The sequence below is a fragment of the Silene latifolia genome, chromosome 2 (assembly GCF_048544455.1).
Source record: "Silene latifolia isolate original U9 population chromosome 2, ASM4854445v1, whole genome shotgun sequence".
NCBI classification, from domain to species: domain Eukaryota; kingdom Viridiplantae; phylum Streptophyta; class Magnoliopsida; order Caryophyllales; family Caryophyllaceae; genus Silene; species Silene latifolia.
In genome coordinates, this window is record NC_133527.1 from 157,291,008 (window position 1) to 157,363,096 (window position 72,089).

At 35.4% G+C, this 72,089-nt stretch overlaps 2 long non-coding RNA genes across 3 annotated transcripts; one reads left to right on the forward strand and one right to left on the reverse strand.

Moving 5' to 3' along the window:
- Positions 1 to 38,618: 38,618 nt before the first annotated feature.
- On the reverse strand, positions 38,619 to 41,092 carry LOC141643181 (uncharacterized). 2 transcript variants are annotated; one of them, XR_012543658.1, is made up of 3 exons: positions 40,675 to 41,081; positions 40,246 to 40,461; positions 38,619 to 40,146 (listed from the first exon to the last, which is right to left on the reverse strand). It is a non-coding gene; the product is annotated as an uncharacterized LOC141643181 (long non-coding RNA). The 2 variants fall into 2 exon arrangements; XR_012543657.1 differs by having other exon boundaries at positions 38,619 to 40,461; positions 40,675 to 41,092.
- A 99-nt stretch (positions 41,093 to 41,191) lies between these two features.
- On the forward strand, positions 41,192 to 42,936 carry LOC141643180 (uncharacterized). The gene is made up of 2 exons (XR_012543656.1): positions 41,192 to 42,162; positions 42,363 to 42,936. It is a non-coding gene; the product is annotated as an uncharacterized LOC141643180 (long non-coding RNA).
- Positions 42,937 to 72,089: the final 29,153 nt, after the last annotated feature.

The following is a 72,089-nucleotide window of genomic DNA, read 5'->3' on the forward strand; positions in this document are numbered from 1 at the left end:
AGTCCTTATTTGTATAACTTTAGTCCATATTTGTATAACTTTAGTCCATTTTTGTGTAACTTTAGTCCTTATTTGTATAACTTTAGTCCATATTTGTATAATTTTAGTCAAGTTTTGTATAACTTTAGTCCTTTTATGTATAACTTTAGTCATTTTATATCATTTTTATATAAAAATGTCAAATATAAGATTAAAATCAACAAATTATAAGAATTTTTATATAGCTAAGATTAAAACAACAAATTTTATTTTATGAAAAATATTTTAGTAGATTTTAGATAAAAAAAAGTATCTCACAAAAAAAAAATGAGAATTAAAACCCGAAATCTTAAAAAAAACGTATAACAAGAAGAGATTTGAGAAAATGAATAAAAAATGAGAACTAACAAAATAAAAGACAATTAAAATAAAATAAAAGACAACAAAAAAAATGAATGGAAAAAACAACTCATAACATACAAACTAACACCAAACGAAAAAAAAAAACCGAGGTGGCGGCGGCGGGGGTGGTGGGTGGTGACTTGCTGTCGGGTGGGGTGGTGGTGAATGAAGATGAGAGGAGTGTGTGATTTATTTGGGTTTTGGTTTTTTGGGATTTTGGGGTTTTTTTTAGAGAGGAGAGAAAAGTGAGATGTAGAGAGAGGAGGAAGAGTTCTGATAATGAGATGATGAATGATTAGTGAGGTTGTTTTATTGAATTGATGAGTTAATTAGAGAAAAGGTGAAGAGATTAATTTGTAGCCACATATTGACATCAAATCCTAGCCTTCCATTGTCTTGATCCAATGGCCCTTAGAAGGACTTATGGACTCAAATACATATGTTGGCCTTAGTTGATCTCTTATATATATATATATATATATATATATATATATATATATATATATATATATATATATATATATATATATATATATATATATATATATATATATATATATATATAGATATATAGGCAAGATCCGGTGAATCCACCTATATATTTGAGTCCATGAGTCCATAAAATAATATCACGCACTATACAAAACAATATCACGAAATTTTTTTTTCAAATTTTTTTTTTTCGAAATTTTTTTTTGAAATTTTTTTTTTCTAAATTTTTTTTTTTCCGAAAAAGTGTTTTTTTTTTTAAGCTATGATATTGTTTAATATAACGTGAAATATTGTATTACAAAATAATATCACGATTTTTTTTTTCAATTTTTTTTTTTCGAAAAAGTTTTTTTTTTTTTTAATGTATGTTGTGATATTGTTTAGTATAACGTGTGATATTGTATTACAAAACAATATCACGATTTTTTTTTCGAATTTGTTTTTCAAAAACTTTTTTTTTCAGTTGTGATATTGTTTAGTATAACGTGTGAAACTGTAAGCTGTGATATTGTGTAGTATAACGTGTGATATTGTATCATGGACTCACGGACTCAAAAAGATGGGGTGGACTCATGTGATCCTAATTATATATATATATATATATATATATATATAGAGAGAGAGAGAGAGAGAGAGTGAGCATCCCATGAGTCTAGCATCTTAGATGAGTCTAGCATATCAATAAGGACCATTGGATCAACATGATCCAACAGCCCTCGTTCAACCACGTCACCCCTAAACATTCAGCCAAATTATAAAACCTAAACATTGTTTATCGCAGTCTTATTATTTTTTTAAATTTTCTCTCTCTTCAGATATTTTCTCTGTTTCTCTCTCTCTCTAGTAACTGCAACCATCTCTCGTTGCCAAAAAATATTCCACAATCAAGTAATATTATCACCACAATCAATCGAAGATCTTCAAAAAAGTATAGTCAAGATTCCGTTACATCCGTTTCTCACATATTGGAGAGGTATAAATCGCGCTCTTTCCACAATTTTTTTTAAAAAATTTTTGTTGTGATTGATCTTATCGAATGTTGTTCTTGATTGATATGAAGAATTTGTCAACTGATTTCTGTTCAATTTTGATTTTCGTTTTCAACAAAAAAAAATTAGGGTTAGTGTTGTGCTTAAAGTGATTAATTGATTTTTAGTCCTAATTTGTATGTGTTCATATTGTTGTTGTCGATTGTTCATACTATTAACTTTGATTGTATTGTTCATAGTGTTTGTGCAAAAATTAGGGTTATGACCTGATGAAATTGTGCAGTAGTTTTAATTTGTGGTTTTTAATTTACGGTTGAATTATGTATTAATGTGTGATTTTGTGGATTGTTAAATAGTTTTATAATATCATTTTTATATTCTTATTTGTCGATTCTATGTATTCATAGTATTTGTCAAAAAGCTAGGGTTACGACATTATGAAATTCATAACTGGATTTATTTTCATGAAATTGAGCGGAAAAGCGTCGCGATTAAATTAGCTTTTGTAAAATTTTCAACACATGTTACTGTAATATTGTTACTGTAATATTGTTACCGTAACAATATTACTGCATCACATTATTGTATGGTGATTTTGCAAAAGTATAACTGGACTTGATTTCAAGAAAATTGGGGTAAATTTGGGGATTAAATTTTCATAAGATATTTGACGCATGTTACAGTATCATTATTCTTTGTAACATTATTACAAAGAATATTGACATTTGTAACATTATTCTTGTAACATTGATCTTGTAACATTATTACTACACAAGATAATGCAGTTATTATTGAGCAAAGGTCAATATTTTTTTAATCGAACTTGCAATATTATTATAAAATTATATATTGGATGTTGTAACATCATAAAATAATATTGTGTGCTTTTGTCCAATTAAATTTAATGGTATAGCATTGTTATAAACTCAAAAGAGTGATGTTGAACACTAATAATGGTCAAATGCTGTTTTAAATTTCAGGAAATTCGAAGAAGAAAGTTTGATTAAGCAACACAAAAATTCGAGTTGCGCAAAAAGATGGCACATACAAACAAAGAGTAAGACACCGACATGAAGATATACGTGAAGATGACAACGTTATTGAAGTTGAAATGCTAGTATAGACTTTTAACATTGTTGTGAGATTTTGGCGTGGGATTATGATGTAAACTTTAACATTGGTGTTTTGTGGTATTATGTAATGAGTTAACCTTGCCTTTTGTCATTGAAATGAATTCAAGTTGAAACTTAAATATTGTTCTGATATTACTTTCATGAATCAATTATGTTACAATAATGAAATATTGTAGTAGCGTCAACGTAATGATGTTACAAATAATACTAATACAATAATAATTAAAGACTAATCTTTACCTTCACATTTTTAAATTAATCTATACACTCTGTTATATAGTAAATGAACAAGATAATTATTACTCTATCGTTGTTCTCGTATTCTTTGTAATGATTTCTTACGATAATCGTATTCTTGTAACATTGATCTCCCTTTGATGAAGTAAATTAAAAGTTGTTACTGATAACATTATCACTTTAAAGTAGCATGATCAGGATTAGTTGTATAAGTGTTAATGTACCGAACTAAATAATATTTCTCTTAATATTGTCCAATGTTACCTTGATAAATAAATTATGCAACAACAAAAATGTTACTATAATAATAATCAGCCTTGCTTATGAAAAATAAATACATGAATGAAAGTTGTTATTGTATTACAAACGAAACATTAAAAGCTCGTAAACTCCATTATGTTGAACCTCTTTGTAGCGTCGATGTAAACTTTTGAATGGTGGTCCGCAAAAATCTGCTTATGAAAAGAAGAAAAAATCACTCGAAACTGTTCGGAGGTCTTGATCATTAACAGAGGATGACCGATGATTATGAGCCTCATCGAATTCACTAATATTACAGCTCCTTCTTCGGTATAAATATGATATAACAGTCAATCCTTGGTAAATTGATTCACCTCTGAGCATGAAAAACATTGACAACGATTAATATAAAACTATATTGCTATTATTATGAAAGACTCGTATTACAGTAACAATGTTATTGTTACTGTAAATATTGAAAAACAAGTTATGTTTTACTGTTATGGAGACCTAGTATTACTGTAACAATGTGACAATAAAATATCAACATCGTATAAAATTGATGAAATAAAAAGAAAATCGCCAAACAAAAAAAAACTCAAATGCAAAGGAGTAACAAAATTATCTGTACACATATTCTTACGATCCATACAACTAATGAACATAAAATCCGATGAAAAAAAAACGTATCGTAAAAATTATAAGTTGAACATCAATTACGAAAATTAAAAATTCAATAACCAAATCGAGTTGCTGTAATTGAATAAAAATTTAAAAGCAACTATAAAGGTGTAGATCTAGAAAAAAAAACCTAAAAATCAGGGGCTACTCTTTTTTATATGGCATAGATGCAAGCACTGAAACAACAAATCACTTTTCTAATGTTTATCGATAATAAATGATAACATTATAATGAAACAACTTCATCAAAAGAAGGTGCTAAATATAACATTATACAATTATAAAGATATTAGAACACAGTTTCACTGTTACTGTAACACACTCACACAATAACACTGTATTACAATTATTTCAAGTTGACTTTGTTCGCAATTTTAATGTTATAGTAACTTATTTATTCTGATAACATGCGTCGATTATTTTACGAAACCTAATATAATTCCTACAGTTATCACAATTTTCATGAAAACAAATCCAGTTATAAATTTTACTATGTCATAATCCTAATTTTTTGACAAACATTAAAAACACATATAGTAGACCGTAAACAATGTGAAGATGGTGTTATAACATGAAACATCAATTAAAAGTCAACAAAAATGGAATTAGAATCATGCTCTAGTTAACCACGAGATCTAGAAAATTAAATATTCAATTTAATCAACCACAAAAATTCTATTATCAATCTTAAATTTCTTTTTTCGTTTGCATTCTAATTAAAGATCCAACACACATCAATTAAAAGTCAACAAATCTGGAATTAAAATCGAATCATAATAGTGGCGTAAAATACTATGTTCATGAACTCTAAAACACACGAAAACTAGGGTTTAACATCCAGGTGTTTATTTGAGATGAAAAATCGTTGAGAAAATAAAAAATACATAGGAAAATCAAGAGGAAACTAAACATGAAGAAATAGTGAAGATGATTCACCTGAAGGATAAGCTAAATGTTTGAGATCCGAAAATCAATTGATGAATGAAATCAGAAATTAATGTCGTTGCTTGAATTAAATTAGTGATAACTGAAAATTTAAATAGGAGGAAAAAAAATCATCGTTAAAAACTGTAAATCGACATCAATTTAACTGAAAGACAAAGGATCAATGAAATTACCTGCGCGCATGTTGGTGTCTGTAGAATCTGCATCTATAGTAGCAACGATAAATCAGAAAACACATGGAAAAAAGGAATCGAATAAGCGGAGGAAATTGGAAATCAAATTGAAAATCAAAATTAAGTTGAATAAATTGAATCGTATGACAGGAGTTGATTGAATTCTTGAATTAATTGATTCCAGAATTGAAAATTAAAATTAGGTTTGTATATTTGGGATATTTGTTTTACAGGAGAACGAAGATAGGGAAAAGAGGGGAATTCGTAGAGAGAGAATAAATAAAGAGAGAGAAAGTGATATTGAATTATGAGGATAGAAGCGTGGCGAGGTTTATGTAGGTTAGTTTTAATTTACGAGATTTAATCTCGGCCGTTGATTAGGAGTAGATCTAATGGATGAGATTAAAATGCTAGACTCACCTAAGATACCTAGACTCACTTGATACAATTTCTATATATATATATATATATATATATATATATATATATATATATATATATATATATATATAGATTTAGGATCCGGTGAGAACGATTATTCGGTGAGAACGTTCTATTATAAAAAGAAATCTAAGGCCCACGCACTATCTCGCTCACAACAACCAAACATTTCATCGTCACCCAAACAAACTCATTGGCATACTTCTCCCTAACATCAGTCACCATCCCAATTGTCAGCAAACCACCTCCATTGACAGTCGGGACGAACACCATCACCACCAGACACCAGCGAGCATCACTCCCTTCATCGCCGTTCTCACCATTGCTCATCACGTTTTCTCTCTGGCGAACATCACCACCACCATTTTTCTCGCTTATCACGTTTACTCTCCGGCAAACTACCACCACCTCCACTCTCCTACTGCCGGAGCTCCGGCAATGTTCTCACCGAACATCCCATTATTAAACAACCCGACGTTACCAACCCATTACTAAAGACACGACCTGACCAACCCATTAGCAACACAGTCGACTACCCCCACCGGAAACCGGCGACTAGAACTCATCGCAGACACCGATCTCCGGCATAGACAGTCATTGAAACGACGCTGCTGAGAAAACGACCACAGTCGTCGCCCCTATTCGCATCCACATCGCTTCTATTCTGCATCCAAAATCGCCAGAAGTAACTGATTGGGAACAACAGAATCGTCGGGTTCTGGCGGCTAAACAAGATGAAGATTAGGGATGAGTTTGTTTTTGAGGCGTGATCTGGAATGTGTATTAAAAAATGGATTGTGCGTGGTTATCTAGGACTTGAGATGTCGGAGATGGACGATGTTGGTTGAGGCCGACAATGGTCAGAGAAGTTGATTCGTTAGCCTTGTTATGGTTGTCAAGGTACACGAAATTAGTGTATCTAGTTTCTATATTGATGTATCTAAAACCCAATTTAATGTACCTAGTAACTAATTATGTGTATCCATGGTAGATACATTATATCACTGGTTAGATACATTAATTCAGTTGTTAGATACATCGATCTACACGCTACATACTAATTACATCGCCGTAAGGGTAGTGTGTGAGTATCTCCGTCAGCCACTAGGAGGAGAACTGATCGTGTAATGGTGATCGTGGTTGTTTCAGGTATAATTACCTACGTAATGAGCGAAAAAAGGAAGATGTGATATGGGAATCGTCGATTAAATTGGGAATCCTCGTCGACGGAGTTGTTGATCGGCGGTGGTGACGCCGACATCGGAGTAAAAATATGGAATGGTTGGTGAGAATTTGGTGGGCTGCTCAAATTTGGGAAGACGATGGGGCTCAAATGCTCAGTGGATAACTTTACAATTTGCCCACATATTTTGTTTTTAATAAATCAATTGGTCTCCCTTGTGACGGGTTACCATTTGTGGCGGATATTTTGTGAAATAAAATGGTAACAAAATGGGTTAGTGGAGAAAGGGGACCACATGAATAGTATTGCAGAGAGAGAAAAAGTGGGTACTTTGTGAGGTAAAATGGTATTCGTCACTCAAGAGTGACGGATATGTGCCGTCACAAACAAGAATTTGTGTTAATAAATACCCTTAATGGTTGTGTGCGTTACACGCGAATTGTCAGAGATTTTATATTGTTGGTCTGTTCTCACCGTTCTCATCGAGTGATCGTTCTCACCGGATCCTAACACTCTCTCTCTCTCTCTTCTCTCTCTCTCTCTCTCTCTCTCTCTCTCTCTCTCTATATATATATATATATATATATATATATATATATATATATATATATATATATATATATATATATATATATATAGAAGAGATCATGTAAGGCCATGTATATGTATTGAGTCTATAAGTCCTATTGTGAGCCATTGGATGGAGGGAGATGGAGGGATGAGATGAACCCACCCAAAGTCATTATACAAGCTAATTAACACACTTTACTAATCCACCCTAATTAACCACTAATTTACTATATACTACCTCCATTCAACTCCACTCTACCTATTTCATTTTTGAACACTATTCACGAGTGAGTATTCAATTTCAATTTTCTCTCGATACGTAAGTGAAAATATATTCATATGGGATCTTGTTTGATTCGTCTTTACGAGTACATTAAAAATATCTAACTTTTATATTTTTTGCAAATACGTAGCTAACGATATTTAGCGCGTAAAACACGCGTTGACAAACGTGAAAAAAGAAAGTGGTAGAGTGGAGTTGAATGAAGGAAGTATTTGTTTTCTACCCACCCATTTCTCTCTCATCTCACACATTTCACTCTTCTCTTCTCTTCTCTCAAAACCTCAAAAAAAAAAACCCAAAAAATCCAAATAAATAAAAAACCCAAAAAATCCAAATAAATAAAAAAAACCCAAAAAATCCAAATAAATAAAAAAACCCAACAAATCCAAATAAATAAAAAAACCCAAAAAATCCAAATAAATAGAAAATCCAAAAAATAAAAAATCCAAACATATCAAAAACCCAAAAAATCCAAATAAATCAAAAAACCAAATAAATCATTCATTTCTCTCTTCCTCATTCACCACCACCCACCACTATCCCACCCGACACCACCCACCACCCACATCCACCGCCACCTCCACCACCGCCGTCGGTAATTATATAAACTCCTTTTTTTTTCCAGATTTTGCGTCTCGGTTTTTTTCGTCACTTTTTTTTTTTCAGATTTTGTGTTAAATTAGTTGTTTGGAGTCGGTTTATTCTATTTCTTAATTTTTGTTAGTTTTTGTTGTTATTTATTCTTTTCAAATCTATTCTTATTATACGTTTTTTAAATAAAAAATTCGGGTTTTAAATATCGTTTTTTTTGGTGATGTACTTTTTTTCAACTAAGATCTACTAAAATAAGGACTAAAGTTATACAAAAATGGACTAAAGTTATACCAATATGAACTAAAGTTATACAAATAAAGCCTAAAGTTATACAAAAATGGACTAAAGTTATACAAATATGGAGTAAAGTTATACAAAACTGGACCAAAGTTATTCAAAAATGGACTAAAGTTATACCAATATGAACTAAAGTTATACAAATAAAGCCTAAAGTTATACAAAAACGAACTAAAGTTATACAAATATGGACTAAAGTTATACAAATAAGGACTAAAGTTATACAAAAATGGACTAAAGTTATACAAATAAGGACTAAAGTTATACAAAAATGGACTAAAGTTATACAAAAATGGACTAAAGTTATACAAATATGGAGTAAAGTTATACAAAACTGAACCAAAGTTATACAAAAATGGACTAAAGTTATACCAATATGAACTAAAGTTATACAAATAAAGCCTAAAGTTATACAAAAATGGACTAAAGTTATATAAATATGGAGTGAAGTTATACAAAACTGGACCAAAGTTATTCAAAAATGGACTAAAGTTATACCAATATGAACTAAAGTTATACAAATAAAGCCTAAAGTTATACAAAAATGAACTAAAGTTATACAAAAAACGACTAAAGTTATACAAATATGGACTAAAGTTATACAAATAAGGACTAAAGTTATACAAAAATGGACTAAAGTTATACAAATAAGGACTAAAGTTATACATATTTAGTCCATATTTGTATAACTTTAGTCAATTTTTGTATAACTTTAGTCTTTATTTGTATAACTTTAGCCCATTTTTGTATAACTTTAGTCCATTTTTGTATAACTTTAGTCCATTTTCGATGAATTAATTGGAATTTATATAAGTTATTTTGTATGACTTTAGTCCATATTTGTATAACTTTAGTCCATATTTGTATAACTTTAGTCGATTTTTGTATAACTTAAGTCCTTATTTGTATAACTTTAGTCCATTTTTGTATAACTTTTGTCCATATTTGTATTACTTTAGTCAATTTTTGTATAACTCTAGTCCTTATTTGTATAACTTTAGTTCTTCATATGTATAACTTTAGTCCAAAAGCGTGTAACTTTAGTCCAAAATCCTATAACTTTAATCCAACAAACTTATAACTTTTGTCCAAACGTATAACTTTAGTTCAAAATTGTATAACTTTAGTCCAAAATTGTATAACCTTAATCCAAAATTGTATAACTTCGGTCCAAAAATAAAAAACCAACAAAAATGAATAAATAAAAACCAAATAACAATAACAAAATAAAGTAAATCTGACAAAAACACAAAAAAAAAAACAAAATAACAAAATAACAAAAACCAAAAAACCAAATAAAGTAAATCTGAAAAATTTTAAAAATGTACAATGAAAGCAAAACAAAGCCCATACAAAAACGAGATCACTGACAATAAACACCAAAAAAAAAACCAAAAAAACAAAAACAAAATGGAAGAGATCTGAGAAACCGAAAAAAACAAAACCAACAAAATAAAAACAAAATCGAAAATCAAACCAACAATGACTGAAAAAAAAAAAAGAGAAAGGAAGAGGAAAAGGGGAGGAAGGAAGGACCGCGAGAGGAGGAGGAAGGAAGGACGGCGGGACGGCGGAGGAGGAAGGACGGCGGGAGGAGGAGGATGAAGGAAGGACTGACGGCAGGAGGAGGAGGAAGGAAGGACGGCGGGAGGGAGGAGGGTGGTGAGGCGAGTTGCCGGTGGGGCTGGTGGAGGGCGGCATCAGGTGACGTGCGCGGCTGGGGGAGGGGTGGTCGGGATGTTGTTGGTTGTTGTTGTTGTTGTTGTTGGCGTTGTTGTTGGCGTTGTTGTTGTTGGTTGATGGAGGAGGGAGGTCGGGTGGTGGGCTTGGAAGAAGGGAGGCCGGATGGTGGGCTGGGAAGAAGGGAGGGAGGTCGGGTGGTGGTGGGCCGGGAAGAAGGGAGGTTGGGTGGTGGTGTCGGGGACGGCTGGTGAGGGTGATGGAGGTGGAGGTGGAGTGGTTTTTTTGGTTTTGTTTTAGTTTGGGTTTTTTTTTATGAACTTGGTTTTTTTTTTTTTTTTTAGAGAGGGTGGGAGAAAATGAGAGAGAAAGAGTGAATGTGAGAAATGAGAGAGGATGAGTGAATGAGGAAGTGAGTTGGGAGATTAGAATGGTGGAAGAGTTGTACAAAATTAGGCGGAGTTGTACACAATTAGGGAGGGAGATTATGGAGGTTCATTTGTGACCCTTGAATGAGATATAATCTCATCCCTCCATCCCTTCCATCCTAAGGTCCTTATAAGGACTTAGGGACTCATAAGATGTAATGGCCTTATGAGAACCCTTTTCTCTCTCTCTCTCTCTCTCTCTCTCTATATATATATATATATATATATATATATATATATATATATATATATATATATATATATATATATATATATAGAGAGAGAGAGAGAGAGAGAGAGAAGGGTTCTTATATGGCCTTCATACCATATAAGGCCCTAAGTCCTTATAAGAGCCCTTAGATGGAAGGGATGGAGGGATGAGATTACATCTTATTGAAGGGTCACAATTCTCCCTCCCTAATCTCCTTCCCTAATTGTGTATAACTCCACCTAATTTTGTACAACTCTTCCACCATTCTAATCTCCCTACCCACTTCCTCATTATTCATTCATTAACACTTCTCTCATACACTCATTCTCTCTCATATTTCTCTCATTCTCTCAAAAAAAAAAAACCAAATCAACAAAAAAAAAACCAACAAAAAAAAACCAAAAAAAAGAAAAACAGGAACAACTTCATCGACAACAACAAACCACCTTTCCACCACCATTCACCACCACCATACCGTCCTCCCTCCTTTACTCCACCACCATTCACCATCACCATTCACCACCACCATACCGTCAGACCACACCACCGGGACCACCAACAACCAATCCCGACTCCACCACCACGCATCCCATGCCAACCACCACCTGCCACCTCCTCACGCCGTCACCCTCTCTCCTCTCTTTCTCGCCCCACCACAACACCACTGCAACCACAACAACAACAACACAAGCCGGCATCCCTCTTCTTTTACACAACCACCACCACGCATCCCACTCTCCTGCCCATTCCCCTCCACCACTCTCCTCGCCACCCTCCTCTCCCACTGTCAACCATGCCGGCAACAACCACCCACAACAGACGCAATAACCGCAACAACAGCCGCGACATCAACAACCACAACCAACCCGACATCCCTCTTTCTCTCCCATTTCCCGCCACCTACAGCCACCCTCACGGCCACCCAGAACCACCACTCGACTCCTCTCATCACCCTCGACCTAGATCTGTCCATACCCAGACCCAAACCAACCCGCAACCCCTTCAAAAACGAAGCCGTAAACCGGTCACCAAACCCCTTCTCAATTTCGTTCAAAATTCAAATTTCAGATTTTTTTTTTTTTTTTTTTTTCGTTTGGTTTTTTAATTTTTTGTTTGTTATTTGGTTTCCTCGTTTTTTGTGTTATTGTCTTTTTGTTATTTGGTTCATGTGAATGGTTCCCAGATCTAGTTTTTTAGTTTATGTGTTTTTGTTATTTGGTTTTTTAATTCTTTAATTAGCTTGTGTTTGTCTCTTTTTTTATTATTGTTATTTGGTTTTTAATTTTTGTTGGTTATTGTTATTTGGTTTTTAAATTTTTGTTGGTTATTAATTTTTTGTTGGTTATTGATGGTTGTTATTTAATTTTTTTTCAGATTTAATATTTGTTGATTAATTACGATTTTTCATATTTATTTGGTTTTTATAAAAGTTATACTATTTACGACTAAAGTTATACACTTCAAACATTAAAGTTATACTATTTACGACTAAAGTTATACACTTAAAACATTAAAGTTATATATTTTATGACTAAAGTTATACACTTTTTACATTAAAGTTACACTATTAACATCTAAAGTTATACATTGTATAAATTGAAGTTATACAACCATTCAAGTTTGTTTTGTTGGTTTTTTTGTTTGGTTTGGTTTTGTTTTTTTTTGTTTGGTTTGGTTTTGGTTTTTTTTTGTTATTTGTTTTTTTTTTAATTATTGGTTAATTTTTTATTATTGTTATTGAAGTTTTTTTATTGTACTTTTTTGACTTATTGGTTTTTTTAATATCATCTTCTTATGTGTTGTTTCAAATTTGAATTTATAGTTATAAAGTTATACAATTTTGAACTAAAGTTATACAAATTTGGACTAAAGTTATACAAAAAATGACTGAAGTTATACTCTTATGGAATAAAGTTATACAATTTTGGACTAAAATTACACAAATTTGAACTGAAGTTATATAAATAAGGACTAAAGTTATACAAAAATGAACCAAAGTTATACAAAAATGAACCAAAGTTATACAAATATGGATCAAAGTTATACAAAAATGGACTAAAGTTATACAAATATGGACTAAAGTTATACAAAAATAGACCAAAGTTATACAAAAATAGACTAAAGTTATACAAAAATTGGACTAAAGTTATACAAAAAATTGGACTAAAGTTATACAAAAATGAACCAAAGTTATACAAAAATGCACCAAAGTTATACAAAAATGAACCAAAGTTATACAAAAATGTACCAAAGTTATACAAAAATTGGACTAAAGTTATACAAAAAATTGGACTAAAGTTATACAAAAATAAATCAAAGTTATACAAAAATGCACCAAAGTTATACAAAAATGAACCAAAGTTATACAAAAATGAACCAAAGTTATACAAATATGGATTAAAGTTATACAAATATGGACTAAATTTTTGTATAACTTTGGTTCATTTTTGTATAACTTTAGTAAATATTTGTATAACTTTAGTCCATATTTGTATAACTTTAATCCATGTTTGTATAACTTTGGTTCATTTTTGAATAACTTTGGTTCATTTTTGTATAACTTTGGTTCATTTTTGTATAACTTTAGTCCATATTTGAATAACTTTACTCCATATTTGTATAACTTTCATCCATATTTGTATAACTTTGGTTCATTTTTGTATAACTTTGGTGCATTTTTTTATAACTTTGGTTCATTTTTGTATAACTTTAGTCCAATTTTTTGTATAACTTTAGTCCAATTTTTGTATAACTTTGGTTCATTTTTGTATAACTTCAGTCTTTTTTTGTATAACTTTCGTCCATTTTTGTATAACTTTAGTCAATTATAAGATTAAAATCAACAAATTATAAGAATTTTTATATGGCTACGATTAAAACAACAAATTTTATGACAAATATTTTAGTAGATCTTAGATGAAAAAAAAGTATCTCATAAAAAAAAACGAGATTTAAAACCCGAAATCTTAAAAAAAAAGTATAACAAGAAGAGATTTGAGAAAATGAATAAAAAACGAGAAGTAACAAAATAAAAGACAACAAAAAAAAATGAATGGAAAAAACAACTCAAAACATAAAAATAAACACCAAACGAAAAAAAAAAAAAAAAAAAAAACCGAGGTGAACAAAAAAAAAAACAGGTGGCGGCGGTGCGGTGGCGGCGGTGGTGGTTGGTGAGTTGGTGTCGGGTGGGATAGTGGTGGGTGGTGGTGAATGAGGAAGAGAAGAATGAATGATTTATTTGGGTTTTTTGATTTAATTGGATTTTTTGGGTTTTTTGATTTAATTGGATTTTTTGGGTTTTATTTATTTATTTGGGGTTTGGGGTTTTTTATTTATTTGGATTTTTTGGGTTTTTATTTTTTGGGATTTTAGAGAGAAGATGAGTTGTGTGATATGTGAGAGAAGTGGATGAGAGGAAAAGAAGTTATAGTGAATTAGTGATTAATTAGAAGGATTAGTGAAGGAGGAGAGAATGAGTGATATTAGTCCATAAACACACTTTTTGGAGGTTGATCTTGGCCATTCATCTTCACCATCCAATGGCCCTTAGAAGGACTTATGGACTCAAATATATAAGTGGCCTTAGTTGATCCTTCCTCTCTCTCTCTCTCTCTCTCTCTCTCTCTATATATATATATATATATATATATATATATATATATATATATATATATATATATATATATATATATATATATATAAATTTGGATCAAAGTGAGGCACCTCATTATGGCGAGGCGGCGGTCTCACCAAATTACTACCTTGGACTGATTTGCAATATACATGGATGGGCTTATATAATGTGTGGAATATTATTAGAATAGAACTCGTTGAGTATAATGTGTGGAATGGTGGCGCGAACACTCAAATGGAGGAATTCTTCTCGATTAATCCCTAATTTCTGCAAATCGTAATCTCTTTCTCTATCAATCACATTAATAATTGACCTAATTGTACTTAATTCTTTGTTAATTTGTTAATCCTATTTTATTCTCGCATTTGTAATCGTATTCGATCATTTCGCTATACAATCGTATGCGTTTCTAATTTGTTTATTTGCTAATATGTTTAGTCGATAAGTTTGATGTTGAATTGTTGAGCAATTTAATTGATTTTATTATGATGCAATTATCGTCGAAATTGTGATGGGAGTGTAATTGATTTAATAATTCAATAATTTGACATTTGTATTATGTATAATTGCGTGAATTCTCTTGCGTGAATTGTTCGATTCATCGTCTTTCGCTAATTAATTAAGTTATGGTATCTCAAATTTGATAATTTGACATTTGTATTATGTATAATTGCGTGAATTGTTCGATTCATCGTCGATCCAGACGCTTGAATTAAATTTCATTTGAAGTAAACAATTACCACCACGGGAAGTTTGTATATAAAGATTACAAAGAATGAGGATTCGAATCGCAACCTTCACGTATATGAGGAGGAAAAAAACCGAAGAGAACAACGAAACAGAGAAATTTTTATTTCATGACCAACGTCGAAACCATGTTATTTAGCTATCACTTTCAGAAGAGTGATATACATATTACTTGTACTCAAATCGTCATCTCTTTGTGGCATAAGCTACGAAACCGAGAATGATGATGAATACAATCTTTGGCTCGAACAACTGAAAAAAATCAATGTTCAAATGAAAAGGAAGTCATATTCACGATCTGCAAGAAGCAAAGATCATCCACGAGAAATTGTAAAGGGTATAAGGAAAATGGTCCGGTGAGTATAGTCGCAACTAGCGAGTCGTAACCATGGATCATCGTAAGTGTATAGTGAAAAGCTCCAACACATTCGACATTGTCAAAGTATATAAGGAATTTTATTGCGCGAGGAGAGCTGAACACTCACTATTCTTTGGCTTTGTAATACTCCCTCCTAGTCGGGGTTAGCTGAGATAGTAATCATCAAGTTGGAGATGTTGGAGGCATGATATTAAACAAAGGCCAACACCAAAATGTGATGGATTTGATGCATCTTTTGCCAAGTAGACAGATGAATCTCAGACTTTGTTTTGTGAATCTCAGACCTTATTCAGTGAATCTTAGAGGTTGTTTTGTGAAACTTGGTCATCATAAGTGGTTAAAATCACGTTTTTTGCTCTTTTCCTTGTTTGGTGAATCTCATACCTTATTTTGTGAATCTCATACCTTATTTAGTGAATTTTAAGACTTGTTTTGTGAAACTTGATCATCATAAGTGGTTAAAATAACCTATTTTGCTCTTTTCTTTATTAGGTGAATCTCAGACCTTGTTCAGTGAATCTTAGAGCTTATTTTGTGAAACATGGTCATCATAAGTGGTTAAAATCACGTTTTTTGCTCTTTTCCTTATTTGGTGAATCTCAGACCTTATTTTGTGAATCTCATACCTTATTCAGTGAATCTTAAGGCTTGTTTTGTGAAACTTGATCATCATAAGTGGTTAAAATCACCTATTTTGCTCTTTTGTTTATTAGGTGAATCTCAGACTTTGTTTTGTGAATCTCAGACCTTGTTCAGTGAATCTTAGAGCTTGTTTTGTGAAACTTGGTCATCATAAGTGGTTAAAATCACGTTGTTTTCTCTTTTCCTTATTTGGTGAATCTCAAGCCTTATTTTGTGAATCTGATACCTTATTCAGTGAATCTTAAGGCTTGTTTTGTGAAACTTGATCATCATAAGTGGTTAAAATCATCTATTTTGCTCTTTTCTTTATTAGGTGAATCTGAGACTTTGTTTTGTGAATCTCAGGCCTTGTTCAGTGAATCGTAGAGCTTGTTTTGTGAAACTTGGTCATCATAAGTGGTTAAAATCACGTTTTTTGCTCTTTCCTTATTTGGTGAATTTCAGACTTTGTTTTGTGAATCTCAGACCGTGTTCACTGAATCTTAGAGGTTGTTTTGTGAAACTTGGAATATGACTTGCACAAATAAGTTCATTTCCAGCAGACCAATTGATCATATACAGCATCAGATAAGTTCAATCTTAAATTTACACATATATCAATCTTAAATTTACCATAATATAAGTTCACTGACACTGTCAATGCCAATTATTGTACGCGGCTTGGCTTTGCTTCAATAATCAAAGATGATCTGTAGGGAACTCAACAACGCAATGTCAGACCCGACCTCCGGTCTTAAATTTACAGTATATAGGTTCATCAAAACAGTCAATGCAAAAATTCACAGGACCAAAGTGATTAATAAATAACATTATATATCCTACATAAATATTTCCACGCACAAAGTGATAATATATTCTTACATTCTACATAAATAAATACATTCCATTACAATACAATCCTAAATTCCAAGTTCCGACTTAAAAAGAAAAGGTCTGTCCTAAAGCGGATTCCAACATACAGTCGGTGACCTCTTTAAAAGATGCGCAAATTTCGATGCCATAATGTTCTCCTTCAATGGTCACATAATATGGTTCCTCGAGATCAAACTCGAATTCTGCCAACCCGCATATAGAATCACCAACACCGTCAATGCCGCATACGCTAAGGTCTGCTTCGATAATCAAATCCGCATCACCTGGAACAGCAAGAATGTTGTTATAAGTAACCCAAATAAGTTATCATTCCCAATGGAATATGACTTGCACAAATACTACAGTACCTCCAGGTAACTAATTATAGTTCTACTACTGCTTCTACGACATAAAAAAGGATCCGAAAGCGTGCTCAACAAAATAAATTTCATACAACCCAAGAATAGAAAACATAAATATTACTGATATACATATAATTCTTTGGGATCTGAACTAATGAATGCTTTGATGTGCACTAGGAGCTGGAAACTTGGGTACAATAAGCATTGACAAGGTATATACCATTCCTAAATCAGCAAGATTGTTAAGACGGATCGATACACGTAAACTCCAGTTTAACGGAACTCAATCTACACTGAGAAATTCCCAGGAGCTTTCATCACAATCGGTTTGCACCACTATGATTAATTGCAACAGTGAACCAACCAAGGGCAAGGGAGAAGATTCAATCAAAATGATCATTGTTTAGAGATAACGAAATCGCAAAGCATATCCGAAGACCGTAAGCGGCAAATGAAACATTCCAATCGGGTTATCACATGTTCGAGTCATTTCGGTGAGGTGCTCTTGGATCATTTCAGTACGAGTCAATTTTGCACGATGATCCCTGATACTTAAGAACACCAATATCAATCCAATACCAGTAAACACAAACTGCGCAACTCTCGCCATCTTGAGCATTACGAGTATTCTTCAAGCTTAACTGTCTCACAGCTCAAACATACACTCATTTCCTAAAATATAAACTCAAGATCTCATCAAATTCCACTACAACTCTCTATAACCAGCTCATGCAATCACGACTCACTTGTCATTACCGCCATAACTTGCTTAATTCCTGCGGATCACTACCTTCAAATCCGCTAGTCCACTAAACCACACAACAATCATTCGCATAATCACTCGCATTACACACAAAACCGAATTCCAAACCTAGATCATTCCGATATTACACAACAACTCAAATAAACACACAATTCACAAAGATAACACATCAATTAACAAGTAACTACGACTTAAAATATCAATCTAATACCGAGAATCATGATCGCATCATGATCGCATTAGACAGTGTAAGAAAATACAACGCTTAGGACAAAGAATGCTTACATCCGAACATTAGTGGATCGAAATTACCTAACTTTCGGATGATAATGGAGATCGAAAAGCTCAGTGGTCATGGTGGACTAAGCTCGGTGAGAAATGGCGGCGAAATCGGGGTGAAGAGAGGGAAATTGAACGGAGTAAACGCGATCGAGTAAATGAATAAGGGGAAATCAACAGTTTGTTGGGTTATATAAAGGGACACGTGTCAACATCTGAGGCACTTGTAGTTGTTTAATCCAATGGTTTAGAAGGTGTCCAGCCGCCTCACCCTAAGAAGGGTGCCTCACATGATTCAATCTCTCTCTCTCTCTCTCTCTCTCTATATATATATATATATATATATATATATATATATATATATATATATATATATATAGAGAGAGAGAGAGAGAGAGAGAGAGGGGTTCTTCTAAGGTCCTCATATCATATAAGTCCCTAAGTCCTTATAAGGGCCTTTGGATGGAAGGGATGGAGGGATGAGATTACATCTCAATGGATGGCCATAAATCTCCCTCCTTAATCTCCCTTCCTAATCCATGTACAACTCCTTCCTAATTTGTATAACTCCATCTTCATTCTAATTCTCCCAACTCACTCACTCATTATTCACTCTCTCACACTTCTCTCATCCTTCTTTCTCTCTCATTCTCTCAAAACAAAAAAAAAAAACCCAAATAAAAACAAACTAAAAAAAACCAAAACAAAAACCAAAAACCAAAAAATAAAATCAAAACAAAAAATGTTCATTCCACCATCAACACCGATACACTCCTCCATCACCACCATCACTGACCACCACCCACGACACCATCACCACAACCACGCCACTGCCCACAACCTATCCGCCACCACTATCACCAGGGCCACCATCCGGCGTCGCCTCCCTCCTTCCACCATCAACACCGATACACTCCTACCCACCATCAACACCAAAACATCATCGACCCACAACCCGCCACTAACACCACCAGACCCGCCAACACCACCAACAACCGATCCCGACTCCACCCCACCACACCACACCATCCATCCCTCCACCACGACCCTCCCTCAACCACCCCGCACACACGCCTCCTTTTTTTTCTTTTTTCTTCACAGATCCGCCGCCACCTCCTCCCTCCTTCATGCCTCACTGCCGCCGCCGCCTACTTCTCCTCCATTCAATTTTTTTTTCTTTTTTCTTCACAGAACCGCCGCCACCTCCTCTCTCCTTCATGGCTCACTGCCGCCATCTCCTTCTTCTCCTCCATTCAATTTTTTTTTCTTTTTTCTTCACAGATCTGGGCCATGGTCCGTTTTTCTGGTTTTTTTCTTTGAAATTTTAGGGTGTTAATGGTGGTGAGGGTGGCGGCGTTTTATGGTGAATGGGTGTTGGTGTTGTCGTGTAGTTGCTGCGTTCTTTGAAACTTTTTTTTTTTTATAATTTCAAAATTGTCTCCCTCCCCTTCTATATTTTTCAGATTTTTTTGGGTTGTTTGTTTTGTGTAGTTGCTGCGTTTTTTTCTTTCTTTATTTTTTTTTCCAGATTTGGTTTTTTTATTGGTTGTTAGTGTTGTTATTTAATTATTTTTGTCTATTAAAGTTATACACTGCGTGCATTAGAGTTATACACACGATATTTAAACTTGGTTTTGTTTGGTTTTTTTTTTAGATTTTAGATTTGGTTTTTTGTGATTGTTATTTGGTTTTTTGTTTTGTTATTGTTATTATTGTTATTTGGTTTTTATTATTGTTATTCAAGTTTTTTTATTTGTTTGATTTTATGATTTGTGTTATGTTTTGATTTTATTTTTTTTATTGTTTGATTTTTTTACTATTTACGACTAAAGTTATACATTTTATGACTAAAGTTATACATTTTATGACTAAAGTTATACAATTTTGTACTAAAGTTATACAAATTTGGACTACAATTATACAAAAAATGAACTAAAGTTATACAAAAATGAACCAAAGTTATACAAAAATGAACCAAAGTTATTCAAAAATCGACCATAGTTATACAAAAATGCACCAAAGTTATACAAAAATTGGACTAAAGTCATACAACAATGGACTAAAGTTATACAAAAAATTGGACTAAAGTTATACAAAAATGAACAAAAGTTATACAAAAATGAACCAAAGTTATACAATAATGGAACAGAGTTATACAAAAATGCACCAGAGTTATACAAAAAATTGGACTAAAGTTATACAAAAAATGAACCAAAGTTATACAAAAATGAACCAAAGTTATTCAAAAATCGACCAGAGTTATACAAAAATGCACCAAAGTTATACAAAAATTGGACTAAAGTCATACAACAATGGACTAAAGTTATACAAAAAATTGGACTAAAGTTATACAAAAATGAACCAAAGTTATACAAAAATGAACCAAAGTTATACAAAAATGGACCAGAGTTATACAAAAATGCACCAGAGTTATACAAAAAATTGGACTAAAGTTATACAAAAAATGAACCAAAGTTATACAAAAATGGACCAGAGTTATACAAAAATGGACCAGAGTTATACAAAAATGCACCAGAGTTATACAAAAATGTACCAGAGTTATACAAAAGTTAGTCCATTTTTGTATAACTTTAGTCCATTTTTGTATAACTTTGGTTCATTTTTGTATAACTTTGGTTCATTTTTGTATAACTCTGGTTCATTTTTGTATAACTTTAGTCCATTTTTTGTATAACTTTGGTGCATTTTTGTATAACTCTGGTCAATTTTTGTATAACTTTGGTTCATTTTTGTATAACTTTGGTTCATTTTTTGTATAACTTTAGTCCAATTTTTTGTATAACTTTCGTCTTTTTTTGTATAACTTTGGTCTATTTTTGTATAACTTTGGTTCATTTTTGTATAACTTTGGTTCATTTTTGTATAACTCTGGTGCATTTTTGTATAACTCTGGTGCATTTTTGTATAACTCTGGTCTATTTTTGTATAACTTTGGTTCATTTTTGTATAACTTTGGTTCATTTTTTGTATAACTTTAGTCCAATTTTTTGTATAACTTTAGTTCAAATTTTGTATAACTTTAGTCTTTTTTTGTATAACTTTGGTCTATTTTTGTATAACTTTGGTTCATTTTTGTATAACTTTAGTCCATTATTGTCTTAGATGAAAAAAAGTATCTCACAAAAAAAAAACGAGATTTAAAACACGAAATCTTAAAAAAAACGTATACCAAAAAAAGATTTAAGAAAATGAATAATAAATGAGAACTAACAAAATAAAAGACAACTAAAATAAAATAAAAGACAAAAAAATAATGAATGGAAAAAACAACTCAAAACATACAAATTAACACAAAACGAAAAAAAAAAAAAAAAAAAAACGAGTTGAAAAAAAAAAAAAAAAAAAAAAAAAAAACGCATCAGCGGCGGTGGGGTGGCGGCGACAGGGGTGGTGGGTGGTTAGTTGGTGTCGGGTGGGGTGGTGGTGGGTGGTGGTGAATGAGGAAGAGAGGAATGAATGATTTATTTGAGTTTTTTGATTTAATTGGATTTTTTGGGTTTTTTGATTTAATTGGATTTTTTGGGTTTTATTTATTTTTTTGGGTTTTGGGTTTTTGATTTATTTGGAGGGTTTTTATTTTTTGGGGTTTTAGAGAGAAGATGAGTTGTGTGATATGTGAGAGAAGTGGATGAGAGGAAAAGAAGTTATAGTGAATTAGTGATTAATTAGAAGGATTAGTGAAGGAGGAGAGAATGAGTGATATTAGTCCATAAACACACTTTTGGAGGTTGATCTTGGCCATCCATCTACCTCCATCCAATGGCTCACAATAGAACTTATGGACTTAATATATCTAAGAGAGTCTACCTACTTAGGGTGAGTCCGTCCTACCAATCTAGACCGTCAGATGAAGGAGATCTAACGTCCAAAATGTAATGCGAGTTAGTAAGGATAGTTTTGTAATTCAGGCTTTGAATAAGATGTCGTCCTCAAATCGTTTTTGTCATTCCAACATTTAACTCATTCTCTCTCTTCTTTATCTCTCCTCAAATTTTCTCTCATCAAACTTCATTTCCTTTATCTCGTTCCAGCGCATCTAAGTTCTTCAATTTGGCACCAAAATTCTTCCTGCAATGACAACTATTTCTTCTATTCATTGTTATGGTTAGTTTTTTGATGATTTTCCTTTGTTACTATTTTGTTTTAATTTCAATTTTCGTTTCAATTATGCCTATTGTTTAAACCCTAAATTGAGCATTTTAGAGTTCTAGAAAATTGTGTTCGATTTTTCTATTAAATTCGTTTTAATTGATATCTATTTTCCGAAACCCTAATTTTGTCGTACTTCACTATTTTGTCACTTTGTTTTCTGGATTCCTTATTTTTAGTTTAATAAATTCGCTTTATGATTATTTTTTTTTCAGTTTCAAAGTATTTTTGTGTTAATTGTTCTCGATTTTGTGCGAAATGGTAAGGAAACCAATAACAATTGTGAAAAGTTATTTGATGTCAACTGGATAACTTATCAATTGCTATTTTATTGCAATTTATAATATAATCTGCATAAATTCAAGTTTCTTTTATTCAATTCGAACAATTTGTCAGTTTTCTGTAATTCTAGGTTTAGCTTGATTCATATTAACACTAACGTATTGTGTTTCTTCTCAATTCTTTCTTGCTTTTAGAAAATTTCAACTGGAAAATGATTCGGATTGATGGCGCAATTGAGCAAGGAGCGTGAATAATATGCGTACAGGTATTACAATATTTTCCTATTTCACTTCAATTTTGTTTACTCCCTACATAACTACTGAGTACAATAATATTCCGTACACAGTTCTCACAATAACAATCATTTGTCATTCCCATTACCTCATCCAACAAGGCTTGAGTTTATCAATTCGTAACTCTCTGTTACTCTAATGCTATATGTGTGTTATTATAATGGTTTAAGTGTGTTATTGTAACGATATAAGCGTGTCACTCAATGACAAATTTGCTATAATGGAAGAATGGTGTTCTGTTACTTTAATGCTATATGTGTGTTATTATAATGGTTTAAGTATGTTATTGTAACGATATACTTGTGTTGCTCAATGACGAATTGCGATAATGGAAGAATGGTGTTATATTACTCTAATGCTATATGTGTGTTATTATAATGGCTTAGTTGTGTTAGTAATGGTGCGTTTGTTTGAATCAGATTAAGGGATTTGCTTTGAATTGATATTTTGTTACTGGGTTTTTCTTGATTTGTTTCAAGATGATCCATTGTTTTAAATTTCTAATTTCGAGGTTCTGAATCGGTCCGTCTTCTTTGATTGTGTTGTTAGGTCTTGCACCAATTTTCTAATTCCGTGTTTTTGTACCGTAATTATGTTGTACGCTATGATGGTACAGTAAGAGCACTACTACAGATACAGGCTATAACAACGGTCAAAAACCGTTGTTAAATAAAAAAGCGGTCGTTGTTAAAGCGTCCGTTGTAGAAGGTTTTAACAACGGTTAGTTTTCTTACGGAAACCGTTGTTAAAACTATTAACAACGGTTTTAAATATAAAAACCCGTTGTGTAAAGTGTGACTCAATTTTGGGGGGAAAGTTATAACAACGGGTTTTAATATACAAAACCGTTGTTATATATAACGACAACGGGTTGTTCTTAAATAACCGTTGTTGTTTGTTCTTAAAAAATAAAAAAAAAATTAAATTAAATATTACTAGCTATAAATATTAAAGCATCCTTTACCTAACATATATTAAAGCATCCTTTACCAACATATATTAAAGCATCCTTTACTAACATTCATTAATTGAAACAACATGGCAATGAACCCTAATTTTATCAACAACGAAGAATGGCTTACACAAACGATTGAAGATGATGGTAAGGTTCTCGCCGGGCTTCCCGCCGATCAACACCCATTAATCAAAGCATCCCTTGAACATCAACGGAATTATTGGATTAAGAGGCGTGAAGCGATCCGCTTGTCAACAAAGCCTCATCATCATCATCATCTTCATACCCTAGTCGACTGTTACTCGCAACTTGGTGCAGCCAGAGATATGTTGAGTTGTACTCTTCCAACCTTATCTCCACATGCAAGTCGTGTCCTTGCATATATTCAATCTGTTATTGCAAAATATGAAGCCAATGACCAGGAAGTTAGCGGTATACCAGAGTGGCGTGATTGGTGGCAGGTTGAGAAGCGCTTTTTACGCTTAACCGGGGTTGTTCCGGCTTATTATACATCTTTTGATTTCTGATAATTGCTGTAATGTATTTGGTTTAAAATTAAATGAAATGATCATTTTGAAAGTGTTGAGTTATGCTTGTTTGATTTGCTTCCATTTTTTCAACTCCATAGATCTATCAGTCATCATCAAGATCTGATTATGGCACAACTTCCTAACATATATGGCACAACTTCCTAACATATATATTAATTAAAAAACAACTCAACCCACACATTAGTATAAATACATTGCATTATCTCAACTAATCGCTAAAACATGCTCGATCCGCATCAAGGACGCCAAATAAGATGGAAATGAAATAATTAGAAACACATACATGGAAATGAAGATGGAAATGAAATAATTAACAAACCTGATAATTACAGAACGTACGTAAAGAGAGGATGAAATCAACAGTGACGGCGAGAAGATAAAGCGACGATGAGAAAGAGAGAAAGAGACGATGAGAAAGTGTGTGTTTTGTGTTTGTGTTTTTCGTTTCTTTGGGTTTGTGTTTGTGTATTAAGGTTTGTGTTTTGTGGCTGCAGCAGACTTGTGTTTGTGTGGTTTATAGTATGGGAAGTATTGACAACGGTTATTAAACAACAACCGTTGTGAAATATGTTTTGACAACGGTTATAAAAAACACCCGTTGTTAAATAAGTTGTAACAACGGGTTTCAAAAATAACCGTTGTGATTACTTTTCACTAAATTTGCGCCAATTTTGCGCCAAATTATTAACAACGGTTGTGCATGGGTGACCCGTTGTTAAAACTAATAACAACGGTTTTTATAACCATACCCGTTGTAATTTATTTTAGTAAAATTCGCGCCATACATTCTACAACGTCTATTGTGATTTTCGTGAATAATCGTTGTTAAAGGGGCGTTGTAGTTGCCTAAATTTGTAGTAGTGGAGTGGGCAAAATTGTGTATTGACTGGTGAAGCACAAGCTGATGCATCTTGTGCTTAGTTTAAAAAGTGTGCCTCCAGTGCGCTTAAGCCAATAATTTAGTAGGCACTATTCAAATCCAGTCGTTGCGCCTTGTAGATAAAGTCTAGCTAACGAGCCACACTACTAAGTTCTTGTATTAACATTCCCTGGAAATTGAATGTGAAGATGAAAGTTTTGATTCAAAATGTGACTCGTTATATCATGTCTCCCGTGATTTTTATGAAGTTGGGAGGAAGTAAACTGGAATTGTAAATAGAATTGACCTGTTTTTAGACTACCCCTTGTGTGTTGTAGAGTGTAGACCGATTGGAGTTATTTTGAGTATGATCAGGCCTACTTAATTTATATTCATTTTTAGTATTGCTATTACTATCGATTGTCGCACAATTATTAAGGAATTTTGAGTTGTGGGTTGAATTATCATAAACGGACCAATAATGAATATCATGTCCTGACCATTCACATCTTGAAAATAAGCATTATCACTTGTCCTACCTATCTCATGATGGTTTGTTAGTTTGTTCTTTATCTAATTTCTATGCTAGCTAATGCCAACAATACCTAGTTTCCAACATAATGAAAAAATATGGAAAATCTTAGGCCTTTGTGACAAGAGAGGGTATGAAAACAATTGTATAGTTACTCATCATTTCTAAATAATATATTTGGTTGGTAAGAACAGCTGATTGTCGTAGAGATTGTTGAATGTCGAGGTTTGAGCTAGGGTCAACTACCCATTTCTAGTAAAAAGGTTAAAAATACCAATTCGTGAGTTTTTATAACCACTTTAAAGGCTATTAGCTCAAATGGGAGAGCGATGTGCAAATTTTGTACAAAGGTATGGGTTCGAGTCCCATATAGCCTAAATAATTAAATGATTTAATAATTCAATGACTAGACTTTGCCCGATACGAGCAATGTAGTAACATACAGGATGAGCCATCCGTAATCATATTCGGGCATGTAAACCTAAGAATGAGCGCAGACCATTATCAAACACAAGCGTGAAACAAACATGTAGTGCATTAGCCATTGTTGTAGCACTGCAAAGGTAAGAGACTCAGATAGAGCATGTGTGAAAAGCTTATCCAAAGCATGTCCTAGTTGAATTGGGCTCATCTAGACTTGACACCAGGTCAGCAATGTTTTAGAGTAACATTTGTTAGCCTTTAAAGTAACACTAGTTAGCCTTTACAACAACACTAATATACAATAACCAACATGGGAATTGAACCCACGTCTTGTGCATAGCACAATGCTCTACCATTTGAGCTAATTGGTTTTAGGTAAGATTAAAACATGTTTATTCACAACGCAGAACAATGCCCGAGATTCGTTCAAATATATTTTTAGCCTAAAAAGGAACAAATAAGATAAATAAGTTAGGACTTAAGATGCACCAATAGAACATGCATATGAACATGGGTGTGTTATAATGACAACAAAAATGTATTACATTAACAAGTAATATGTGTTACGATGATCGTAAATATATGGTTATGCTGGACAAAATTAAATGTCTTACAATACTCATGTGTTACAATAACGGAAAATATTTGTAGCAATAACAAAATAATACTTCATATGTTGCCGGAACAACTTAATATGAGTTATAGTAACAGGCTATGTGGTACAATAACATTATTCTTGGATTCTAAAGAACAAAAATAATTATGTTTTACAAAACCCCAAATGTGTTATACTAACCGTTAATATGTGTAACAATAATAACTCATATGCGTTACAATAAGAGCACTCATACTATTATGCGAACAAAAATAATAGTGTTACAATAACTTTAAACATGTGTTACAATAATCATAAAGATGTGTTACAAACAACCAAATACATTACACTTTCATGTGAATCTACTTTCAGTTCGAATATGTTCAAAAAACATCAATCAAGCTCGATATCATGAAAAAATATCCAGAAAATAACAAATAAAGTCATATATAAACTATTTACAACATCAGATCAAGAAACTCGTTGAGCATCAGAGCACGTATAATTTCTATTTCAGTTCAAGATAAACAATACACTACCCGAAAAAATAATAAATCTGCAGTACAACGCAATCTCTTTTTCTCAGGAGAGTTTTTATTCGAAGCATAAATTTGTTCTCGATATAAAACACAATTAAACAATATCATACAATCTTGCATATACTTGTTTAAAGTATTAGGTTAGAATAATAAATGCATAGTACAATTAAAGTAGAGAGATCGTAAAGATAATTAATCGTACTTGTTCATCTATGTAAATTATACAATCGACATTCGATTTTTCACTAAACTAATAATCTGCATTTAATAGATTGAATTTTCTTACAGATTTGTTGATCTTCGGCCTAAATATGCAACTTTACGCCCCAATTCATGATTTTATTGATATTTTCAGTTGCAACGCTAGATTCCTCCTTCAATTTTTGGATTAAAATTGTAATTTTTGATGTTATTTGATTAAATTATTGAACTCTTTCCTTATATGATAGATTTGGGGATGTTAAGAGAGAGAGAGACGTTGGAGTTGAGAGAGAAGCAGAAATGAACAAGGAATAGAGCGATATCGCGGGAATTGTTTTGATAAATTGAGCGACGTGGCATAATCTGAAGCGTCTATGCTATTAAATCCTATGGTCTAAAATGATAGGACGGACTCATTTAAAATCCTAGACTCACCGGATCCCAGCTATATATATATATATATATATATATATATATATATATATATATATAATCAGGATTCTGTACGAGCCAAATTATGGTGCGAACCGTAAATTCCCTATTATCCCTTAAAAAAAGAAATTAAGTCACTGGCTCCTCATTTTATCCTCCGCCAAAACACAAACCATATCTCATTTCTCCCCAAAACACAAACCATATCTGACCTCCCTCATATTTATCCTCCGCCACCGCCACCGCCACCATGTCTCAGTCACTGACCCATATGACGCCGCCCCCACACGACGCCGGCGACTGAGCTACTGTTTTAATTCGACGGCGAATCACTTCTCTTTTTTTATCTCTTGTCCTAACGACATGGACCGTTGGTGGCTTAATTCGACGATGGTATTGCGGATTTCATCATCACCGGCGACCTCTCACAAAATCCACTTCCCCATTAAACCCATTTTACAATATGCCCTTTTTCCATTTTGTTTTTTTGGTATATTTATGAAAACTTTGATTGAAAATAAAATTCCAGATTAGAAAATTATAATCAATGGTGATCGCCGACGGTGTAAAATGGTGATATGGAGAATGGTAGTTTGAGGGCTGTGGGTGGTAAGTGGTATTGGGCAGTGAGTGGTGGTGAGTATGGTGGTAGGCGGTGGGCTGTGAGTAGTTAGGTTATTGCAGTCGATAAATATGGTTCCAGGTACAAAAATTAACATTTTAGATCTAGAGTTTAGCGTAGATCTACCGGAATTGAAATGGAGTTTTAAATAATCCAAGTTGTTGGGGTTATTATTGACAAACCCCTCTGAAGGCTTCGTCAACACCTCGTCGTTGTCCACTAAAAACCACCAGTAATGAGCACAATTTATTATCGATGTCGCTTTATTTTTCCACCACCGGAGGCATTTGGTGACTGAAGTTGAGGTGAGACTTCAAACTAGTGGTGGTGGGACGTAGCTTGACGAAAAGTTGGTGATTTTCTTTAAAATTCAGCTTTACAATCTTAGATCTACAGGTTATCACAAGGAATTTCGAAAAATAAATTAGATTGGTGAACTCGTTTTACATTTTCGAACATATTTATGTAAACTTTGCTGGGAAATTCGTCGTCGACGACGACAACCCATGCTCCAGATCTGACGCGTCGCCGGCGTTATATGATTTCGCGTGGTTGTTACCGTCGTTTATAGTGGTGATCGTGAGAAGTTCAGTACTTGTACTTGGTACTGTCGGAGTCTGGTGATATCTTCGGCGCTGTCGGAGTTGTTCACTGATGTTTCCGGTGCCGTCTGAGGTGGCCATTGTGTGTAAGTGCTGAATCTTCGTGTTTTAGCGGTGGTGGTGGTGGCAATAGTGGTGGTTGTGAGGTGGGTGGCGGTGGTGGTGGGGGCAGTGGTGATGGTGGGCAGTGGATACACAAAATATCAACCCAGATACACACGGTATTAATACGGGATACATGTGTATCCGGCAGTATAACCATGTGTATCTGGTATTAATACGATGTGTATCCGGAAGTGTGAACTTGTGTATCCAGAAACATTATAATGTGTATCTAACTTTAATGTCATGTGTATCCGCAAAAAAAATATAAAATGTATCCGCAAAAAATATAAAACGTATCCGAGAGTTAGTGTTAAAATTTGTAAAAATTTTCACAAAGTGTATCCGCTAATAATATAAAATGTATCTGCAAATAGTATAAAATATATCTTGGAGTTAGTTTTAAAACTCCCAAAAAAAAGTGTAAAATGCATCTCGAATTTTAGTGTGGAAAAAGTGTATTTACGTATGTTTAAAATGTATCTGAATAACAGGTGTATCTGGTAAGAAAATAAAGTGTATATGAAAAAAAACAAAAAAAAAAAAAAAAAACTGGGTTGAAGCTAGATCGTACCGTAACTCAGTTCGTACCTGAACCCGCCCGTATATATATATATATATATATATATATATATATATATATATATATATATATATATATATATATATATATATATATATATATATATATATATATATATATATATATAGAAATAGAAATAGGATCTCGTGCGAACTTAAAGTTCGGTACGAACTTACGAACCAATTTATATTGGCATTATCACACACTGGCACATTCGTACAATCAAAACAAAACAATGACTGACACCCCTGCTTCCTTTTATTTCTCCTCTTTGCTTTATCACCAATGAGATCCCTCCATCCACCTTTTCTCAACTTGTCTATCACCACTGACCCATCGGAACTGCTGCCGGCATACACCAACAACGTCGGCGAACAACTGAGATTCAGGCGATAAGCTCGTCTACCGCCGGTCACCCAACCGACTTCAGTTACCCTTTTATTTCTCTCCATCTATGGTCGTTCCTTCCTAGTTACTCCGTCCCACATTTCTGCTATCGCCGGCGATGAGACAACGTCGATGAAGCCCATTTTTCTAACTTAAAATTTCTCGACAAATCGTTTCATTCAAACCTCCGATGTTCGTTGACGTTTAGATTTTGTAGATCTGGAATCAAAATTTTACTCTGTGGTGGAGTGGATTATGTTCACAAATATTAATTCTTCGGTATCACCGGCGAAAAGAACAGAAATAGTGGAGGATCTCGTCGTCCATATCATTGGCGACACGTTTTCCGGCTAATACTGGTTCGAAATCATATCACCGCCATTAGAGCGCCGACACCACCAAGGGTCGTAGCTCGACAAAGTTCAGTTTTAATATTTTAGATATACACAAAAAGATAAGGAATTTCGAAAATGTTATTAGATGGACGAAATCGTGCATTGTACATTTTCGAACAAATTTATGTTAAATTTTGACGAAGAAGAAATTTGTGGTCTTAGGAAGTTATATCGGTGATTGTATATTGACGGAAAATGAGGATAGGCGTGAGAACGGATGCGGCGATGATCAGTGATGTCGCCAGTGACATCTGGATAGCTGGTGATAGTGCCGACAAAGGGCTGTTGTGAGTGAGGGGGTGGTCGTGGGAGTGGGAGTGGGAGTGACTCGAGTAGTCTGGTGGTGGAAATATGGGTAGAAGGGTTGTTGAGTGTAGCGGTGGTCGTAGTCAACGGGTCATGTGTGGTGATGGGTCTCGGATTAGATGATGAAGATACATTGAATAATACTCTAGATACACAAGTATATTTGTGTATCTACAGTAATGTACTTGTGTATCTACAGTAAGGTACTTGTGTATCTGGCTCAAATTTGGCGTAGAAGATGACTCCATTGGTGTTTGTGTTGAAGATATTATTCATACTAACAATAAAGATTCCCATCTACGTAAATCTTGCACCATATGATTGCATATCCTTGTATAATAGTATAGCTTATTATCCTTCCTTAATTCATGTATTTAGTTACCACTTTTGTAGGATATTATTGATAGCTTTCACACTAGGATTGTACCTATATAATGTTGTAATTATCATTTGCATCAATATACAAAAACCTTCATATCTTTACATCTTATATGGTATCATCCTGCCAAACGATCCTAACCCTAATTGTCCTCTTCACCGCAAGCTTCATCCCCATGGCCAACCACTCCAATGCCCTCATCCCAAATGTCGATGAACCTACCAAACCCTTACTCTCCATCTCCTTTCCCAACTGTCATCAACTAACCCCCACCACCTACCGCTCATGGCGTTTCCAAGTGACCCGGTTCCTTCAAGGCCTCGGCTTATTTGCCTTCCTTGACGGCTCCCTCTCCCCACCACCGAAAACAACCACACCTGAACCCACGACAACAAAACCCAACCCTGACCCCGTCCCCAACCCTGTGTACCAAACCTGGTTCAAACAAGATCAGCTTATACTCGGTGCTCTCACCGGAACCCTCCATGAATCCGTTGCTCCCATCATTCTCGATGCCACCACATCTCGAGAAGCATGGACCCTCCTTGCCACAACCTATGCCAATCCATCCCGCGGCCATATCCTTCAACTCAAAGATCGCCTCCGTAATATTACCCATGGTGACAAGTCTATCACGGACTATGTCCTCTCCATCAAATCGTGTGCTGCCCAATTAGCCCAACTCGGAAAACCCGTCGACTCCGAGGACCTCACTGCCCAAATACTCAACGGCCTCGACCAAACCCTCTATAAATCCGTCATCGACGCCGTCAGAGCCCGTGACACACCAATCACCTTTGAAGACCTCCACGAGAAACTTATTCACCAAGAGCTTCTCGTCAAAAATCAACCCGCATCCACACCTTTCCAGCCGTCTGCTCACGCTGCCACCTCTCGCCAACCCTACTATAATTCTCACCAACCACGCCAGCAACCCTACACCACCCAAACCCGTTCCCAATATCAACCAACCACCCAACCTCGTTACCAACAACACTCCACCACCACCAACCAGGAACCCCGACCCTTCCTCGGACGATGTCAATACTGTCGAAGCAAAGGGCACGTCATTAGCGACTGTCCCGACTTCAAACGCGACTACCCAAGTGTTACCTTTCCACCACCGATCACCAAATCACCCCGTGCTCATGCCCACACCGCCACTGCTGCAACCCACCCCACCTCGTCTTACCTCATTGACAGTGGTGCCTCGCACCACATTGTCAATGACCTCGACACCTTATCTCTCCATGCTCCCTACACCGGCCCCGATGATCTCATCATAGGAGATGGAACCTCCCTGCCAATCACCCATCATGGTTCATTCTCTCACAACTCTCTTATTTTTAATAATGTATTAGTCGTACCAAATATTGCTCGTAAATTGTTTTCCGTCTCTCAATTCTGTAAAGATAATCACGCTGTTGCTTTCTTCTCACCCACCTCCTTTTGTTTTAAGGCACTCTCGACGGGGGCAATCCTTCTTCAGGGCCAATTCCATGACGGCATCTATGAATGGCGTCCTCCACCTCCTCAACACGCATACACAGCAACCTCCTCAACCTCTTGGCACCACCGACTTGGTCACCCCTCCACCGTCACTCTCAAGCTTCTCAACACCAATTTTAATTTCCGTATTTCAAAATTCGATCACTGTAATGCGTGCTTAATGAATAAAAGCTCCAAATTACCATTCTCTGTCTCTTCTCTTACATCGACCGCACCCCTCGATCTCATGTATTCGGATGTTTGGACCGCACCCTTATTATCTCATGACAATCTCAAGTACTATGTTATTTTCCTTGACCATTTTAGCCATTATTTTTGGTTATACCCCATTAAAAACAAATCTGACACACTTCCCACATTCACTCGGTTCCGTGCTATAGTCGAAAAATTCTTTAACAAACCAATTCGCACCTTTTACTCGGACAATGGTGGGGAATACAAAAAACTCACCCCACACCTCCTTGATAACGGTATCACCCACCTTACCTCACCCCCACACACACCCGAACATAACGGTTTCGCCGAGCGACGTCACCGTCACATCGTCGAAACCGGACTAGCTCTCCTCACCCAAGCTCACTTACCCACTACTTTTTGGCCCTACGCATTCACCACTGCCGCCTACCTCATTAACCGGCTACCAACACCAACACTTCAAAACAAATCTCCTTATGAAACACTCCACGGCACTCCACCAAACTACCATAAACTTCGTCCTTTCGGTTGTCTTTGTTTCCCTTGGCTTCGACCATACAACCATCACAAACTTGAAAGCAAATCCACACCATGCGTCTTTGTTGGATACTCATCCACACAAAGTGCTTACCTTTGTTATGACCCATCCACCAACAAGCTCTACACATCTCGCCATGTTCGCTTCGTTGAAACCGAATTCCCTTACCCGTCACTCTCCAAAACCTCCCCCACACCCACTCCATCCACCGATCGATGGTGCTCACTTTCCACTCCCCTCATCGACATCGTCCCACCCTTCACCACCCCATCAACCACCCCACCAGAAAACCCTCCCACCTCCAATTCTCCTCCTCTCTCCCCACGTTCTCCTCAACCCGCAACCTCCCCACCCTCCACTTCTCCCCCTGACAACCCGTCACCATCACCCTCCCCACCACCTCCTCCCCCACCTCCACCACCTCCCAACCGCGTGGCAACCCGTCTCTCCCATAACATCATCAAACCTAATCCCAAATACGCCAAAACAGCCCTTGCACCACTCACCCACACCACTCCTACAACCACTAAACAAGCACTAATCGACCCCCGTTGGAGAGCTGCTATGCTCGACGAACACCAAGCCTTGCTCAAAAACAACACATGGACACTCGTCCCTCGCACCCAAGCCCAAAATCTCATCGGCTGTAAATGGGTTTTCCGAATAAAATACAATCCCGACGGTAGCCTAAAACAACATAAAGCCCGTCTTGTTGCTAAAGGCTTCCACCAACGTCCGGGTGTTGACTATTCGGTGACCTTCAGTCCCGTCATCAAACCTACCACCATCCGCCTCGTTCTTTCCATCGCCGTTACTCAACGATGGCATCTACACCAACTCGATGTTAACAATGCCTTTCTTCAAGGCACACTCACCGAAACCGTTTACATGATACAACCCCCTGGCTTCACTGACCCAGAAAAACCCGACCATGTATGTCAACTACGCAAAGCTCTTTATGGTCTTAAACAGGCTCCGAGAGCGTGGTACACCGAATTAAAATCGTACCTCATCACGTATGGTTTTAAAAACTCTGTTTCGGACCCGTCCCTTTTCATCCTGTCCACGACCCAAACAACCCTCCTTGTATTAGTTTACGTTGACGACATCATCGTCACCGGCCCAAACCAAAATCATATCAACCACTTTATTACCCAAATTTCCACAAAATTCTCTCTAAAAGACTTAGGTTCCCTGTCATATTTCTTGGGCATCGAGGTTACCCCGACCAAAACCGGTATCCACCTTAATCAAACCAAATACCTATCCGACTTGCTCCATAAATTTAATTTCCAAGATTGCAATCCCTCTGTCACTCCTATGCTTCCGCACCCACCACTCATCGCCCAACCAAATCAGCCTATCGTTGATGAAACCAACTACCGTGCCATAATTGGAAGTCTCCAATACCTATCCCTTACTCGACCTGATATAGCCTTTTCCGTCAATAAGCTTGCACAATTCTTAACCCATCCAACTGACCATCATTGGACAGCCCTAAAACGCTTACTACGTTACCTTCGTGGCACTCTTCACATGGGTATTCATCTCAACAACACCTCTCCCCTCTGCCTTCACGCGTTTTGTGATGCGGACTGGGGTCGTGATGTTAGTGACTACGTCTCAACTTCAGGTTATATTGTCTATCTTGGCTCAAACCCAATATGTTGGTCTTCCCGGAAACAAAGAGCTCTCTCACGTTCGTCCACCGAGGCAGAATTTAGGGCCGTGGCCGACACTACTTCCGAGGTTCTATGGCTTCTATCTCTCCTTCATGAGCTCGGCATTCGAGTTACTAAAGCACCAGCTATATATTGCGATAATCTAAGTGCTACCCACTATTCTGCCAATCCGGTCTTTCACTCTCGAATGAAGCACCTCGCTCTTTCATTTCATTTTGTTAAAGAGCAAGTTCGTCTCGGTACAGTCCGCGTACAACATATCAATGGTAGTGACCAACTCGCTGATACGCTCACTAAGCCACTTCATACGCAGCGGTTTCTCGAACTATCATCCAAGATTGGACTCCGACAACGACCGTCCATCTTGAGCGGGAATGTTGAAGATATTATTCATACTAACAATAAAGATTCCCATCTACGTAAATCTTGCACCATATGATTGCATATCCTTGTATAATAGTATAGCTTATTATCCTTCCTTAATTCATGTATTTAGTTACCACTTTTGTAGGATATTATTGATAGCTTTCACACTAGGATTGTACCTATATAATGTTGTAATTATCATTTGCATCAATATACAAAAACCTTCATATCTTTACATCTTATAGTTTGTTCATGTAATTGAGATTGTAGACATATTTCGTTGTAGAATTTGCCTTATACCAAAGGCCGGATTTTAGAAGTTGAAGTATACTTCGTACGGCTGTACTCTTACTTTCTATATAGATTTATTCAACTTCTTACCTCGATTGAGTCTTTGATTCAACATTACTCGAATTATTTATTTAATACCTCAATTGTGAGACTTTAATTGATTAGGATGTAGTCGGTAAGTCCGTATTATTTATCGCGGTACCCCAATTTTGTAGTATGTCATAAACTCATATGGGAGTAATATTGATCTCAATTACACTAAACTTTTAGCATCTTAGATACACTCGTTTAACTTTCTCGATACATAACTCTAGCTAGTTAGATGTTGTTACATTTACCTTGCTTGATAGATACACTCCTTTAAGTTGCTAGATACTTACCTTTAACTAGCTAGATACATTCATTTTCCTTGCTAAATACACTCATTTACCTTGCTAAGTTGCTATATACATATCTTTACCTTGCTAGATACACATATCTAGCAAGGTAGATACGCTCTTTTACCTTACTAGATACACTTATTTACCTTTTGCTAGATAAATTCTTTTAGCTTGCTAGGTACACTCATTCACCTTTTTAGATACGATCATTTACCTTACTAGATACAGTCCTTTACCTTGCTAGATACATTTCTTGACTTTGTTAAATACACTCATTTATCTTGCTAGATACACTTCTTGACTTTGTTAGATATACTCATTTACCTTGTTAGATACACTCCTTTACTTTAAGGGGCATTTCAATGGCTTTACAAAAGTAAGGAAAACTCTAACTTTTACCATGAAAAGAACAATTTTAAGGATTGAGTTTTTATCTAACTAAATTAAGTTTTCTAATTATAATTGTGAGTTTTGAATGTTAAACTCCATAAGCACTTAAATAAACACAAATTTTTAACTTAAAACTAAAAGCTCTCCTATAAAATTATGTATATTCAAAGTTAAAACAAACTACTCACGGTAAAAACTAGTTTAGAAATGAATTTTAATTTCAGATTTGGGAATTCGTAAGCTCGAAATTGAAACCTGGATGTTGGTAGTTGGTGTCCGTCAGAAATACCTAGGCCAACAGTGACAAAAGAAGAGAAGGGGCGACCTAAGGAGATGCGACCGATGATCAGAATGGTTGTGACGAACTATGACTTTACCAATGTGGTAAGATAGCAACACAAATTACTTTATCAGAAAGTTAACAAGGCAAAAAGAAACATACTAGTTGCTTCTTGATATCTCTCTGTCCGAGCAAGCTTGTTTTCTACTCGTTCCTGCAATATTAGAGCATGGTACTGATTACACAAACATAAATTTGGTACTTATACAGCAGAGACAGAACAAAAAAAAAGATACCAACCTCTATGTAAATTTCATTAGAAGAGGCTTTTCTTTTCATTATTTTGTCTTCATTAAAATCATTCCCTATTAAATCAGTCTCTGGCCTTATAATCTCACTTTCAGCAGCAACAGAAGAGTTCTCTTTGAATGAACTCCGGCTGTTTTCATCAGTCTCTAACGTTCTTCTCGGTTTATGCTTAAAGTAAGAACTTCTAACGACAACCTTCTTACTTCTACTTGATAGATCGTTTTCATCAGGTTTTTCCAGAAAATAAGAACTCTTCAAAGTGGTGCTCTCCCTTTTACAGGTAGGGCCATTTTCGACTACTGTACTCTGTTGTAGAAAAGCATTTCTGAGATCATCATTAAGCCCATTATGTAACACACTACATGGTTTCGGAATTGAACGACATGATTGTTCCAAAGCACTTCGACTCCAACTTCCTGTGAACTTATTACTTCATTAGTTACATAGATTTGCATTCTTTTGAGTCGAATCAATCATGCAACTTGTTAGATACACTCTTTTACCTTGTTAGATACACTCTTTTAGATTGCTAGATACAATCCCTTACCTTACTAGATACACACTTTTAGATTGCTAGATACACTTTTTTAGATTGCTAAATACACTTCTTTATCTTGCTAGATACATTTCTTTATCTTGCTAGATATACTCCTTGACATTGCTAGATACACTTATCTACCTTACTAGATACACTATTTTAGATTGCTAGATACACTCATTTGCCTTGCTAAATACACTTTACCTTGCTATATACACATCTCTTCCCCATACATGAAACGAAGCAGAGAAGCATAATAAATAACAATAATCGTGTTGGGTTCCTGTTATAAGATCCCATATTATGCACATCATTTATCAGATCTTCAACTACTATTATACTACTAATTTGCATTCAACATTCTCCAATTTCCGAAAACAACTATAATCAACTACTACTATACTACTAATATATCAGAATACACGTCTAATTAATCAAAAGCTAGTAAACTTAGTAACAACTTTAGTCCCTTCGGAAACAGCATGATTCGCCAATTCACCATAAAGAACAAGTGTGACACCGGTCTAAATCTCCCTCGGCGTAATCGTCGGCTTTGTAAGCTTAGAAGACTCCTGAGCAAGCTTCCCGAAAATATCATTGATAAAATTATTCATAATACTCATCGCCTTGCTTTAGATTCTCTTCCCAATCCTGACAACGTTCTTGGATCCCCATAACTTGAACCGCCATGCTCGTTCATCGTCTTGGCTTTTGCTATCCTAAAAGTTCTGGTTCTAGCTCACCTTGCTTGGAAACCACCTCTCTATACCGCAATGGACTTAGTCTAAGAGTATACGACAATAGAGCATGGAGGATGGGAAGTGCAAAATTTGTTACTGCAGTCTGCATTATTCTCAATTGATAACTATTTTGTGTATCAGGCAGTACAGTCAAAACCTTTACAACAACAACAACAACAAATTAATGAAAATGTGCCTTTGTTTCTCTTCCTTAGCTGTCCGTGTGATATTCGTATGAAGTAACACAAACATCAGCTTGTTGTAAAGCTTTGTACAGAACGATACCAACCCTTTAAACTGACAATCAAAACCTTTCTTATAAATTAGTAAACAAAAAAGAACATAAATTAACTTTGCAGTTGTAAGGAATGTGATATACTGAGTTGCAGCTGTCGAAATTGAATCTGATGCGCCAAAACCGGAGTACCTGCATTTGGTCTAATATAGCATTTCTCAACTCTGTTAAGCAATTCAGTACAATGTGCTCAACTCTGTTAAGTAACTTCAGCTGTACACAATGTACCACATAGCCAATAGTCTTTGCAGTCGAATGTGCTTAACAAAAGTATTGTATTAAAACTCAGTTACTTACTTAGATTACAGCTTAGATGATCATCTTGAAGAACAAATATATAGTCGCTCTATAGTCTATACACTCCATTTAAGACATGGACAATTTAAGTACAAGGAAACCGCTCATTCATTGAAACACGGTATACACAGATGGATTTTACTAAAAACTGATAACAAATGATCATGTATTTCTATTAGAACTATTAATCATCTCCTCATGTTTCCGGCTTTATTAACACATCAGATAATACACTCAAGTTCATCAACGAGGATACCCATTTGGTTGATTATTATTATTAGGAGGCCTATAATATTCCTATTTAAAAACTGCTTTTAACTATTCCAAGAAGAGTCTGCTTCTTTTTGCACAGTGAAACAAAAAACTGCAGAAGATAAGATTGAAGAGCACACCTGAAAAGCACCAAGAGGATTAATAGCAACCACGTTTTCACCAATAATCGAGTTGACAGTCGAAGATTTACCAACACCGTCTTTTCCCAAAACAAGTATGGTCAAGGAATCTACATTCTATAATGCACAGAATGCGAAGAATTGTGTTTAAGTAAAACACACCACAACACCCAACAGGCAAACAATAACTTTCATATGGGATTAAAACCAACTAACCTCTTGTTTTAATTTTGCCAACAATTTAAAGAACTTATTTTGAGTCGCACCAATTCGTTATCATTATACCTTGGCTACAACCTAAAACAAAGCCGACTGTCAATCTCCAAAGTTGTCAGTTTGAGGCAATCAACATTCTGCAGCAAAATTACATACTCATGAATCAGTCCGATTAATTCTCTATTCCTCGAGTCCACAGTGTCAGAGATTCAATGCCTGGAACACCATGAGTTCAATACTTCACACAAATGTACATAGTCAAATCTTCCCAATTTTTATAAACCCAATTTCTTAATTAAAATTCACACCTAAAAACAATTTTTTTTATTGTAATCTTATCTTTTCGCATTAAACTAATTCTTAAATCTTTACAATTCAATAGATTCAAAATACTAAACAACAAAGATTAAAATAAGAATTGAATCTAACATTTTTGCTATAATAGACTAAAATTCGTTCTTGGGAAGGGTCATCGACGAAAATATAGATGGTAGGAGTGGTCATGGAAGTGGCAACCGATGGTGGTAGCGATGGACAACGGTGGAAGTGATGGCTAGCGGTGGAAGTGGTGGGAGGCGATCAAAGTTCATTGTTTGTGGTGGGAGGGTGTCTAATTGTTTCAGCTGGTAGATTAGGTAGTCGTTTGGTGGGGTTGTCTGCGTTTTTCGGCCGTGATTGGTGGTCCGGCGTCGGCCATCGGAGGTCGTGGCCTGTGTGTTGGGATGAGAGAGGAAGAGGATATGAATAATTGAATGTCAGGGAGCAAATATGAGGTGGAGTGGAAAAATAGTTTTAAAATGAAATGTCAGCGCGTGTTTTATTGTTTTGGGTTAGTTCGTACGGTTTGCACCGTAATTTAGTTCGTACCTGACCCCCTCTATATATATATATATATAGGCGGGATCTCGTGAGTTTGGTTCTTACGGTGAGTTGTGGGTTTGGAAAATTTGGGCCATTAAATTAGAAAAATTACACGGCTTAGATTAACTCAAAGAACAAATAAAAACTCAGCCATTAAACACTCGTACAGTCGTACTTCCTCCATTACTTTCTCAAATCTCTGTATCACAGTGAAAATGGCATCACATCTCCAAACTTCCTCAAAGATCCCCAAAACCTCAGAATCAACAACCACAAAATCCCCAAATTCCTCCAAATCCTAGCATCAAGCGCAATTGGTCCCTCGCTGATTTCGAGATCGGTAAACCTCTCGGCAAGGGCAAATTCAGCTTAGTTTACCTCGCTCGCGAAATCAAGGTTCAATTACCAAACAACATCTCATATTATTACTCGTAATTAAGCTAATTATCCTTCTTAATAAAAAAATTCGTAATTAATTGATTGATTGCTTGACTGAGGAGAGTAAATATATAGTAGTGATCAAGATTAAATTGGTGATGGTGGTGGACGAAATTAAGGTTGAGTGAGGCGTTGGGTTTCGCTGTTGGTTGCAATTGAAGGAGCACGGTGGTTCGTTTCTGGGCAGCGTCGCGGGTGTACTGGCTAGTTGTTGTCGGCGATGAAGATGGAACATCAGGTCAGAGGAGTTCGTGGTGGTTTAATCAGGTTTGTTGCCGATTGATGTCGTGTTCATATTGTCATAAGTATTGGTGAATCGTATCGGGTTTCGATCCCGGGCAGAGGATTGCACGAAATTGAGAAGTGCGGTGGTGCATAAGGTGATTGATGATGGAGCAACGGTAAAAATTGATCCCGGGCAGAGGGTCTCCACCCATGATGAACATTCTGTTGAGAATTGCATCATTCAGCTGTTAATTCGATACTTTTGTCAAATGGGACGACATCTAAAATTTCTGACAGATAGCGGGTCATCATTTAGATATTCGTAAATTCAGTTATGCTGAGCTATAATGCTTAATGGCTTTCTTGTACATCTCCGGTTAGGCTAAAAATCGGGTGAATACTTTTTCTAATTCTGCCTTTAGTTTTCCATTTTATCTTTTACCAAAATCTTAAGGTAGTGGGAATGCAAGGGACGAGAAGAAGTTGGAGTAAGTGTTACAAAATTGAAACAAGTTGGTGATAATCGCATTGTTTAAAATGTTTCTTCCTCCAAAAACTTAATGTACTGTTAATCCAAATTTACTATCCTGCAGCTTGTCAGCATTGAAGGATATGGATACAGCGTCGGTACTAAGAAGGTCTAGCCTATACAAGACGGCCGGCAAGCAAGCAGCTTTACAATCACAAATGGAAGACTGAGCCACTTGAATCAGTTCCTGACAGTTATTCAGACTAATGAGCATGGTGATGGATGTATTATGTTTGTTCCTTGCACCTTATTTTTGGTCAATCTAGGTGCAATTTTTATTGTCGTTGCTGCTATTATGAACGCTATGACTCGATGAGGGGTAGTTTTGCACTTTTGCTTACCTCTCTAATTTAGCCCAAATTAATTGTGATTGATCCTATGGCCTCTCACAAACCATCATACATTGTAATGGTGGTTCAACGCCTTAACGTCTGTCTGCAAGTTGAACTGTCGTGTTAGAATTGCTACGAAATGAGTCTTTTGCATGTATATCTTTGAGTTCCAACCAAAAATAGGTTGACTATTAGTGCAAGTTGAACTGTCGTGTTAGAATTTCTGAAGACATGACATTACCTGTAATTCTACCTGATTCGCCATTGCAAGTGCTAATCTCAGTTTGTAGACTCCGTTTTGGTTCACGTTCTCTAGTTTGAAGATAATATGCCATGTTGTTCCAATGTATGTGTTGTCTTTCTTCCTAATAAATTCACACAAATTTACAAAAAAAATGGTTGTCACCTATTTCTTCATCTAGAATTATAAACCTATAAACAAGGCAAATTCAATATAAAGGGGAGAGGGCTTCACAAAACCTCCGTCTCAAGTACTGCGCTATGTTAGCAGTTAGCATGAATGGAGGCAATGGACTAAGTGTAGATTAACCAGAAATTTGACATTCGTGTTGTGCAACATTGTTCATGCTTAGCTGGTGTCCGTGATAAATGTGATCAAATGTGGGCGTGGATCGGAAATGAGCTATACCAAACATTTATTTTGTTAACACTATATCATTTACGGAAGTTGAAACAGTTCATAACATTTGCTTTTATAGCAACTGTAGCATGTCGGTCGATGCAAATCGCCATTGTATATTTGTATTACACGGTGACCCATCTCATTTCTCTTATATTTGCCTTTTGCGAAAATTAGAGAAACATGAGAATAACACCACAATAACAGTACAATAACATCAGAATAACACTACAATAACACCAAAATAACACTACAATAACAACACAATAACACGGGAAAAAAAAAAGTAAAAAAAATCAAAGTAGTAGTTAAAAAATCAAAGTGACACTGGAATAACATTACAATAACGCCGGAAAAAAAGTAAAAAAAAATCAAAGTAGTAGTTAAAAAATCAAAGTGACACCGGAATAACATCACAATAACACCAGAATAACAACACAATAACACGAAGGAAAAAAAAAGTAAAAAAAATCAAAGTAGTAGTTAAAAAATCAGAGTGACACTGGAATAACATCACAATAACACCAGAATAACAGCATAATAACACGTAAGTAAAAAAAGAGCAAAAAAAATCAAAGTAATAAAAAAAATCAAAATGACACCGGATTAACATCACAATAACACCAGAAGAACAATAACACCAAAATAACAGCACAATAACATGTAGTAAAAAAAAGGGTAAAAAAATCAAAGTAGTAAAAAAATCTATGTGACACCGGAATAACATCACAATAACACCGGAATAACAATAACAGGAGAATAACAGCACAATAACATGTGGTAGGAAAAAGTAAAAAAATCAAAGTAGTAAACAAATCTAAGTGACATCGGAATAACATCACAATAACACCAGAATAACAATAACCGCAAAATAACAGCACAATAACACGTGGTAAAAAAAGAGAAAAAAAATCAAAGTCGTAAAAAAAATCAAAGTTCAAAAAAAACACAATAACAACATAATAACACGAGGTAAAAAAAAAGAGAAAAAAATTAAAGTAAAAAAAATCCGGTACAAAAAAGAAAAGGAAAAAAAATGTAACATAATGAGAAAATTAAAGAAAAACACAAGAGAAAAAAAATCAAAGTGGTAAAAAAAACACAATAACAGCATAATAACACGAGTTAAAAAAAAATTAAAGTAAAAAAAAAAAGTAACATTAGAAAAATGAGAAAATAAGTAAATGACAGTGGTTTTATATGACATGTAAGATTGGATCTTGGTCATTCATCTCTAATTTTCTCATTATGTTACTTTTTTTTATCACGTGTTACCCCGTTATTATTCTGGTGTTATTGTGCTTTTACTCCGGTGTTATTCTGGTGTTATTCTGCTGTTATTCTGTTGTTCCTGGTGTTATTGTGTTTTTACTCCGGTGTTATTGCGTTGTTACTGCGATGTTAGTAAACGATTTATAATTTTTATTAGACGACTTGTAATACGAAAGAAATGAGTATAATGTAAAAACTTGTAAGTAATATAGCCTATGTGGGATTTGAACCCACACCATTCGTGTTATTACACGATACTCTACCAATTGAGCTAATAGGCTTCAATTTACACATATTGACAATTTACCTGTGCAGCGCAATGATCTACTTCCGGGTGGTACATGCCGCTAGCCCATCTCCAATTCATCTAATAATTGATTAGTAAAAGAGAGCAGACATGCGGAATTAAGAGTATACTCGCAATCAGAAACATGCAACGAAAATCGATTAACAGTAGAACCAACCTTGGTAGAGGGCTTAAAGAATGCATATTTGGTGGAAAAGCCAAGGTGATTCAAAACAAAAGAACACTAAAATAATCAAATTATGAAGATCAATTTAGCCCAACATCATCATCATCATCATCACCAGACACATTATGAAGAACAATTTAGCCCAACATCGAGCTCCTCAAATCGGGCAGCTAGCAACAAATACAACATTATTATTCAATAAGATTCTACATCTACAAGAACAATAAAAGACCAAACTAAGCCCCGATTAAATAGGCTAAACAAAAGAAAATATTGTTCAAGTTCATACAAAATTTCACTCTTTCCCTCTTAGTCATTTATTTACCTTTTATATTCATTGTGAGGGGTACTTTAATCAAAGGTAAACAAATTATTGAGACGAAGAGAGTAACTTTATAACATTTTATAAGAAACGGTTTTGGGTCGGATTGGAAGAATTAGAAGATTCCACCATTAGAAAGCGCCTATACCTTTTATATTCATTGTGAGGGGTACTTTAATCAAAGAAGTGGGAATCGAGCAAAGGAGATTGCAATGATTATCGCACAACTACAGAAATACATCACCAGCTTATTAAAAGGTTCCATTAAGGATGCTCCGATGTCATGAATCCTCTGCTGGCTCTGCATCAGAAAGTTACTTCAACAATTTGTTGGTCCCAAAAAGCTTTAAGTGAGGCTCTTTTCGATCAAGATGAGCAGTATTCTTGCCACAGTGTCGTTTGTGTTCATTAGAAAACAGTGAAGTACCTGAGCCAAAAAGTCATAAGTCTCTCAATCATGATGATCAGCATTGAAGTAATTACTAATTCTCACTAACCCCTTGCAGTAAAAACGGTTAAAACCATTCTTGGATAACTATTCCAAATTCATAGCTTGTTTGCTTGTATGTACCTTACTATTGCCGTATTTTTAATCGTGCAACGAAATTAGCATCAAGAGAATTTATACTTTACACAACTCAATGTAAAGTTCAAAACTATAGACTCAAATATGAAGAAATCATTTCGCAAATGTGTGAAAACTGCGGGAAATAATTAAAAATAGAATAAGAGGAGGCAGCTCAACAAGTAATTTGAATGAAAAATTGAAAATGGCATCATACCTAAGAGGCCGAATAATGAAATTGACAAGCTGCTCCATTCAATTAAAGGGTGAACTAGGGGAGATTCATATAGGTGTAACTGAATAAGCATATAAAATAGTAGGAATTTAGAGACGTTTTGCAAATGAAATTGTGTTGTTACTCCGTGTTATTCTGGTGTTATTTTGGTATTATTGTGTTGTTACCCCGTTGTTATTGTATTGTTACTGCAATGAGTTTAAGAAATCATATATAAGCAATGAGTCTAAGAAGGCACTCCATGATAAGTAAAGAATATCTAAAATAGTTTTTTGCAGCAGTAATTCCAGGAGTCTCAAAGTTCTAGTTTCGATTACTGAAAATCATATTGACTTCCATACTGACAGAATCATGAATCAAGACTTATAATACGATTAAATATACAGCTAATAATCGTCTAACAATTTAGAGCTAGGCGTATTTCAATCATAACTAAAAAAATTAATTTAAACACTGATTATAACTCAATTCACGTAATCATGTACTCAACTACAATTATCAGTTAGTAATCAATCAGAAATAAGAGCTATTTCATGCTAAAAGGACTATCGCTAACCATCTCAACCCTAACAACCTCCTTCACAATCGCTGGCAACTCCTCCGCCACAATTTGCTCTCCTCCTCCGTTCACAAAAGTAACAAAAAACACCAAATTTAACGTAAGCCAAACAATTAAGTAATTAAAGCATCAAAAACATCAATTTGCACAACAATTCATAAAATTACCTGAATTCGAGTTAAAATTAGAGGATGCGGAAGATCATCTAATTGATGTCGAAAAGCGCCATTTATTTGATCAGAAGAAGCGTAACAAATAAGCAACGCTTCGGCGACTCAGATCAGCGAGTTTGCGAGTCAACTGAAAACACTCAGAGTCGAGTTAAGAGACTCGGGGAGTCGACTCGGAGAGCCTGAGGTCGAAGTTAGGGGAGTATGTAAAGTTGAGCAAGGATGAAGCGATTAAAAAATAAAAGAAGAAGAGAAAGAAATCATAAAAGTATACTCAATTGTTGAAAATATGATGAATTTGGAAGAGAAAATAAACCAAAAGTGTAGAGTAACAGTAGATTAACAAAAGAGAGAGAAGGAAGAACAATAGTTGATATTTTGACGGGGAAGAGAGAAAGGAAATGACCAAACAATGAAGGAGAAGGCGATTATATATGAAGCGCAAGATTAGATCTTAGCCGTCTATTTTTAATCTAAATAACAATACTTTTATATGACAATTAAGATTAATCTTGGCCACTTATCTCTAATTTAATCTAATAATTTGAGATTCCCCAACTCACAACTCACCATAAGAACCAAAATCACCAAAAATCCTCTCTCTCTCTCTCTATATATATATATATATATATATATATATATATATATATATAGAGAGAGAGAGTTAATAAGCGCCTCATATTATATGAGTCCTAAGTCTTATAAGGGCGTTTGGATGGAAAGGATGGAGGGATGAGATTACATCTCATGAAGGTCCATAAATCTCCCTCCCTAATCTCCCTCCCTAATCTTTGTATAACTTCTTCTAATCTTGTATAACTCCTTCTCCATTCTAATCTCCCTACTCACTCACCCACTTATCATCCATTTCATTCATTCACCTTCTTCAATAATTCACCCCCTCTCTCCTGATTCATTCTCTCCCAACAAAAAAAAAAAACCAAAAAATAAAAACAAATACTCTTTTGTTCATCAACAAACAATAAAAACCCAATCAAAAAACTACTTCTTCTTCTTGAATCTGAAAAAAAAAACAATAAAGAATAAAAACCACCGAACCACCCACACGCGGCCGTGCACATGGCAGCCAACGACCACCGTTCCCTCCACCACTCGCCTGCCGGTCTCCTCTCCACTCCTGCCGCCGCCGTCCCTTCCTCACTCACCAACACCACCGCACCACTACCACACACATCTGCTCGTGCCGCCACCTTCTCGCCAGATCTGAAGGTTGCTTGCCACACACCACCACCGTCATATGCCGCCTCCCTCCTTTTCTCCTTTTTTTTTTATTTGTCATTTGTTGTTTGGTGGTGATGGTGTTCAAAGTATTTCACTGCAAGTATTCCAAATAATGTGCATTGAACTTGTGTTAGTCTAAATTTAGTGATTTTTTAGTGGTGGAGGGAACGGTGGTCCAAATTTGTGTGGTCATGTGCATTGAACTGCAAGTTATACTACTCCGTATTTGTTTTTGTTTTTGTTGTGTGTCATGTTTATTTATCCCTTCAATTCCATCTCGTATTTTAGATCTTGTTTTGTTAGTATTTATTGTTTCAAATCTCTTCAATTCCATCTTGTTTTGATAGTATTTATTGTATTTTTAAATTGTTTTAAATTTTTCAAATCTTGTAAAAAACCGTCTTTATATATTTTTTTTTTCAGATTTTGTATTCAAATCTGGGCTTTTTTATAAAAAAAAAACTGGGCTTTTTTTTTATTCCATCTTGTTTCGTTATTATTATTACAATTAAAGTTATACCCTTGAAATATTAAAGTTATACTATTTACGACTAAAGTTACATTATTTACGATTAAAGTTTTACTCTTTAAATATTAAAGTTACATTATTTAACACTAAAGTTATACTATTTAGTACTAAAGTTACACCCTTAAAAAATGGACTAAAGTTATACAAATATAGGCTGTTTTATTTTGTGTATATTTCCTCCATTGTGTATATTTTTTCCACTGTTTTATTTTGTGATTTTGATTTGTTGGTTTTTTTATGTATGGTGTTTGTGTTTGTTTTGTTTGGTCTTGATTTTTTTAGATTTGTTGATTTTTATTTTTCAGATTTGTTGGTTTTTGTTTTTTTATTTATTTGGTTTTTATTTTTACATTTTTTCTTGTTCTTAAATTTGAGCATTTTTTTGTTACTTAATTTTTGTTATTGTTATATTTACTTGATTTTTGTTATTGTTATTTGGTTTTTTTATATTTTCAGATTTACTTAAAAAGTATGGGTCTTTCTTTTGTGTTTGTTGTCTATTTTTTATTTTTTTTTCAGCTTTACTTTGGTTATTTATTTACGACTCTATATAACTTTAGTTATACTATTTACGACTAAAGTTATACACTTAAAACATTAAAGTTATACTATTTACGACTAAAGTATACCCTTAAAACATTAAAGTTATACTATAACTTTAATGTTATATATTGGACTAAAGTTATACGATTTTTGGACTAAAGTTATACGATTTTGGACTAAAGTTATTCGATTTTGTAGTAAAGTTACACAATTTTGGATTAAAGTTATACAAATATTGGCTAAAGTTATACATATGAAGGACTAAAGTTATACAAAAATGGACTAAAGGTATACAAATATGGACTAAAGTTATACAAATAAGGACTAGAGTTATACAAAAAAGTGACTAAAGTTATACAAAAATGGACTAAAGTTATCAAATATGGACTAAAGTTATACAAAAATGGATTAAAGTTATACAAATATGGACTAAAGTTATACAAATATGGACTAAATTCATACAAAAAGTACTTATATAAATTCCAATTAATTCATCGAAAATGGACTAAAGTTATATAAAAATGGAGTAAAGTTATACAAAAATGGGCTAAAGTTATATAAATAAGGAGTAAAGTTATACAAAAATGGGCTAAGGTTATACAAAAAATTGACTAAAGATATACAAAAATTGACTAAAGTCATTGAAATTATACACATTTCTACTGGAGTTATACATTCGTTGAGTAGAAGTTATTCATATCGTTACTAGAGTTATACATTCATTGAGTAGAAGTTCAACACATTCCTAATGTATTTGTATATCTTTGGTCCATTTTTGTATATCGTTAGTCCATTTTTGTGTAACTTTAGTCCTTATTTGTATAACTTTAGTCCATATTCGTATAACTTTAGTCAGTTTTTGTATAACTTTAGTCCTTATTTGTATAACTTCAGTCCATATTTGTATAACTTTAGTCCATATTTGTATAACTTTAGTCAGTTTTTGTATAACTTTAGTCCTTATTTGTATAACTTCAATCCATATTTGTATAACTTTAGGCAATTTTTGTATAATTTTTGTCTATTTTTGTATAACTTTAGTCCATAACAGTATAACTTTAGGCAATTTTTGTATAACTTTAGTCCATTTTGGTATAACTTTAGTTTATAACAGTATAACTTTTGCCCATAACTATGTAACTTTAGTCATTTTATATCATTTTTATATAAAAATGTGAAATATAAGATTAAAATCAACAAATTATAAGAATTTTTATATAGCTAAGATTAAAACAACAAATTTTATGAAAAACATTTTAGTAGATCTTAGATGAAAAAAAAAGTATCTCCAAAAAAAAAAACGAGATTTAAAACCCGAAATCTTAAAAAAAAACGTATAACAAGAAGAGATTTGAGAAAATGAATAAAAAAACGAGAACTAACAAAATAAAAGACAATTAAAAGAAAATAAAAGACAACAAAAAAAATGAATGGAAAAAACAACTCAAAACATAAAAATTAACACCAAAACGAAAAAAAAAAAATAAAAAAAAAAACGAAAAAAAAAATACCGAGTTGGCGGCGTGGGGCGGCGGCGGCGGGGGTGGTGGGTGGTGAGTGGGTGTCGGGTGGGGTGGTGGTGGGTGAAGATGAGAGAAGTGGTGTAACACTACGGATTTCCCTTGGTGACTACTCGACCGAGTAGAACTTACTCGGCCGAGTAGTGCTGAGGTTGTGTGTTGTTTTGGTTCTACCGAGGAACACTCGGCCGAGTAAAGTGAACACTCGACCGAGTATGGGACACTCGGCCGAGTATACACTTACTCGACCGAGTGTCCGGTTTGGCGGAGTGTTATTTCGACGGTTTGATTAGGGAATGTTTAGGGTATTTTATATTTCCGCGTCAGTTTCTAAACATCATTCCAACCCTAATCATTCTACGATCTCTCCCTAATCACTCCCTAATCATCCTCATATCTCGTTGTGTGTGCAAATCGTCGTGATCCTTGCGTGTAGTATCTTATTCTACTGTTGGTAAGTTTCATTCCCTTGTCATTTGTATTCTTTTGGGGTTACTGTGTATATGAATTGGGGAAAATGGGATTGTGCAATGTGTAATTGTATTATGTGATTATTGTTGTAGGTGACGATGTGATATTTGTTATGCATTTGTATGGTTGATTGCAGCATAGCGGATTGCGAAAAGGTAGGGTTTCCTACTCGGTTCATTGTCAATTGATTTGAGATTGTGCTTGTTGTAATTGTTGTTATCTGCTGATCATCGGAGTATGGAGATTGTTGTGACGATGTTGGTATGAGCGGATTGAGATGGTTGTGATGTCATGTGATTGTGATTGTGGTGGAGTCACTTGCGGGAGTGGCTTCACACCCTAGTTCGCCCTCCGTGGAACCCGCCACGGGAGGGGATGTGCACATTAAGGGACGGGGATTGTTAGTCGCTCGTTGATGAGCTGGACTAGGTGGGGATGGGCTGCGGTCACCCATTGGCGGCGAGGATTACCTGTTGCGATGGGTAATCTGGCAGGGCTACACACTTCGGTGTGTAGTCGATTCTTGTGTGAGATCGATGATCGGTGGTTGTATTGTTGTTGTCTTATATTGATTGAGTAATCGACCCCGTGTTGTTGTTTTGTAAAACTGCGGTGATCCATTCGGGATGGTGAGCAGATTGTGACAGTAATGCGAGATGTTTAGCTATGGGACAGTCATGGGGAGTCACCACGTCAAGTCTAGCTTCAGTTGTTATGAGTTTAGATGTCTTGGATTTCATTTGTATTGAGACCTTGTACGTTTATTTTGAGTTGGTCCGAGATAGTGTAATCTTTAACTGTTATACTTTAATAAATGTTGTTTGGAATTTGTAACTTTGATATACTAACCTCGGGAAACCGAGATGGTAACAGCCTTTCATGCTAGGGTAGTCCTTGGTAAGGTACCTTGGTATGAGGGGGTGTTACAAAGTGGTATCAGAGCCGACGATTCCGGCACCTAAAACAAATGAACCCAATGAACTTAGGGAGTCTAAATAAAATGAACCCGGGGAGAGTTGTTTGGAGCTACCGCAAAGACTTGGGAGACGTCCCGGAGTCGCACTAAGGCCCTTACGATCTCAAGCCGGTCACATGGGGGGGAACTGTTGTATGTTTGAGTTATGTGTGTTTGATATCTGTAGTTTGAATCTTGTGCATGGTTGGATTAAATGAGGAAAGAAGTGGAATATGGTAGTAGTTGAAAGATGTATCGACGATTTGTTGATGTTGAAACTTTGAGCATGGAATATGTTGGCATGTTAAGTGTTGGAACATGGTAAAGGATGAAAAGTGAATTGTGAAATTGTATCTGGTTGATATTGAGCATGAAGAATGTGATCATGTTACCTGTTTAATACAATGTTGAGCATGAAGTATGGTAGTGGTACATGTGCATATGAATATGGTGATTTTAATGCTTGATTGTTGGTAGAAGCATGTGATTAAGGTCATGCGTCTGTATATGTGAATGTCGTGTTTGATTTTCATGTGAGTATGATAAGAGTTCACTTGTGTACTGGTATTTAGAAGTATTAAGTTGTTTTTGTTGTCTTATGCGTGTTCAAGTTGTCTTGGCATTAGAAAGCTTGATTTATCTGAATACCGATTACGGAAGGGTTGCCTTAAAACTGTTATAAGTCTAGTTCGAGAAATGGTATTGCTGTGATTCAAAGTTGAGGTGATAGCTTGTCCTCTTACGATTCTAACGATAGGTCACACGCCCAGAATGACCAAGTAACGAGTGAGATATGACTGTTTTACGAAAACTGGGACGGTCTTGAGAATCTGCGCCTATACTCGACCGAGTAGTCCCTACTCGGCCGAGTGTCTTTTATACTCGACCGAGTATTCCATATTCGGCCGAGTAATCTCTCCGTGATAATATCTTGTTTAGCGCCGGAGTCGTGAACTCGGCCGAGTAGTCTCATACTCGACCGAGTAAGGTCTACTCGGCCGAGTATTCCCAATACTCGACCGAGTAATCCTTCTGCGACAATTGAGTTTGCTTCTGGAGTCGAAAACTCGACCGAGTACCTTGTACTCGACCTAGTATGTTATGTATTCGACCGAGTACCTCGTTGGGCGGCCACTTTGAGTCGGTGGCTATGTTCTTACTTTTGTTTTGAGTCGGTGGCTATGTTTTTACTTTTGTTTTGAGCCGGTGGCTATGTTTTTCATTGTTTTGAGTCATAGGGTATATACACAAGTATGTTTTGAGTCTTAACGCCTTCTTTTATATGTGAGACGGTCTTGATACGTAAGTTACCAAATCCTATGATAGGGAGGATGCCGGCGTATGAAGGATAGGTGTTAGATATAAATGACGTGAGTTATATGTGGTTGTGAGGGATAGTGGAATAAGAAAAGAGTAGATTGATGAGCTAACCAAGACAAGGAGCATGCTTTGTGAGATATGATGAGTGATGTAGCCGTGGATTGAGTAATATAAAAGTAAGTGCATATGGGCAAGGGTGATGTACGTGTAAAGAAACGTGAGAATGAAAGATTGAGATGAGGGACACGAATAGTGGCGTATTGGGAGGTGTAAGGATTTATGGAGGGAGACGGTTTGGATTGAGTTGCTTAAGGTTATATGTGATAAAAGGTCGCTATAGAGAGATAGAAACGAATAGTGTATAGTGAGGTCAAGTTATGTCGCGATGTGGATTTGTAGATAGTGGCTAAGTTTGGGAATTTGGAATATCAAGAGGTGAGCTTAGTATGTAATTCCTTGGGAAATTAACGGTATGAGGTAAATTTTTGGTTTCCTAGAGATACGAAAGGGAGATATGACTAATGGAAGAGTAACCATTAGTGTGTAGACTTGATGTGACAAGGGTGAGTGAGAAGCCAGATGAAAGAGGATAAATGATAAGAAGAATGATAAGATATTGATATGAATTAAGGGAATTAGAGTTGTAGAGCTATGGAAAAATAAACAAATTAGTAAAGAGTTAGGTAGGATGAGAAAGGAGATGAATTATTAATTGGTAATATTGAGTAAAAAGGGGGAAATAAGGATGGAAGTAAGTTGAGTGAACGTTGACCGGGGTTAAGGAGCATGAAGGTAGGAAATTATGGAAATGTACGATAGCCTCACTAGAGGGTGTGAGTTAATGGTTATATAGGAGAACAGGACGACATGTTAGCCGTGAGTTTTGAGGTATTAAGGGAATAAGAAGCTTGTAAAGTGTTTGCACGATCTGAGAATTTGGTGGAGAGTTAGGTAACGATATGATAAAGTATAGAATTGGGAATAATATTGGGGTAGATTTTGTTGATGGATTGGATGTTCGTTATTTGGGATGATAACCAAAGAGAGGAAGCGGATTGTCATATTAAGAAGTGATAGTGAGAGAGTAATTGCAGGGGAGATGGTGGTGTCATAATGTTGTCTAGTGGTTAAGGATGAGGGTAAATAGAGAAGTTAGTCATTCTAAAAAGGTTGTTTTGTGGAGGCTTGGTTGGTATGTGTGGTTTTGAGGGACTGTAAAATATGGATATATGAGGTATTCGCTGGTAATTGGGTACTGATGATATGACTACGTTCGTCGGGTGGTGATAATTGAGTGTATGAGAGGGTATGTTATGAAAGGCATCTGTGTTAAGTCCGGATAAGAGGTATTCATTGTCAAGTGGTAACTTACGTAATCAGGATTAACTATTTGGATGTGATTATGGGTCTTAGAAGTATGTAAATGTTTGTGTGAGGTTGTGACCTCACGAGAAGCGGTATGGTGTGATAGTCATAAAGTTGTTATATGAATGTTTGTAATATATGTTGGATACGGTAACTTAATGGAATGATGATCAAAAGTGATAGTTTGGGTGGTCTGACAAGACTGGTTATACTTGCATGTGTATTCATGATATATGTTTATCCCATGAAAAGTATGGATGGTATGCATGAGATTCTTGACTATTTATTCCGTATGATGTATGGTGTTGTGATCTGGTAAAGCAGTTTTGAGTAAGTTTGTTGTCCAAGATGTTATATTGAGTCAGTGTTTATGGGATTGTGTATGTTGTGATGTCTATCGGTGTGGTTGTGGCGCCTCGGGTGGTGATCCGGACACGGTACTTATTGTTGTGATGCGGGTATTTTCGCACTTTGTGGTGCGTTGTTGGTGGCGGTGTTGCGTCTTTGTCACCGGTTGTGGTGGAGTAGGTGAGATGACTATAATACGAGTTTTCGAAAGTGCATACCAGTTAAACATAGATTGTTGTTTTGTTTGCTGCTGTTCCTTGTGAGTTTTGGTGGAACATAAAGACTGTTGTTTTGTTTTGTTGATGTTTCTTACCAGTTTCAGTTTGGGAATGAGGGTAGAGTATGATGTGAAAGAGAGTTGTATATGTTTTCGTTGTTGTCATGGTATAGTGATATTACGGTTGATGGGACACGATTGTGAGAAGTTGTTCTGATAATTTTGATCTTGTTTTTAGATGAGGCATCGGTAGTCATAGTCATGGCAAGTGATTCGTGGAATATGTGTTGTAATGATCTGAAAGCGACAAGAGATTCATAATCTTTTGTTGAGATAGTGAGTGCAGGATATTGGGAATTGGTGTCATGTTAAGTTATGTATGAGTTTTGCGGTAATGAAAGAAAAGAACTTGAGGATCTAGTGTGAGTGTACGTAACAAGTGTGGAGTGTGAATTATGCTTTTGGTGATATGAGTTTTATATAGTTTATATAAAGATATATGTCATGTTGCGGTAATGTGGAAGAGTTGAAGTTTTGGGTTAGGTTAAAGATTTTGAGGTATAGGTTAGGGGGTGTGACGAGTGAATTGAAGGATGAGAGTTGTTTAAGTAAGAGAGCCTAAGATATATGCATGGCGACTGTTCAGATTATAAGTGGTTATCTTTGACATGTGGTGGTGATGAAGATAATGAGAGGTATAGCCAAGGATCTAGTATTAGTGAGTTACGAGGACGTAACATTTATCTTAAGAGTAGTAGGATGCGATAAAAGAGATTTTGATGGTTGTGCATATGGTAGTATAATTGGAAGTAGAGTGTTGGTGTAGCATAAAGGACGGATATTTGTGTTGATTTTATTAAAGGTCATGACCGTGCTTGTAGTAGTTCGATGTTTAGCAATGAGAGAATATTTCAACAGTGTTGTGAGTTGAATGATAATGATTATGAGTCTAATAGTTTTGTGGTTGGAAGATGATGTTTATGTGTTGAGTAAACTTCGAGGACGAAGTTCGTTTTAAGGATGATAGAATGTAACATTCCGTTTTGATGATTGATCTTCTTTTGTGGATTGAGTGCTATTGAGTGTTATGGAAGTAATACAAGGTTGGCAACATTATATTGGGTAATGTTATGGAGTCAGTATTGAGAGCCTATGCTATAGTTGAGACGATATCGTGAGCCATGTTGTGGAAGGAAGAGTAGTTTGTGGAGTTGGTGTTAAGTGTCCATGTTTTATAGGTTGGGTTGGAACTTCGCGGTCGTGTTTCGTTTTGTTTGTTGTTTTGCTTTGACTCGGGATAATGATTTTTGTGGTGACTTGTATAGTTCCTTGGTGTTGTTATAGGTGGTTGGTATAGTCTTGTGGCGTAGTGTTGTGCTTTGTTTTATAGTAGAGTGTGAACTTCGGGACGAAGTTCTTTTTTAAGGGGGGAAGATTGTAACACTACGGATTTCTCTTGGTGACTACTCGACCGAGTAGAACTTACTCGGCCGAGTAGTCTTTGAGGTTGTGTGTTGTTTTGGTTCGCCGAGGAACACTCGGCGGGTAAAGTGAACACTCGACCGAGTATGGGACACTCGGCCGAGTATACACTTACTCGACCGAGTGTCCGGTTTGGCGGAGTGTTATTTCGACGGTTTGATTAGGGAATGTTTAGGGTATTTTATATTTCGCGTCGGTTTCTAAACATCATTCCAACCCTAATCATTCTACGATCTCTCCCTAATCACTCCCTAATCATCCTCATATCTCGTTGTGTGTGCAAATCGTCGTGATCCTTGCGTGTAGTATCTTATTCTCTCTTGTTGGTAAGTTTCATTCCCTTGTCATTTGTATTCTTTTGGGGTTCTTGTGTATATGAATTGGGGAAAATGGGATTGTGCAATGTGTAATTGTATTATGTGATTATTGTTGTAGGTGACGATGTGATATTTGTTATGCATTTGTATGGTTGATTGCAGCATAGCGGATTGCGAAAAGGTAGGGTTTCCCTACTCAGTTTACTGTCAATTGATTTGAGATTGTGCTTGTTGTAATTGTTGTTATCTGCTGATCATCGGAGTATGGAGATTGTTGTGACGATGTTGGTATGAGCGGATTGAGATGGTTGTGATGTCATGTGATTGTGATTGTGGTGGAGTCACTTGCGGGAGTGGCTTCACACCTAGTTCGCCCTCCGTGGAACCCGCCACGGGAGGGGATGTGCACATTAAGGGACAGGGATTGTTAGTCGCTCGTTGATGAGCTGGACTAGGTGGGGATGGGCTGCGGTCACCCACTGGCGGCGAGGATTACCTGTTGCGATGGGTAATCTGGCAGGGCTACACACTTCGGTGTGTAGTCGGTTACTGTGTGAGATCGATGATCAGCTGGTTGTATTGTTGTTGTCTTATATTGATTGAGTAATCGACCCCGTGTTGTTGTTTTGTAAAACCTGCGGTGATCCATTCGGGGATGGTGAGCAGATTGTGACAGGTAATGCAGATGTTTAGCTATGGGACAGTCATGGGGAGTCACCACGTCAAGTCTAGCTTCCGTTGTTATGAGTTTAGATGTCTTGGATTTCATTTGTATTGAGACCTTGTACGTTTATTTTGAGTTGGTCTGAGATAGTGTAATCTTTAACTGTTATACTTTAATAAATGTTGTTTGGAATTTGTAACTTTGATATACTAACCTCGGAAAACCGAGATGGTAATGACCTTTCATGCTAGGGTAGTCCTTGGTAAGGTACCTTGGTATGAGGGGGTGTTACAAAGTGGTATCAGAGCCGACGATTCCGGCACCTAAAACAAATGAACCCAATGAACTTAGGGAGTCTAAATAAAATGAACCCGGGGAGAGTTGTTTGGAGTTACCGCAAAGACTTGGGAGACGTCCCGGAGTCGCACTAAGGCCCTTACGATCTCAAGCCGGTCACATGGGGGGGAACTGTTGTATGTTTGAGTTATGTGTGTTTGATATCTGTAGTTTGAATCTTGTGCATGGTTGGATTAAATGAGGAAAGAAGTGGAATATGGTAGTAGTTGAAAGATGTATCGACGATTTGTTGATGTTGAAACTTTGAGCATGGAATATGTTGGCATGTTAAGTGTTGGAACATGGTAAAGGATGAAAAGTGAATTGTGAAATTGTATCTGGTTGATATTGAGCATGAAGAATGTGATCATGTTACCTGTTTAATACAATGTTGAGCATGAAGTATGGTAGTGGTACATGTGCATATGAATATGGTGATTTTAATGCTTGATTGTTGGTAGAAGCATGTGATTAAGGTCATGTGTCTGTATATGTGAATGTCGTGTTTGATTTTCATGTGAGTATGATAAGAGTTCACTTGTGTACTGGTATTTAGAAGTATTAAGTTGTTTTTGTTGTCTTATGCGTGTTCAAGTTGTCTTGGCATTAGAAAGCTTGATTTATCTGAATACCGATTACGGAAGGGTTGCCTTAAAACTGTTATAAGTCTAGTTCGAGAAATGGTATTGCTGTGATTCAAAGTTGGGGTGATAGCTTGTCCTCTTACGATTCTAACGATAGGTCACACGCCCAGAATGACCAAGTAACGAGTGAGATATGACTGTTTTACGAAAACTGGACGGTGCTGAGAACTGCGCCTATACTCGACCGAGTAGTCCCTACTCGGCCGAGTGTCTTTTATACTCGACCGAGTATTCCATATTCGGCCGAGTAATCTCTCTGTGATAATACTGTTTAGCGTCTCGAGTCGTGAACTCGGCCGAGTAGTCTCATACTCGACCGAGTAAGGTCTACTCGGCCGAGTATTCCCAATACTCGACCGAGTAATCCTTCTGCGACAATTGAGTTTGCTTCTGGAGTCGAAAACTCGACCGAGTACCTTGTACTCGACCTAGTATGTTATGTATTCGACCGAGTACCTCGTTGGGCGGCCACTTTGAGTCGGTGGCTATGTTCTTACTTTTGTTTTGAGTCGGTGGCTATGTTTTTACTTTTGTTTTGAGCCGGTGGCTATGTTTTTCATTGTTTTGAGTCATAGGGTATATACACATGTATGTTTTGAGTCTTAACGCCTTCTTTTATATGTGAGACGGTCTTGATACGTAAGTTACCAAATCCTATGATAGGGAGGATGCTGGCGTATGAAGGATAGGTGTTAGATATAAATGACGTGAGTTATATGTGGTTGTGAGGGATAGTGGAATAAGAAAAGAGTAGATTGATGAGCTAACCAAGACAAGGAGCATGCTTTGTGAGATATGATGAGTGATGTAGCCGTGGATTGAGTAATATAAAAGTAAGTGCATATGGGCAAGGGTGATGTACGTGTAAAGAAATGTGAGAATGAAAGATTGAGATGAGGGACACGAATAGTGGCGTATTGGGAGGTGTAAGGATTTATGGAGGGAGACGGTTTGGATTGAGTTGCTTAAGGTTATATGTGATAAAAGGTCGCTATAGAGAGATAGAAACGAATAGTGTATAGTGAGGTCAAGTTATGTCGCGATGTGGATTTGTAGATAGTGGCTAAGTTTGGGAATTTGGAATATCAAGAGGTGAGCTTAGTATGTAATTCCTTGGGAAATTAACGGTATGAGGTAAATTTTTGGTTTCCTAGAGATACGAAAGGGAGATATGACTAATGGAAGAGTAACCATTAGTGTGTAGACTTGATGTGACAAGGGTGAGTGAGAAGCCAGATGAAAGAGGATAAATGATAAGAAGAATGATAAGATATTGATATGAATTAAGGGAATTAGAGTTGTAGAGCTATGGAAAAATAAACAAATTAGTAAAGAGTTAGGTAGGATGAGAAAGGAGATGAATTATTAATTGGTAATATTGAGTAAAAAGGGGGAAATAAGGATGGAAGTAAGTTGAGTGAACGTTGACCGGGGTTAAGGAGCATGAAGGTAGGAAATTATGGAAATGTACGATAGCCTCACTAGAGGGTGTGAGTTAATGGTTATATAGGAGAACAGGACGACATGTTAGCCGTGAGTTTTGAGGTATTAAGGGAATAAGAAGCTTGTAAAGTGTTTGCACGATCTGAGAATTTGGTGGAGAGTTAGGTAACGATATGATAAAGGATAGAATTGGGAATAATATTGGGGTAGATTTTGTTGATGGATTGGATGTTCGTTATTTGGGATGATAACCAAAGAGAGGAAGTGGATTGTCATATTAAGAAGTGATAGTGAGAGAGTAATTGCAGGGGAGATGGTGGTGTCATAATGTTGTCTAGTGGTTAAGGATGAGGGTAAATAGAGAAGTTAGTCATTCTAAAAAGGTTGTTTTGTGGAGGCTTGGTTGGTATGTGTGGTTTTGAGGGATTTGTAAAATATGGATATATGAGGTATTCACTGGTAATTGGGTACTGATGATATGACTACGTTCGTCGGGTGGTGATAATTGAGTGTATGAGAGGGTATGTTATGAAAGGCATCTGTGTTAAGTCCGGATAAGAGGTATTCATTGTCAAGTGGTAACTTACGTAATCAGGATTAACTATTTGGATGTGATTATGGGTCTTAGAAGGATGTAAATGTTTGTGTGAGGTTGTGACCTCACGAGAAGCGGTATGGTGTGATAGTCATAAAGTTGTTATATGAATGTTTGTAATATATGTTGGATACGGTAACTTAATGGAATGATGATCAAAAGTGATAGTTTGGGTGGTCCGACAAGATGGTTATACTTGCATGTGTATTCATGATATATGTTTATCCCATGAAAAGTATGGATGGTATGCATGAGATTCTTGACTATTTATTCCGTATGATGTATGGTGTTGTGATCTGGTAAAGCAGTTTTGAGTAAGTTTGTTGTCCAAGATGTTATATTGAGTCAGTGTTTATGGGATTGTGTATGTTGTGATGTCTATCGGTGTGGTTGTGGCGCCTCGGGTGGTGATCCGGACACGGTACTTACTGTTGTGATGCGGGTATTTTCGCACTGTGGTGCGATTTGTTGGTGGCGGTGTTGCGATCTTTGTCACACGGTTGTGGTGGAGTAGGTGAGATGACTATAATACGAGTTTTCGAAAGTGCATACCAGTTAAACATAGATTGTTGTTTTGTTTGCTGCTGTTCCTTGTGAGTTTTGGTGGAACATAAAGACTGTTGTTTTGTTTTGTTGATGTTTCTTACCAGTTTCAGTTTGGGAATGAGGGTAGAGTATGATGTGAAAGAGAGTTGTATATGTTTTCGTTGTTGTCATGGTATAGTGATATTCTGTTGATGGGACACAGTTGTGAGAAGTTATTCTGATAATTTTGATCTTGTTTTTAGATGAGGCATCGGTAGTCATAGTCATGGCAAGTGATTCGTGGAATATGTGTTGTAATGATCTGAAAGCGACAAGTGATTCATAATCTTTTGTTGAGATAGTGAGTGCAGGATATTGGGAATTGGTGTCATGTTAAGTTATGTATGAGTTTTGCGGTAATGAAAGAAAAGAACTTGAGGATCTAGTGTGAGTGTACGTAACAAGTGTGGAGTGTGAATTATGCTTTTGGTGATATGAGTTTTATATAGTTTATATAAAGATATATGTCATGTTGCGGTAATGTGGAAGAGTTGAAGTTTTGGGTTAGGTTAAAGATTTTGAGGTATAGGTTAGGGGGTGTGACGAGTGAATTGAAGGATGAGAGTTGTTTAAGTAAGAGAGCCTAAGATATATGCATGGCGACTGTTCAGATTATAAGTGGTTATCTTTGACATGTGGTGGTGATGAAGATAATGAGAGGTATAGCCAAGGATCTAGTATTAGTGAGTTACGAGGACGTAACATTTATCTTAAGAGTAGTAGGATGCGATAAAAGAGATTTTGATGGTTGTGCATATGGTAGTATAATTGGAAGTAGAGTGTTGGTGTAGCATAAAGGACGGATATTTGTGTTGATTTTATTAAAGGTCATGACCGTACTTGTAGTAGTTCGATGTTTAGCAATGAGAGAATATTTCAACAAAGTGTTGTGAGTTGAATGATAATGATTATGAGTCTAATAGTTTTGACAGTTGGAAGATGATGTTTATGTGTTCGAGTAAACTTCGAGGACGAAGTTCGTTTTAAGGATGATAGAATGTAACATTCCGTTTTGATGATTGATCTTCTTTTGTGGATTGAGTGCTATTGAGTGTTATGGAAGTAATACAAGGTTGGCAACATTATATTGGGTAATGTTATGGAGTCAGTATTGAGAGCCTTTGCTATAGTTGAGACGATATCGTGAGCCATGTTGTGGAAGGAAGAGTAGTTTGTGGAGTTGGTGTTAAGTGTCCATGTTTTATAGGTTGGGTTGGAACTTCGCGGTCGTGTTTCGTTTTGTTTGTTGTTTTGCTTTGACTCGGGATAATGATTTTTGTGGTGACTTGTATAGTTCCTTGGTGTTGTTATAGGTGGTTGGTATAGTCTTGTGGCGTAGTGTTGTGCTTTGTTTTATAGTAGAGTGTGAACTTCGGGACGAAGTTCTTTTTTAAGGGGGGAAGATTGTAACACTACGGATTTCCCTTGGTGACTACTCGACCGAGTAGAACTTACTCGGCCGAGTAGTGCTGAGGTTGTGTGTTGTTTTGGTTCTGCCGAGGAACACTCGGCCGAGTAAAGTGAACACTCGACCGAGTATGGGACACTCGGCCGAGTATACACTTACTCGACCGAGTGTCCGGTTTGGCGGAGTGTTATTTCGACGGTTTGATTAGGGAATGTTTAGGGTATTTTATATTTCCGCGTCAGTTTCTAAACATCATTCCAACCCTAATCATTCTACGATCTCTCCCTAATCACTCCCTAATCATCCTCATATCTCGTTGTGTGTGCAAATCGTCGTGATCCTTGCGTGTAGTATCTTATTCTACTGTTGGTAAGTTTCATTCCCTTGTCATTTGTATTCTTTTGGGGTTACTGTGTATATGAATTGGGGAAAATGGGATTGTGCAATGTGTAATTGTATTATGTGATTATTGTTGTAGGTGACGATGTGATATTTGTTATGCATTTGTATGGTTGATTGCAGCATAGCGGATTGCGAAAAGGTAGGGTTTCCCTACTCAGTTTACTGTCAATTGATTTGAGATTGTGCTTGTTGTAATTGTTGTTATCTGCTGATCATCGGAGTATGGAGATTGTTGTGACGATGTTGGTATGAGCGGATTGAGATGGCTGTGATGTCATGTGATTGTGATTGTGGTGGAGTCACTTGCGGGAGTGGCTTCACACCCTAGTTCGCCCTCCGTGGAACCCGCCACGGGAGGGGATGTGCACATTAAGGGACAGGGATTGTTAGTCGCTCGTTGATGAGCTGGACTAGGTGGGGATGGGCTGCGGTCACCCACTGGCGGCGAGGATTACCTGTTGCGATGGGTAATCTGGCAGGGCTACACACTTCGGTGTGTAGTCGGTTACTGTGTGAGATCGATGATCAGCTGGTTGTATTGTTGTTGTCTTATATTGATTGAGTAATCGACCCCGTGTTGTTGTTTTGTAAAACCTGCGGTGATCCATTCGGGGATGGTGAGCAGATTTGTGATGTAATGAGATGTTTAGCTATGGGACAGTCATGGGGAGTCACCACGTCAAGTCTAGCTTCCGTTGTTATGAGTTTAGATGTCTTGGATTTCATTTGTATTGAGACCTTGTACGTTTATTTTGAGTTGGTCGGAGATAATGTAATCTTTAACTGTTATACTTTAATAAATGTTGTTTGGAATTTGTAACTTTGATATACTAACCTCGGGAAACCGAGATGGTAACAGCCTTTCATGCTAGGGTAGTCCTTGGTAAGGTACCTTGGTATGAGGGGGTGTTACAAGTGGGCAATTTATTTGGGATTTGATTTTTTGGGATTTTGGGTTTTTTTAGAGAGGAGAGAAAATTGAGATGTAGAGGGAGGAGAAGGAGTTGTGATAATGAGATGATGAATGATTAGTGAGGTTGGTTTATTGAATTGATGAGTTAATTAGAGAAAAGGCGGAGAGATTAATTTGTAGCCACATATTGACATCAAATCCTAACCTTTCATTGCCTTGATCCAATGGCCCTTAGAAGGACTTATGGACTCAAATATATAAGGTGACCTTAGTTGATCTCTCTCTCTCTCTCTCTCTCTCTCTCTCTCTCTCTCTCTCTCTATATATATATATATATATATATATATATATATATATATATATATATATATATATATATATATATATATATATATATATATATATATATATATATATATATATATATAGAAGAGATCAAGTGAGTCCACCCAATTTCATTGAGTCCCTAAGTCCTCTTTAGGGCCATTGAAAAGATGAGATGAGGGGTTGAGATTGGAAGGGAAAAGGGAGGAATTAATGCTAAAATTAGGGGATCAATCCTAATTAATCACTTTCCCTCACTACCTTCACTAATCAAACCCTAATTTCACTATAAAACCCTTCTTTTTCCACCCACTTCTCTCTCATCTCACAATTATCCTCCCCCTCATCTCTCTAAAAACCAAAAAAATCTCAAATCCTCTCAAAAATCCAACAAAATTCAAAAACCAAATAATTCAAAAAAATTTCTCCCCTCTTCCTCACCTACCCGACCCCACGTCCACCTCCACCGCCACCTACCCACGCCCACCACACAACCCTACTACCACTCCAGCGACATTGCTCCACCCCAAACCAACTCTACGACCGCCACCACCTCACTAGCCACCGCCTTCTTCCTCTCCAACAACCGCCCACAACAACACCTCGACCCGACACCATATTAGCCCACAACAACACCCCACATTACCACAACAACCGTCACCTCATATTTCTAAACCCGACCCACCGCCGCCACCACCACCACCCAAAAAAAACTGCAGCCCCCCTCTTTCCTGATCCACGACAACCACCCCACGACAACCACCACGACAACCCCGCGACCGACAACCACCACGACAACCCCACGACCCACAACTCACGACACCTTCTCCCGACGACCATAACACCTCCATTAAACCGGATCTCAGGCCACCACTGCCGCTCCTCCACTCACCACTCACGGCCACCACTGCATCTCCTCCTCTTTTCCTCTTTTTTTTCTCTGTGATTTTGAAATAAGAAGTAGTTGGTGGTTTTGGTTCAACATTCACGTGGGAATGTGTAGTGTTTGTTTCTTTTTTTTTTTTATCATTTTCTTTATTTTTTGGAAATGAGAAAGTGTTTGGTGGGTGGGGTTCAACATCACGTGAATGTGTGGTGTTTGTTTGTTTGTTTTTTTTTTTTTTATCATTTTCTTTATTTTTGGAAATGAGAAGTGGTTGGTGGGTGGGGTTCAACATTCACGTGAATGAGTCCTGATTTTGTTTGTTTTTAATTTTTTTTTTTTTTGATGATTTCGAATATCGTCTATATATTTAAAATCGTATTATCATGATTTTTATTGTTAGATCTAATAAATATATTTATTATACTCATATTTCTTTACATTTACACTCGTATTTCTTTACATTTACACTTATATTTCTTTACATTTACACTTGTATTTCTTTACATTTACACTTATATTTAATTTCTTTACATTTACACTCGTATTTCTATACATTTTCACTTATGTTTCTTTACATTTACACGCATTTTTCAGATTTACATTCACATTTCTTTACATTGACACTCATATTTCTTTACATTTACACTCATATTTTTTACATTTACACTTGTATTTCCTCACATTTACACTCGTTTTTATTTAAATTTACACTTGTATCTCCTCACAGTTACACTCGTATTTCTCTTAAATTTACACTTGTATGTCCTCACATTTACACTCGTATTTCTTTAAATTTACACTCATATTTCTTAACATTTACAGTCATATATCTTAACATTTACACCCGTATTTCTTTACATTTACACTTGTATTTCTTTACATTTACACTCGTTAAAATTATATAAATTTGCACTCATATTTTTTGTGGATATGAGTTGGTTGGAGAGGACGATAATGGTGGCGTTTTTTGATAGTCGGACTAAAGTTTTACTCGTAAAGGACAAAGTTACACTTATAAAGGACCAAATTCACACTCAAAGGACTAAAGTTACACTCTAAAACCTTGAAATTGACTAAAAAATCAAATTTACACTCTTAAAATGTTACATTTACACTCGTAAAACTTCACATTTACACTTGTAAAATGTTAAAATTATATAAATTCAAAATTTCCGTCACAAAAAATCAAATTTACACTCTAAAAATGTTACATTTACAGTCGTAAAACTTCACATTTACACTTGTAAAATGTTAAAATTATATAAATTCAAAATTTCCGTCACCAAAAAATTAAATTTACACTCTAAAAATGTTACATTTACACTCGTAAAACTTCACATTTACACTTGTAAAATGTTAAAATTATATAAATTCAAAATTTCCGTCACAAAAAATCAAATTTACACTCTAAAAATGTTACATTTACACTCGTAAAACTTCACATTTACACTTGTAAAATGTTAAAATTATATAAATTCAAAATTTCCGTCACAAAAAATCAAATTTACACTCTTAAAATGTTACATTTACACTCGTAAAACATCACATTTACACTTGTAAAATGTTAAAATTATATAAATTCAAAATTTCCGTCACAAAAAATTAAATTTACACTCTTAAAATGTTACAATTACACTCGTAAAACATCACATTTACACTTCTAAAATGTTAAAATTATATAAATTCAAAATTTCCGTCACAAAAAATCAAATTTACACTCTTAAAATATTACATTTACACTTGTAAAACATCACATTTACACTTGTAAAATGTTAAAATTATATTTCCGTCACATTTACACTTGTAAAACTCACACAACATTACATTTACACTTCTGAAATCTAAAACTCAAAACTGATTAATTATGGGCTAGAGAGAGAAAGAAAAATTAATTAGTGTGTAGAAATCTGATTAGTGGTAAATTTTTTTGGTAATTTTCAATCTCAACCATCTATCTCAATCCAACCATCCACATTTTTTTCCTTTTCTTTTTAAAGGCCTTTAATCAAATTCATCTCAACCTTCCATTTAGTCCATCCAATGGCCCTTAGAGGGACTTATGGACTCAATGGCCCATGTTGGACTCATTAGATCTTACACATATATATATATATATATATATATATATATATATATATATATATATATATATATGCAAGATCCGGTGAGTCCACATATATATTTGAGTCCATGAGTCCATAAAACAATATCACGCACTATACAACACAATATCACGAAATTTTTTTTTTTTCAAATTTTTTTTTTTTTCGAAAATTTTTTTTTTTCCGAAATTTTTTTTTTCGGGAATATTTTTTTCGAATTTTTTTTTTCGTGTAAGCTGTGATATTATTTAGTATAACGTGTGATATTGTTTAGCATAACTTGTGATATTGTATTACAAAACAATATCACGAATTTTTTTTTTTCAAAATTTTTTTTTTCGGAAATTTTTTTAAACAATTTTTTTTCGTGAAAGCTGTGATATTGTTTAGTATAACGTGTGATGTTGTTTACAATAACGTGTGATATTGTATTACAAAACAATATCACAATTTTTTTTTTTCAAAAAGTTTTTTTTTTCTAGCTGTGATATTGTTTAGTATAACGTGTGATACTGTAAGCTGTGATATTATTTAATATAACGTGTGATATTATATCATGGACTCACGGACTCAAAAAGATAGGGTTGACTCATGTGATCCTAATTATATATAAATATATATATATATATATATATATATATATATATATATATATATATAGAGAGAGAGAGAGAGAGAGAGAGAGAGAGAGAGCAAAATTCTAATGAGTCCACCATATATTTTGAGTCCCTAAGTCCTCACTACATCCCTTAGATATCGCACTAAGGATGGTTGAGATTGAAAGCAAAAAAGCATACTTAACACTAATGAGTTTCCTATACACTAATTAATCTACTTTATCTCTCTAGCTTTAATTATACATTCACTAATGGATTAATTATACACAAAAAAAAAATTGAGCATAATTTTTTTTTTTGGACTTAAACTTTATACAAATGTTACTACACTTTCACTGTTTTAAAAGTGTAATTTCAACGGAAAAAATTGCGGTTTGACGGATTTTATTTTGAAATTTGAAAATTTGAAGCAAATTTACAATATATTTTGCGTTTTACGAGTGTAACTCAGTTTTTCGACAAATATTATTTTGGATTTTTCCAATTTTAACACAACTCATTGTGAATTGAGTGACTTATAAGTGTAACTTTAGTCTTTTAAAAGTGTAATTTTAGTCCATTAAAGTGTAATTTTAATCCATTAGTGTAATTTTAGTCCATTAAAGTGTATTTTTAGTCCATTGAGAGTGTATCTTTAGTCCATATTGAAAGTGTAACTTTAGTCCATTAAAGTGTAATTTCAGTCCATTGAGAGTGAAACTTTAGTCCATTAAGAGTGTAACTTTTGTCCATATTAAACATATAACATGAGTCCATTGAGAGTAAAACTGTAGTCCTTAAGAGTGTAACTTTAATAGATATAAGTGTAACTTTAGTAGAGAAAAATGTAACTTTAATAGAGATAGCTGTAACTTTAATAGAGAAATCTGTAATTTTAGTAGAAGAAAGTGTAATTCTAATAGAAATAAGTGTAACTTTAACTTTAATCGAAAAATATGTAATTCTAATAGAAATAAGTGTAACTTTAACTTTAATAGATATAAGTGTAATTTTAATCGAAAAATGTGTAATTCTAGCAGAAAAAAGTGTAATTCCAAGGATAAAAAGTGTAATTTTAGCAGAAGAAGTGGAATTCTAACAGAAAAAAATGTAATTTTAACCGGAAAAAGTGTAATTTTAACAGACAAAAGTGTAATTTTAAGCAACAAAAGTGTAATTTTAATGGAGGAAAGTGTAACTTTAATAATAGAGAAAAATGTAACTTTAATAGAAAAAAGTGTAATTTTAATAGAGAAAAGTGTAATTTTAATAAGTGTAATTTTAACCGGAAAAAGTTTAATTTTAACAGACAAAAGTGTAATTTTAAGCAACAAAAGTGTAATTTTAATGGAGGAAAGTGTAACTTTAATAATAGAGAAAAATGTAACTTTAATAGAAAAAAGTGTAATTTTAATGGAGAAAAGTGTAATTTTAATAAGTGTAATTCTAATAGAAAAAAATGTAATTTTAATACAAAGATCTCACAAAATTAAACAAGATCTAAAATTAAACAACTTATTGAGATCTTTTTTTAGATCTAAAATTAAACAAATCATAATTTTCTTTCAAAAACTAAATCTAAAACAAAAATCACAATTTCTTTTAAAAAAAAATAGATCTAAAATATGCTAATGTAAATAATATACACAATAACACTAAAAAAGATTTCCAAAAAAAAAGTCACATACTATATGACTAAAATATAGTAATTGTTTTATAAAAAAACCACATTTGGTATTTGTTTTTAAAAAAAGACTCACATCTTCACCATCACAATAACACCATACACAACTTTACGAAAAAAAAAAAAAAAAAAACTCCAGAAATTTTAGATCTGACCGGAAAAAAAATAAAAAAAAAAGAAAAGGAAGGTGACGGCGTGTGGTTGGTGACGGTTGTTAGAAAAGACTTGCATCTCCACCATCACAACAACACCACACACAAATTTACTCGAAAAAAAAAAAACAGGAACTTCAGATCTGACAGGAAAAAAAAAAAAAAAAAAAGAAGAAAGGAGGAAGGTGGCGGCGGCGCGGTGGCGGGATGGTTGGTGACGATTGTGGTGGGTGGTGTGGTGGGTGTGCGGGTGGGGTGTTGCGTGGGGTGGTGTGTAATGGGTTGGGGTGGTGATTAGTGGGAGAGAGGGTGAATTATTTGGGGTGATTTTATTGGGTTTTTATTGGGTTTTTTTTGGGTGATTTTTGGAGGTTTTTGATTTATTTAGATTTTAGAGAGATTGGAGGAATGAAATTGTGTGAGAGGTGAGAGAAATGGATGAGTGAAAAGGTATATATATTTAATTAGTGGTTAATTGAGATGAGTTAGTGATTAATTAAAAAGAGTAGAGAGAGAGAGAGAGTTAGATTAGCTAATTAATCTTCATTTAGGAGGTTTCATCTAAGCCACCCATCTTCCTCATCCAACGGCTTGGATGAGGACTTATGGACTCAAGGTTTGTGGGCGGACTTAGATGAACCCAATACTATATATATATATATATATATATATATATATATATATATATATATAGAAGAAGGATCAAGTGAGTCCACCTTAAGTCATTAAGTCCATAAGTCCCATTTAGAGCCCTTAGATTATGAGGATGAATGACTAAGATTACACCAAAAAGCAACTTATAACATTATAATAATATGTAGACTAATTACCTCTCTCCTTAGGCTGTTAGACTTACTGTTCCATTCTGCATGTATGTTCTTCCATCAGTCACTTGCACGTTATTCAACTTCCCTCCACTATCCCATACAACCTCCTCATAATTTCAAAAAACCGTCCTTCCTTATTCCTGTCTTTCATCTCACATTTCTTCATTTCTTTTCTATTCCTTACTGTTCCATTTCTCTTGCTTACCAAATACAACAATTCCATTTTCTTTTCTATATTTTATCGCATTCAAACCCTTAGTTCCTATCATTGTTTCTTTACCTCACTTTGAAGGTAATTCATTGATCATCCTTTATTCTTTTCTTTGTTGTAATTTTTTAATTTTGCAAATTATGCTTGAGTCGTAATTGTTATATTGCGTGTTTCAATTTTATTGCGTGTTTCAATTTATGTGATTTTATTGCGTGTTTGAATTTTTAATTAAATTCATAGTGTAAATCTGAATTGATGGGTAGTGTCAATGTATTTTTTAGGGTTTTAATCGAGCCTGTTTTTGGGGATTGTAAATGTGATGTAATTGAGACTGTGAGGACAGCCCAAGTGTAAATGTGAACCAAAAAAAAAGTGTAAATGTGAACAAATAGAAAGTGTAAATGTGAGTGTAACACCCCCATACTCAAAGTGCCTTACCAGGACCACCCAGGTATAAGGATGTTACCCTCTCGGTTACCCGAGGCAATGATAATCAAATAAACAATAGAGAAACAACGTTTAGATAGAAATACGTAGTGAAAGGTTACAATCTCAAAACCAAACCAAAAGTACAATACATGTTCTCAAACGATCATTTCTTCGATCTAATCGAAATGTCATGAAACTACTAAACTACGGCGGAAGACTTCTATCAAAGCATATCGTGGCACATCCCGGCTATCTCAAGTACTCATCTCATACCGCTCAATATCTCGCTCACCATCCCCGAATGGATCACCGCAGTTTTAAAACAATAATCGGGTCGATACTATTTACACAAATCATATAACCACCGAACGAGAAAACAATACGGCTCATACAATCATACACAATCATCCACTTCACTCTATCTCCGTCACCGATCTCTTTGGACTGACACGCCCCGGTGGGGACCGCAACCGTTCCCACCTAAGCCCCGCTCATCATACCGAGCGATAACCCTGTCCCATTAATGTGCACATCCCCTCCCGTGGCGGGTTCCACGGAGGGCGAAACTAGGGCGTGAAGCCACTCCCGCAAGTGACTCCACTCAGCCGAGAACGCATCTCGAGAACCAGAGACAAACAATCACATCCATCAACACAATCAATCAACAACCGTTATGAAACCAAACAACAAGTACTAATTACAGCACAATCACC